The sequence below is a fragment of the Triticum aestivum genome, chromosome 5D (genome assembly GCF_018294505.1).
Source record: "Triticum aestivum cultivar Chinese Spring chromosome 5D, IWGSC CS RefSeq v2.1, whole genome shotgun sequence".
NCBI classification, from domain to species: Eukaryota; Viridiplantae; Streptophyta; class Magnoliopsida; order Poales; family Poaceae; genus Triticum; species Triticum aestivum.
Genome location: NC_057808.1, coordinates 465,324,713 through 465,396,801, shown reverse-complemented (window position 1 = coordinate 465,396,801; position 72,089 = coordinate 465,324,713). Strand labels below are relative to the sequence as shown.

Here is a 72,089-nt window from a genome sequence, read left to right as displayed (position 1 = left end):
CTTCGGGTGGCTAAGGAGATGAGCTTAAGCCGGGTGAGGTGCTTTGGTGACTCAGACTTGGTGGCTCAACAAGTATCAGGCACCTGGGATTCTAAGGATCCTCTAATGGCGGCTTATCGCCGCGAGGTTGATGCCATTGCCGGGCACTTTCAGGGATATCAAGTGGAGCACATTGACCGCAGGAAGAATGAGGCGGCTGATGCTTTAAGCCGGCTCGGCTCTCAGCGAAAGCCGGTGCCGCCTAACACTTTCCTGGATGTCCTATATAACCCTTCGGTTAAGTTGCCTACAGAGGAGGATTTGGCTATCCCTGACCCGGAGGCACGACTGGTGGCGGCTCTTCATATCATACCAGACTAGACAATGCCATATCTGGCTTATATAACCCGGGGAGAGTTGCCTGAGGATGAAATTCTGGCCAGGCAAATAACCCGGCGGGCTAAGTCAATGATTGTTATCGATGGCGAGTTGCATCATCGCAGTGTTTCAGGGGCATTTCAGCGTCGTATCTCCCCTGAGGAAGGTCAAGAGATCTTGCGCGAGATCCATGAAGGGGATTGTGGCCATCATGCCGGTTCAAAATCTCTTGTGGCCAAGGCTTTCCGTCATGGTTTTTATTGGCTGACGGCTCACGCTGATGCAGAAGACTTGGTCAGTAAATGTGATGGCTGCCAAAGGTTCTCCCGACGGGCTCATGTGCCGGCTCAGGAATTGAGGATGATCCCGACCACTTGGCCCTTTGCGGTCTGGGGGCTTGATATGGTCGGGCCTTTTAAACGGTCCAAGGATAAGAAGACCCACCTATTGGTGGCAGTGGACAAATTCACGAAGTGGGTGGAAGCTGAGCCAGTTAGCAAGTGTGATGCAGCCACGGCGGTTCAATTTATGAAAAAGGTGATCTTCCGTTTCGGCTTTCCGCACAGCATCATAACAGACAATGGCACTAATCTGTCCAAAGGCGTAATGGAGGAGTTTTGTCAACGAGAGCATATCTGGCTTGATGTTTCTTCAGTGGCACACCCCCAATCCAATGGTCAAGCTGAGAGAGCTAACCAGGAGATTCTGAAGGGCATCAAACCCCGGCTCTTGGTCCCTTTGCAACGGACGCCGGGTTGTTGGGTGGAGGAGTTGCCCTCCGTTTTATGGAGCATCAACACTACTCCTAACAGGTCTACTGGCTTCACGCCTTTCTTCATGGTTTTTGGAGCAGAAGCGGTCCTCCCTAGCGACATCCGTCACGATTCACCTCGTGTGGCGGCTTATGTTGAGACGGACAATGAACAGGCGCGCCAAGTTGCTCTGGACTTGTTGGACGAACAGCGTGATGTGGCAGCAGCCCGTTCAGCGATTTACCAACAAGACCTGCGCCGTTATCATAGCCGCCGGGTCAAGTCCCGGGTCTTCCAGGAAGGTGACCTGGTGCTCCGGCTCATCCAGGATCAAACAGATGCACACAAGTTATCCCCACCTTGGGAAGGGCCTTTTGTGGTCAGTAAGAACTTGCACAATGGATCATATTACCTCATTGACATCCGGGAGCATAAAGACTCGCGTAAATCTGAGGAGGAGACCCGTCGGCCGTGGAACATAGCTCAGCTTCGGCCTTATTACACTTGAGCTACCGGCTCTTGTGGTGTACATATTTATCTCAGACATATGTATATTATGATAAGCAATAAAGCAGGACCTCTGTCCTTTTTTCTCCTCCAAATATACGTGTCATACTAATTTGAAAGGAGGATCCGGCTTATGATCGCATTTGAGTCTAGCCGTAAGCAGTAAGATCACTTGGGGGCTTCCTGTTCAAACATGGGTCGTATTCGAACCAAAGAGAACATAGCTGTCGATACCCATTTGATTGGCAAAGTGCCGAGCTCATTGGGAAGTTGCCTTTGGTCATATTTGAATCATAGTGTAACCCCTCTGAGAACCGACGTGGATCGTATTCGAATCAGCGTCGTTAAACAATTTTCAGAATCACTTGGGGGCTTCCTGTTCAAACATGGGTCGTATTCGAACCAAAGCGAACATAGCTGTCGATACCCTCTTGATTGGCATCGCCACACCCACTGGGGGCTATATGATCGTATCCGAATCTTAGCTTAACCCCTTTGGACCGGGTCTCTGGTCGTATTCGAACCGGAAGCCCTTAAATTTTTATATTTTACCACAAGTTTACTCTGATCATATCAAAGTATGTACGGCCGGGTTTCGCTTGACCGGCTTAATTTTGGAGTTATCTTGTTAATTGAACATCCTGGATGTTATCAAGACAAGTCCATTAGAGTTAAGATACCAGCCATGCTACCCGGGTCATTTAATCCGGAGGGTGGTAAGCCGTCTTGAGACTTGAGGTTTACCTTTCTATGCAGATGCTTGAAGGTACTTTTTTAAAAGGTTGAGAAGCACGAAGGATAATTATGACCCGGAGGAGCATCAAAAGAATGACTTCAAAGGATTTCAGCATTCATTACGTACACGATGGCACGGCAGAGATAAATTGTTGCACTTATTCTATTACAAAAATCTTCCAAAGTTTCAAGGGTGGAGTGTTGTTTGGTGAGCCGCTAGCCGGTTTAGGACGCCTGCTGAGTCGAAGTCCCCGGCTCATCTTCCGCTCCGGCTGATCCCAAGGCTTCGAAGGTCGACGATTTCCAGTTGATGCCGCTGAGAGCTTCGAACTGAGCTTCTTCGTCAATCAACCCGGCCGGGTCAATCTCGGGGGCGTAGGTGTGTTGGCGAGCCGGAGGAATCAGACTAAGAGCTTCATAGCGAGGGGTTGGAATCCTCTGATTCTCCGCGTTGTACCCCGGCTGATACTTGGTTAAGTCGGTGTCGTTCCCGATGATGGTGGCCACCGGGCGTACAGCCTTCACGCATGCCGCGAAATCCTTCTGGTCGAAGGTGGAGCCGTCTTCCTTCAGGCTGGGGTAACCCAGGGCGATGTCTGCCGGGTCTAGCTCCGGCAGGAAGGCTTTGGCCCGGCTCAGCGCGGCAATTGCTCCGGATCTTGCGGAGGCTCGACGTAGCTCTTGGATTCGCTGTGGCAAAACTGCGAGCCGGCGCAGGACTTCAGCCAGATGGGTTGGCACCTCATTGCATAGGGCCACCACAGCTAAGGCGCGCTGTGACCCGGTGTAGAGTTGTTCCACCAGGGTGTACACGGCCTTTAGCTTGGTGACCACGCTCTGGTTGAGGTTGGCACTCCTGGGACCTGTTTAATAAAGGTCAGGTAAGCCGGTGACAAGGGTGAATCGTAACATGTGCAGACTAGATGAAAGCCGGTGAGGCGACTTATCGAAGATGGCAGCCACCATTTGGGAAACCTGGTGCTTTAGACCGGAGAGCTCAGCGGTCTTCTCAGTGAGGGCTTTCTCCGCCTGTTCTGCCCGGGTCACCAGTGCGGTTTTCTCTTCAGCCCAGGCCTTCCGCTCAGCGTCGAATTCAGTCTTCAATTTCTCCTGAGCGGCGATGCTGGAGACAAACTTGGCGTTTGCCTTCCGGGTCTCCATCTCTTGTGCTTTCAGCCGGCTCTTGAGATCCGCCAGGTCCGATTCTAATTTCTTGCCAACAGCCTGCATATATTTCCGGGTTATTAACAGTCATTCTATAAAGTCCCAAGCGCTTTCCAAGCAAAGACACTTGGCACTTGGGGGCTAATGCATATTGAACGTATCTATCTATGTATGGCCGGCTCAGTTCAGTAAGCCGGGATCTAAGTCTACAACATATTCAAGTATAAGTCCTAGACTTGGGGGCTAGAATGACAAGGATCACTATGCAGAAAGTAAGAAAACAGCAGAAGGTTACCTCAGATTTTTGTTGGATCTGGTTGACCATGGCGATCTCGGCGTCCCGGCTCTTGTGAACTTGGCTGATATAGCCTGAGACAAGCTCTCCAATGCTTAAATCGGTGTAGCTGGAGAGATCCAGATTCACCCGATGGGGTTGCAGCAACTCCCCCTTCGCGGAGCATTTGGCCAGTGCGGTCGGCCTCCCCGGCTCAACATACTCCGTCCGGGTAATTACCACGTCCGGGTCGTTAGCTGGTGGGGCTGAGCCGGAGGCCTCCGGGTTAGCTGACACTTCGGTTGTTCTCTTGGTGGTCGGGGCAGGAGCTTCAGGCGCCGTGTCCATGGGAATGGTGGCTTCGGGGGCGGAGGCGACTGGCGGCTCTTGAGCCGTCGTCTCCGGCTCAGGCAAGTCGGGCACTCCGGCTGACCTGGTCTTCTTTGCTCTTTTGGTGAGCTTTGCCTGGGCACTGAAAAGGCAGAAGTGTTAGGCATACAAAGAGTAAGTACAGACAGATAATGTAAGGAGATTGTTATTACCCGGGGGCAGTCTTGAAGGCCGGCAGACTTGACTGCATGGAGTCACCCGAAGAGGGGGAGGTCTCCTGGTAATTGGAGTCAGAAGAGTTGAGTGGCTGACGGATGACACCCGCCAACGGATGAAAAGGGTACAGGTGAGAAAAAACCTCAGTACGGCGCTTCTTCGTTGCGTCGGGTAACCCGGTGGAGAGGTCGATGTCCTTGCGGGCCCGGGTGTGACGCCGGCTTTCGTGAACCTGCTGCTTCAAAAAGAATTGAGGGTCTTGATAAGCTAATGGATGAGAAAAGCTTACTTTCCGGGTTACCCTTCGGACTTTCAGCTGTGGCAAAGGCTCCGAGTCGAAGGGGAGTAATGTTACCTCTTCAATCACCGGGTTACTGGCGCCGGTGTCATCCTGTCAGTAAGCAAGTGTTGATAAGGCGGACAGCATCAGACAACATATACAGCAAGAATTTAAAAGGTTTAGGGGTTACCTCTGACTCGGAGCTATCGCCTAATTGCAGCAGCTCCGAAGTAGTGGGTCTGTTTCCCTTTTTGCGAGGGGCGGCTCTCTTGGCGGCTTTCTTCACCTTCCTGGCCTTCTTGGCCGCCTCATGGTCGTACTTGACCCGCCAGAATTTATCATCAGCCTGAGAAATACAGTAATGAGTTCTTAGTAAGATGACAGGTAAAACAAAATGGAAAGGTTAAAGTCAGCGGCTTACTGCTGGGGCTGGATTGGTCTTGCAGAACGGGGCTAGCCCGGTTCTTCCACAGTCTGCCAGGCTCTCGTTTAACAGAGCCTTGGTCTCTTCTTCAGCAACATCTTCTGGAAGATCATTGCGACTGTGTCTCTGCGGGTCATCCTTTCGCCCGGTGTACTCACACATTAAGCCGGGGCGGCGGCTCAATGGGATCACCCGCCAAGAAATCCAGACCCGGACCAGGTCTATTCCGTTCAGACCGTTGCCTAGCAGGGCCTTGATCTTATTAATCGTTGGAAGCAGAGGCTGGCGTTCTGCGGCAGACAGTTTGTCGGATAGCGGATGAGTCGGCTCCAGGCGCTTTGGGCGAAAGCCGGGCAGCGGGCTCTCATCAGCCGGGGACGTGTCTTGGCAGTAGAACCAAGTCATGTTCCAGTCCTTGGGGTGACTTGGTGGTTCTGCGTAAGGGAACAGACAATCCCTGCGCCGTTGGATGGAGATGCCGCCTAACTCTAGACTTGGACCGTTTGCGCACTCGGTTTGGCGGTTCAAATAAAACAGCTCTCTGAAGAGCAGCAGACTCGGCTCTTCTCCAAGGTATACTTCACAAAAAACTTGGAAGTTGCAGATGTTGGATATGGAATTGGGTCCTATATCCTGAGGTCGAAGATCAAAGGAGTTGAGCACATCCCGGAAGAATTTTGAGCCGGGCGGTGCAAAGCCCCGGCTCATATGGTCCGCAAAGATCACTACTTCCCCGTCCCTCGGCTGTGGTCTTTCTTCGGACGGGTCAGGGGCACGGTAGGACATCACTTCCTTCTTGGGCAGGTATCCGGACTTAACAAAGTTGGCCAGAGTCTCTTCGGTGACGTTGGATTTCATCCAGTTGCAAGTGATGGGAGCCTTGGGAGGCATGGTGACGGTTGGTGGTCTACGAGGAAGAGAAAAGTGTCCGGGTTAACTATAAGCCGGGGATTATTATTCAAACTACAGTGACGGCTTATGAAGGGGACTAATGGTATGTATTGATACGGTGGGTTATCTAAGCCGTCGGGGCTTTCAGGATAAGTTGGTCATCTACGGCTTACTGCGGTTAAGTCGGAAGATACTACAGAGCATGGTTCTCTTTAAACCGGAAAGTTTTACGGCGCGTGTTTTTCTTTAAGTCGGAAGTATAAGCCGACAAGATTCAAGGGTTGCAGTTTTTACTAAGTGTGGTAAAACAGATTTCACATATTGCAGTAACTTTTTCGGATCAAAATGGTCGGGCGAGGTGAAAAGTTTTCTAGACCTAAAAAACAGAGGCAGAAGAAGTTCTTGAGGTTGAACACAGTTCTTATGCAGTAAAAAGAGGGTTTCTTACAGATGAAATGGGTCTCAAACCTCTACCGCAGTGGTTCTACGCGAGGTTAAGGATCAACCAACTACGGTGGCAACAAGAACTACCGAGCTTGTGGGCAATGGTGACGAACACGAAGAACTGAAGGAACCCTACCACAGATCTATTCTAGCAAGGCAGAGAAGACTCACCGGAGTTGAGGAAGAGAGGAGGTCGCCGGCGTTATCTGGTCCGAGTCAGGGTGATGCAGCGGCCGGGTCGATGAAGATCAGGGGCGCGACGGTGGCGGCAGCGGCAGAAGCTCGGGCAGAGGAGCGACAGCGCGAGGAAGGAGAAGGAGAGTGTGAGAAGAGAGCGTTGGGCCGGCCTATTTATAAGGTAGAGTCATAAGTGGGCGCGGGATTCAAGGGGGCCACGGCGTGGTTATCTCCCCCTCACGACGCCTCGATTCTCGGAATGACAGTAAAAGCAAAGATCCGTTGCGGATCTGGCGGAGTAAAAAACGGACTTAATGGAGGATGACGTCACGACGGATTATCCGGAGTCCGGGGGATGACGTCACTCCGGGTTATGACCTTCTCATGAATGGTAAGCCGGAGATTTTTTCTGTCTGCAGAGCTGAAGATTGACACGAGCCGGCTCAAATCAATCTGGGGCCTAATGTTGAGGATATAGACCTTAGAGTCACCCGACAGGAGGGGCCGGGTTACTCGTAGGGTCGTTGCCAGAAGCCCGGAGCCAAGTTTCAAGATAATGGGCCAGAGATGGGCTGAGACCCGGATATGGCTTAAAGCCCGTAGTTATCAACATTGTTATGGTAAACTTGTAGTGTAAGGCAAGTATTGTTTAGAGTCCGAGCCGGACGCTCTTATGAGCCGGCGGAGACTCTAAGGGCTGCTGGGCGTCAGCCTCCCTATATAAAGGGAGGACCCGGCAGCGGTTTACGGGGACGATAATCAAAACGAGAGCCGGGCAAAGCTGTTAGCTCCCTGGCGATCGTAACCCTAATCAATAACACCTCGAACTGGACGTAGGCTTTTACCTTCACCGTAAGGGGCCGAACCAGTATAAACCCTCGTGTTCCTTGTCCCGCATAACCCCTTCAAGCTTCCTAGTTGCGATGGCTCCACGACTAAGTCCTAGCTCAAGGACATCTGCCGTGACGATTCCACGACAGGTTCGAAAACGCCGATCAGAGGTCTCTTATACTCTTGACACTTCTTGCCCCAAGGCGGGTTGTTTCCGACAGCCTCTTAATCCGTCTGATTCAAATTATCAGGGCACTTCCCACTCATCTTCTGGCGAGTCATCGGCCACAAAGCTTCCGCCCCTCAAGACACTTCCTGGGTAACTTATGCACTTGCTTTTATCCTTGACGTATTATTTTTGCATACTGTACTGATCTTCATGTTTATTTTCCTCAGTGCCAAGCCCAGGCCCAGCAAGAAGGCTCGGTTGAATAAACCGGCTGACGATAACGCGGTTGTTGAACCGGAAAAAACTCCAGATCCAGAAGAAACCGACGCTGATGCCATGCTCAATGATCCGCCGCCTCAAGACCAGGACTTGTTTACTGAACAAGTAGAAATTGACACCACAAGCCATGCTGAAAATCCGTCCAGCCCGGCCCGACCTGATGATAAACCGGCCAGCCCAGCTAAGGACACTGACAATCCGCCAAATCCCGTGAAGGCTGCTGAAGATAAAGAGGATGATGTTATAGTCACCGGCGTCGGCCACACCGCTCCTGGCAACCCAGTCGCTTTGTCCAAACATAGCGCCAAGGACAAGCTTTTTGCTATGGTCAAAGGCAAATGGAGCACCGATTTGTCCAGCTACACCCATCTCAGTGCCCAAGACATTCACTCTGGCTTCTTGAACCGTCTGTACACCAGTCGTGATTATGAAGCCAGTTTAGTAAATCTGATGAAGGAGCGATATGAGGTAACCACATCACTATTTCTCTTATCTCCAATTTCAAATATCAACTCCAGTAGCCCCAAGTGACGGTTTATGATTTTAATCCAAACCGGGACTTAGCAATAACTTAACTATGCATGCTTAGCCTCCAGGGATCAGATTACCGTCTTTAAGATAAGCCGGTCCTTTAAAATTGCAATGCTGATCTTTCACTGGTATAGTCCCCAAGGGCCGGTTTAACTTTATAAAGATGAACCGAGACTGTAGAAGAATTCCCATATCAGCAGTTATGAGCAAACACACATTAGCCCCCAAGTTCCAAGATTAATACTTGTATTGTGTTTGGGGCTTGTAGAAATTTCTGATAAGGAGAAAATATGCATTAGCCCCCAAGTATCAAGGACATAACTTGTTATGTGCTTGGTACTTCAAATATGTACTGTCAACTCATTATACATCTGTCTCTTTATAGGCTGAGCTGAGCAAGAAAGAAAGCCAAACCGCTGATCTGCAAGAGAACATCAAGTCCCAGCAAGCCAAAACCTCCAAGGCCAAGGAAGAGTTGACCAGCGCTCTAGACGCTATGGAGAAACTGAAAGAGAGCTTCAACAAGGGGCGAGCGGATTGGGAGACAGAAAAATCCGCTTCGTGAAAAAGGGCTGAAGACGCAGAAGCAGCTCTTAAACCGGTGGTAGATGACCTGACTGGCGTAAAGCGGCAGATTCATGCCATGACTGCTGCTGTGTTCGGTAAACATATTTTCCTTATACTTTCAACATATCTTCCCATGTGTTGCCGGTTTACTGACATTTGTAATGGTGCAGGTGAAGGAAATATGCCCTAGAGGCAATAATAAAGTTATTATTTATTTCCTTATATCATGATAAATGTTTATTATTCATGCTAGAATTGTATTAACCAAAAACATAATACTTGTGTGAATACATAGACAAACAGAGTGTCACTAGTATGCCTCTACTTGACTAGCTCGTTGATCAAAGATGGTTATGTTTCCTAGCCATAGACATGAGTTGTCATTTGATTAACGGGATCACATCATTAGGAGAATGATGTGATTGACTTGACCCATTCCGTTAGCTTAGCACTCGATCGTTTAGTATGTTGCTATTGCTTTCTTCATGACTTATACATGTTCCTATGACTATGAGATTATGCAACTCCCGTTTACCGGAGGAACACTTTGTGTGCTACCAAACGTCACAACGTAACTGGGTGATTATAAAGGTGCTCTACAGGTGTCTCCAGAGGTACTTGTTGGGTTGGCGTATTTCGAGATTAGGATTTGTTACTCTGATTGTCGGAGAGGTATCTCTGGGCCCTCTCGGTAATGCACATCACTTAAGCCTTGCAAGCATTGCAACTAATGAGTTAGTTGTGGGATGATGTATTACGGAACAAGTAAAGAGACTTGACGGTAACGAGATTGAACTAGGTATTGAGATACCGACGATCGAATCTCGGGCAAGTAACATACCGATGACAAAGGGAACAACGTATGTTGTTATGCGGTCTGACCGATAAAGATCTTCGTAGAATATGTGGGAGCCAATATGAGCATCCAGGTTCCGCTATTGGTTATTGACTGGAGACGTGTCTCGGTCATGTCTACATAGTTCTCGAACCCGTAGGGTCCGCACGCTTAACGTTTCGATTGTAGTTATATTATGAGTTTATATGTTTTGATGTACCGAAGGTTGTTCGGAGTCCCGGATGTGATCACGGACATGACGAGGAGTCTCGAAATGGTCGAGACATGAAGATTGATATATTGGATGACTATATTCGGACACCGGAATGGTTCCGGGGCTTATCGGATATATACCGGAGTACCGGGGGTTACCGGAACCCCCCCCCCCCAGGCTATTGGGCCTCATGGGCCCAATTGGTGGAAGAGGAGAGGCGGCCAAGGGGCAGCTGCGCGCCCCTCCCCCCCCCCCTAAGTCCGAATTGGACAAGGAGGGGGGCGGCGCCCCCCCTTTGCTTTCCCCCTCTCTCCTTCCCTCTCCTCTCCTAGTCCAACAAGGAAGGGAGGGAGTCCTACTCCCGGTGGGAGTAGGACTCCTCCTGGCGCGCCTCCTCCTGGCCGGCCGCACCTCCCCCTTGCTCCTTTATATACGGGGGCAGGGGGCACCCTAGACACAACAATTGATCATTTGATCTTTTAGCCGTGTGTGGTGCCCCCCCTCCACCATAGTCCACCTCGATAATACTGTAGCGGTGCTTAGGCGAAGCCCTGCGTCGGTAGAACATCATCATCGTCACCACGCCGTCGTGCTGACAAAACTCTCTCTCAACACTTAGCTGGATCGGAGTTCGAGGGACGTCATCGGACTGAACGTGTGCTGAACTCGGAGGTGTCGTGCGTTCGGTACTTGATCGGTCGGATCGTGAAGACGTACGACTACATCAACTGCGTTGTGCTAACGCTTTCGCTTTTGGTCTATGAGGGTACGTGGACAACACTCTCCCCTCTCGTTGCTATGCATCACCATGATCTTGTGTGTGCGTAGGAAAATTTTTGAAATTACTACGTTCCCCAACAGTGGCATCCGAGCCTGGTTTTATGCGTTGATGTTATATGCACGAGTAGAACACAAGTGAGTTGTGGGCGATATAAGTCATACTGCTTACCAGCATGTCATACTTTGGTTCGGCGGTATTGTTGGATGAAGCGGCCCGGACCAACATTATGCGTACGCTTACGCGAGAGTGGTTCTACCGACGTGCTTTGCACACAGGTGGCTGGCGGGTGTCAGTTTCTCCAACTTTAGTTGAACCGAGTGTGGCTACGCCCGGTCCTTGCGAAGGTTAAAACAGCACCAACTTGACAAACTATCGTTGTGGTTTTGATGCGTAGGTAAGAACGGTTCTTGCTAAGCCCGTAGCAGCCACGTAAAATTTGCAACAACATAGTAGAGGATGTCTAACTTGTTTTTGCAAGGCATGTTGTGATGTGATATGGTCAAGACATGATGCTAAATTTTATTGTATGAGATGATCATGTTTTGTAACCGAGTTATCGGCCACTGGCAGGAGCCATATGGTTGTCGCTTTATTGTATGCAATGCAATCGCCCTGTAATGCTTTACTTTATCACTAAGCGGTAGCGATAGTCATAGAAGCATAAGATTGGCGAGACGACAATGATGCTACGATGAAGATCAAGGTGTCGCGCCGGTGACGATGGTGATCATGACGGTGCTTCGGAGATGGAGATCACAAGCACAAGATGATGATGGCCATATCATATCACTTATATTGATTGCATGTGATGTTTATCTTTTATGCATCTTATCTTGCTTTGATTGACGGTAGCATTTTAAGATGATCCCTCACTAAATTATCAAAGTATAAGTGTTCTCCCTGAGTATGCACCGTTGCGAAAGTTCTTCGTGCAGAGACACCACGTGATGATCGGGTGTGATAGGCTCTACGTTCAAATACAACGGGTGCAAAACAGTTGCACACGCGGAATACTCAGGTTAAGCTTGACGAGCCTAGCATATAACAGATATGGCCTCGGAACACGGAGACCGAAAGGTCGAGCATGAATCATATAGTAGATATGATCAACATAGTGATGTTCACCGTTGAAACTACTCCATCTCACGTGATGATCGGACATGGTTTAGTTGATATGGATCACGTGATCACTTAGAGGATTAGAGGGATGTCTATCTAAGTGGGAGTTCTTAAGTAATATGATTAATTGAACTTAAATTTATCATGAACTTAGTACCTGATAGTATCTTGCTTGTCTATGTTGATTGTAGATAGATGGCCCGTGCTGTTGTTCCGTTGAATTTTAATGCGTTCCTTGAGAAAGCAAAGTTGAAAGATGATGGTAGCAATTACACGGACTGGGTCCGTAACTTGAGGATTATCCTCATTGCTGCACAGAAGAATTACGTCCTGGAAGCACCGTTGGGTGCCAGGCCTGCTGCCGATGCAACTGACGACGTTAAGAACGTCTGGCAGAGCAAAGCTGATGACTACTCGATAGTTCAATGTGCCATGCTTTACGGCTTAGAACCGGGACTTCAATGACGTTTTGAACGTCATGGAGCATATGAGATGTTCCAGGAGTTGAAGTTAATATTTCAAGCAAATGCCCGAATTGAGAGATATGAAGTCTCCAATAAGTTCTACAGCTGCAAGATGGAGGAGAATAGTTCTGTCAGTGAGCATATACTCAAAATGTCTGGGTATAATAATCACTTGATTCAACTGGGAGTTAATCTTCCGGATGATAGCGTCATTGACAGAATTCTCCAATCACTGCCACCAAGCTACAAGAGCTTCGTGATGAACTATAACATGCAAGGGATGGATAAGACAATTCTCGAGCTCTTCGCAATGCTAAAGGCTGCGGAGGTAGAAATCAAAAAGGAGCATCAAGTGTTGATGGTCAATAAGACCACCAGTTTCAAGAAAAAGGGCAAGGGGAAGAAGAAGGGGAACTTCAAGATGAACAGCAAGCAAGTTGCTGTTCAGGAGAAGAAACCCAAGTCTGGACCTAAGCCTGAGACTGACTGCTTCTACTGCAAGCAGACTGGTCACTCGAAGCGGAACTGCCCCAAGTATTTGGCAGATAAGAAGGATGGCAAGGTGAACAAAGGTATATGTGATATACATGTTATTGATGTGTACCTTACTAATGCTCGCAGTAGCACCTGGGTATTTGATACTGGTTCTGTTGCTAATATTTGCAACTCGAAACAGGGGCTACAGATTAAGCGAAGATTGGCTAAGGACGAGGTGACGATGCGCGTGGGAAATGGTTCCAAAGTCGATGTAATCGCGGTCGGCACGCTACCTCTACATCTACCTTCGGGATTAGTTTTAGACCTAAATAATTGTTATTTGGTGCCAGCGTTAAGCATGAACATTATATCTGGATCTTGTTTGATGCGAGACGGTTATTCATTTAAATCAGAGAATAATGGTTATTCTATTTATATGAATAATATCTTTTATGGTCATGCACCCTTGAAGAGTGGTCTATTTTTGTTGAATCTCGATAGTAGTGATACACATATTCATAGTATTGAAGCCAAAAGATGCAGAGTTGATAATGATAGTGCAACTTATTTGTGGCACTGCCGTTTAGGTCATATCGGTGTAAAGCGCATGAAGAAACTCCATACTGATGGACTTTTGGAACCACTTGATTATGAATCACTTGGTACTTGCGAACCGTGCCTCATGGGCAAGATGACTAAAATGCCGTTCTCCGGAACTATGGAGAGAGCAACAGATTTGTTGGAAATCATACATACAGATGTATGTGGTCCGATGAATGTTGAGGCTCGTGGCGGATATCGTTATTTTCTCACCTTCACAGATGATTTAAGCAGATATGGGTATATCTACTTAATGAAACATAAGTCTGAAACATTTGAAAAGTTCAAAGAACTTCAGAGTGAAGTTGAAAATCATCGTAACAAGAAAATAAAGTTTCTACGATCTGATCGTGGAGGAGAAATTTGAGTTATGAGTTTGGTCTTCATTTGAAACAATGCGGAATAGTTTCGCAACTCACGCCACCCGGAACACCACAGCGTAATGGTGTGTCCGAACATCGTAATCGTACTCTACTAGATATGGTGCGATCTATGATGTCTCTTACTGATTTACCGCTATCGTTTTGGGGTTATGCTGTAGAGACGGCCGCATTCACGTTAAATAGGGCACCATCAAAATCCGTTGAGACGACGCCTTATGAACTGTGGTTTGGCAAGAAACCAAAGTTGTCATTTCTTAAAGTTTGGGGCTGTGATGCTTATGTGAAAAAAACTTCAACCTGATAAGCTCGAACCCAAATCGGAGAAATGTGTCTTCATAGGATACCAAAAGGAGACTGTTGGGTACACCTTCTATCACAGATCCGAAGGCAAGACTTTTGTTGCTAAATTTGGAATCTTTCTGGAGAAGGAGTTTCTCTCGAAAGAAGTGAGTGGGAGGAAAGTAGAACTTGATGAGGTAATTGTACCTGCTCCCTTATTGGAAAGTAGTTCATCGCAGAAACCGGTTTCTGCGATGCCTACACCAATTAGTGAGGAAGTTAATGATGATGATCATGGAACTTCAGATCAAGTTGTTACTGAACCTCATAGGTCAACCAGAGTAAGATCCGCACCAGAGTGGTACGGTAATCCTGTTCTAGAGGTTATGTTACTAGACCATGACGAACCTACGAACTATGAAGAAGCGATGGTGAGCCCAGATTCCGCAAAATGGCTTGAGGCCATGAAATCTGAGATGGGATCCATGTATGAGAACAAAGTGTGGACTTTGGTTGACTTGCCCGAGGATCGGCAAGCCATTGAGAATAAATGGATCTTCAAGAAGAAGACTGACGCTGACGGTAATGTTACTGTCTATAAAGCTCGACTTGTTGCAAAAGGTTTTCGACAAGTTCAAGGGATTGACTATGATGAGACCTTCCCACCCGTAGCGATGCTTAAGTCTGTCTGAATCATGTTAGCAATTGCCGCATTTTATGATTATGAAATTTGGCAAATGGATGTCAAAACTGCATTCCTGAATGGATTTCTGGAAGAAGAGTTGTATATGATGCAACCGGAAGGTTTTGTCGATCCAAAGGGAGCTAACAAAGTGTGCAAACTCCAGCGATCCATTTATGGACCGGTGCAAGCCTCTCGGAGTTGGAATAAGCGCTTTGATAGTGTGATCAAAGCATTTGGTTTTGTACAGACTTTTGGAGAAGCCTGCATTTACAAGAAAGTGAGTGGGAGCTCTGTAGCATTTCTAATATTATATGTGGATGACATATTGCTGATTGGAAATGATATAGAATTTCTGAATAGCATAAAGGGATACTTGAATAAGAGTTTTTCAATGAAAGACCTCGGTGAAGCTGCGTATATATTGGGCATCAAGATCTATAGAGATAGATCAAAACGCTTAATTGGACTTTCACAAAGCACATACCTTGACAAAGTTTTGAAGAAGTTCAAAATGGATCAAGCAAAGAAAGGGTTCTTGCCTGTGTTACAAGGTGAAGTTGAGTAAGACTCAATGCCCGACCACTGCAGAAGATAGAGAGAAGATGAAAGATGTTCCCTATGCTTCAGCCATAGGCTCTATCATGTATGCAATGTTGTGTACCAGACCTGATGTGTGCCTTTCTATAAGTTTAGCAGGGAGGTACCAAAGTAATCCAGGAGTGGATCACTAGACAGCGGTCAAGAACATCCTGAAATACCAGAAAAGGACTAAGGATATGTTTCTCGTTTATGGAGGTGACAAAGAGCTCATCGTAAATGGTTACGTTGATGCAAGCTTTGACACTGATCCGGACGATTCTAAATCGCAAACCGGATACGTGTTTACATTGAACGGTGGAGCTGTCAGTTGGTGCAATTCTAAACAAAGCGTTGTGGCGGGATCTACATGTGAAGCGGAGTACATAGCTGCTTCGGAAGCAGCAAATGAAGGAGTCTGGATGAAGGAGTTCATATCCGATCTAGGTGTCATACCTAGTGCATCGGGTCCAATGAAAATCTTTTGTGACAATGCTGGTGCAATTGCCTTGGCGAAGGAATCCAGATTTCACAAGAGAACCAAGCACATCAAGAGACGCTTCAATTCCATCCGGGATTTAGTCTAGGTGGGAGACATAGAAATTTGCAAGATACATACAGATCTGAATGTTGCAGACCCGTTGACTAAGCCTCTTCCACGAGCAAAACATGATCAGCACCAAGGCTCCATGGGTGTTAGAATCATTACTGTGTAATCTAGATTATTGACTCTAGTGCAAGTGGGAGACTGAAGGAAATATGCCCTAGAGGCAATAATAAAGTTATTATTTATTTCCTTATATCATGATAAATGTTTATTATTCATGCTAGAATTGTATTAACCGGAAACATAATACTTGTGTGAATACATAAACAAACAGAGTGTCACTAGTATGCCTCTACTTGACTAGCTCGTTGATCAAAGATGGTTATGTTTCCTAGCCATAGACATGAGTTTTCATTTGATTAACGGGATCACATCATTAGGAGAATGATGTGATTGACTTGACCCATTCCGTTAGCTTAGCACTCGATCGTTTAGTATGTTGCTATTGCTTTCTTCATGACTTATACATGTTCCTATGACTATGAGATTATGCAACTCCCGTTTACCGGAGGAACACTTTGTGTGCAACCAAACGTCACAACGTAACTGGGTGATTATAAAGGTGCTCTACAGGTGTCTCCAAAGGTACTTGTTGGGTTGGCGTATTTCGAGATTAGGATTTGTTACTCCGATCGTCGGAGAGGTATCTCTAGACCCTCTCGGTAATGCACATCACTTAAGCCTTGCAAGCATTGCAACTAATGAGTTAGTTGTGGGATGATGTATTACGGAACGAGTAAAGAGACTTGACGGTAACGAGATTGAACTAGGTATTGAGATACCGACGATCGAATCTCGGGCAAGTAACATACCGATGACAAAGGGAACAACGTATGTTGTTATGCGGTCTGACCGATAAAGATCTTCGTAGAACATGTGGGAGCCAATATGAGCATCCAAGTTCCGCTATTGGTTATTGACCGGAGACGTGTCTCGGTCATGTCTACATAGTTCTCGAACCCGTAGGGTCTGCACGCTTAACGTTTCGATGACAGCTATATTATGAGTTTATATGTTTTGATGTACCAAAGGTTGTTCGGAGTCCCGGATGTGATCACGGACATGACGAGGAGTCTCGAAATGGTCGAGACATGAAGATTGATATATTGGATGACTATATTCGGACACCGGAATGGTTCCGGGGGTTATCGGATATATACCGGAGTACCGGGGGGTTACCGGAACCCCCCCCCCCCCCCGAGGCTATTGGGCCTCATGGGCCCAATTGGTAGAAGAGGAGAGGCGGCCAAGGGGCAGCCGCGCACCCCTCCCTCCCAAGTGCGAATTGGACAAGGAGGGGGGCGGCGCCCCCCTTTCCTTTCCCCCTCTCTCCTTCCCTCTCCTCTCCTAGTCCAACAAGGAAGGGAGGGAGTCCTACTCCCGGTGGGAGTAGGACTCCTCCTGGCGCGCCTCCTCCTGGCCGGCCGCACCTCCCCCCCCTTGGTCCTTTATATACGGGGGCAGGGGGCACCCTAGACACAACAATTGATCGTTTGATCTTTTAGCCGTGTGCGGTGCCCCCCTCCACCATAGTCCACCTCGATAATACTGTAGCGGTGCTTAGGCGAAGCCCTGCGTCGGTAGAACATCATCATCGTCACCACACCGTCGTGCTGAAGAAACTCTCCCTCAACACTCGGCTGGATCGGAGTTCGAGGGACGTCATCGGGCTGAACGTGTGCTGAACTCGGAGGTGCCGTGCGTTTGGTACTTGATCGGTCGGATCGTGAAGACATACGACTACATCAACCGCGTTGTGCTAACGCTTCCGCTTTTGGTCTACGAGGGTACGTGGACAACACTCTCCCCTCTTGTTGCTATGCATCACCATGATCTTGCGTGTGCGTAGGAAATTTTTTGAAATTACAACGTTCCCCAACAACAGGAACTCGCATTAGCCATCTGGGCTCTGATGTACAGAAGAAGCTGAAGGCTGCCTATACTCTGATAGAGCAGTTGTATACCGTTGCACGGCGGATCATCTACACCGCTTCACACAATAAGCCTCCCCCCACTTTAATCAAGGAAACCTTAGAAAGGTTATCTACGCTTCCTGCCCGGGTAGAAGAGCTTAAAAAATCTACTGCCAGAGCAGGCGCTCTGACCGCCCTAACCCGGGCAAAAGCATGGGTACCTGACTTTGATCCAGTGGAAGCAGCCAAAGGCTATCCCAGCTTGAAAGAGGACGGATCAGAATTCGGCAATGATGATCTCCGAGCCATAAACCGGGAAGTACGTCCACTGGCTTGTCAACTGGCTGAAGAGGCAGATCTCTCGTATTATCAGGCGAGTTATGATGATAAGAACAGACGGGTTGCTGCACCAATTCCGGAAGCGCAAAATCTTATCCCACCAATCCGTAAGCACACCTATGCCCCTGATATTGAACCGTCCACCCTTATAAGCAATGAAGCTGTATTCCAAGCCCTAACTGGGATCGACTGGGCAACTGTTGACTTCCAGCCACTGGGTAGAGACGAAGAAGATGACCCGGTGCAAGATGATCCGCAGCCGTCAAGTCAGGCTGGTGACCAACCATAATCCGGAGGCCGGTTTAGTCTTCCACGTGCTGCAACACTTACTTGAAAAACAATTATCCTTTTGGGCACTGAGACGCCTTGTAATAGGCTAGTTAAAACACTTGGTCTGTTATGCCTTCGTGCATATTTATCTGCGACTGATGCTTGCTAATCCGCCATGCTTAAGATATGATGTTCATAATCCATAGCAATTTATTCAAACTATCCCTGGAGATAAGAAGCTTAAAGCGCCCTGGCGGTTTATCACCGGGTGGGTTATAATGCCCAATTATATATATAACCAAGGTTTATAACCAAAGTTATAAAAAGATAACCAGATATGGAAATACGTGATACCTGTGACCTTGAGTCATAATGTTGGCTGACCAATTTTGTAGTGAGGGTAACAACCCTAATCCGGAGTATCAGTAACTCTTGTATATGATGCCGGTTTACAATAAAACCGTTCCGGGTTGTGATAAACACCAGTTTATTCAATACTGGTGACTTTGAGTCGAAACCAGACCGGGCTGATAGTCTCCGGATTATAACTGATCATGTACTGACAACTTGTAGTTGAAAGTCAAGCCGGTTTAACGAACACCGGTTTATCAAAACATTAGAAATCTCATCCAAGGAGAAAAACTTAGCAAATGAAACCCTTGTAGTAGAGGCTTTTCACGGGCTGCCAGGCCCCAAATTCGAGGCCTTTCATGGGCTGCCAGGCCACTGAGTTAAACCATTTCACAAAGCCTTTTAAGATAGTCCTCAATCCTTAACCAATCATCGTTTTAACTTGACAAGTTCAGGGTCTTATTTAGAGTAACTTGTCAAAGTTCGAAGGGTCATACCAGGTTTACCTGGGCGGAGTGACTTACTTAAATAGGCAGGCTAACCCGGGGTTTTAGGTGTATACACCAGGCTTCCAAGCCATGGCTTGATAGCCTATTACAAGTGTAGATTCTTTGTTCATTTGTGACAGCAAAGAATCCCCAAGTAACATTTTGAGCTATGCTCAGTGGGTGCCTATGTTTGAGTTGCTCTTTTGCAACACTCTTTGGCCCCGAAATAATTTTGGCGTTTGAGCCGATCAAGAGGTGTGACTATGGTTCGAATATGACCAAGCCCCCAAGTGAATTTGTGGCATTGCACCGATCAAGAGGTGTGACTATGGTTCGAATACGACCAAGCCCCCAAGTGATCTTTATATAAAGCTTTAACAAGCTGAATCAAGGGGTAAACCGGATGCCTCTTTATGAACAGAAGCCCCCATGTAACCACACATGATAAAATCAACAGATACCCTGCTTTAGCTGAGGTTCCGGTTTATTATATTTATCATAATATATACATTGTCATAATATGTACATAAGCAGGGCCTATGGCTCAAGTATAGTAGGGCCAAAGATGAGCAATATTCCATGGCCGGTGGGTCTCCTCCTCCGATTTACGTGAGTCTTTGCGCTCTCGAACATCTATAAGATAGTATGACCCGTTGTGCAGATTCTTGCTAACCACAAAAGGTCCTTCCCAAGGTGGGGATAGCTTGTGCATATCCGTCTGATCCTGGATGAGCCGGAGCACCAAATCGCCTTCTTGAAAGGTTCTGGTTCTAACCCGGCGGGTGTGATAGCGACGCAAATCTTGCTGATAAATCGCCGAGCGGGCTGCTGCCATGTCACGCTCCACATCTATCAGGTCAAGCGCTTCCTGCCGTGCCTTCTCATTGTCAGCTTCAACATAAGCCACCACACGAGGCGAATCATGACGGATATCACTTGGGAGTACCGCCTCCGCGCCATAAACCATGAAAAACGGTGTGTACCCCGTCGATCTGTTGGGTGTGGTATTGATGCTCCATAACACAGAAGGTAACTCCTCAACCCAACAACCCGGCGTCCGTTGCAAAGGAACCATAAGCCGGGGTTTGATGCCTCTCAAGATGTCTTGGTTGGCCCTCTCCACTTGACCATTGGACTGGGGGTAAGCCACTAATGATACGTCAAGCCGGATATGCTCATGTTGACAGAACTCCTTCATGGCACCCTTTGATAGATTCGTACCATTATCTGTTATAATACTGTGTGGAAAGCCAAACCGGAAGATCACTTTCTTGATGAACTGAACCGCCGTAGCTGCATCACACTTACTGACTGGCTCTGCCTCCACCCACTTAGTGAACTTATCAACCGCCACCAGAAGGTGGGTCTTCTTATCCTTGGATCTCTTAAAGGGTCCAACCATATCGAGCCCCCAAGTTGCAAACGGCCAGGTGATTGGAATCATCCTCAATTCTTGAGCCGGTACATGAGCGCGCCTTGAGAATTCTTGACAGCCATCACATCTTTTGACCAAGTCCTCGGCATCAGCATGAGCTGTCAACCAATAGAAACCGTGACAAAACGCCTTGGCTACCAGATATTTTGAACCGGCGTGGTGACCACAATCTCCTTCGTGGATCTCACGCAAAATTTCATGGCCTTCTTCAGGAGATACGCAGTGTTGAAACGCCCCTGTCACACTGCAATGATGTAACTCTCCATTGATAATAGTCATGTACTTGGACCGCCGGATTATCTGCCTTGCCGAAGTTTCATCTTCTGGTAACTCGCCCCGGTTCATATACGCCAGATATGGAACCGTCCAATCCGATATAACATGAAGAGCCGCCACCAACTGAGCCTCCGGATCAGGAACAGCCAAATCCTCTTCCCTAGGGAGCTTGACGGACGAATTATGCAGCGCATCCAGGAAGACATTAGGTGGAACCGGTTTATGCTGGGAACCCAAGCGGCTTAAAGCGTCCGCCGCTTCATTCTTCCGTCGGTCCACATGATCCACCTGATACCCTTTGAAGTGACCTGCAACAATATCCACTTCACGACGATATGCCGCCATGAGTGGGTCCTTGGAATCCCAAGTGCCGGACACTTGTTGAGCCACCAGGTCCGAATCACCAAAGCACTTAACTCGGCTAAGATTCATCTCTTTAGCCATCCGAAGACCATGGAGTAAAGCCTCATATTCAGCTGCATTGTTAGTGCAAGAGAACATTAAACGGAGAACATAACAAAACTTATCACCTCATGGGGAAGTTAAAACGACTCCAGCACCCGAGCCTTCCAATTGCCTGGACCCATCAAAATGAATAGTCCAATAAGTATGATCCGGCTTCTCCTCTGGCGCTTGTAGTTCTGTCCAATCATTGATGAAATCCACAAGTGCCTGAGATTTGATCGCCGTTCGGGGAATATATTTTAATCCGTGAGGCCCAAGCTCAATAGCCCACTTAGCAATCCGGCCAGTTGCTTCCCTGTTCTGGATTATATCCCCCAAAGGAGCAGAGCTGACCACCGTGATAGGATGACCTTGGAAATATTGCTTAAGCTTCCGACTTGCCATGAAAACTCCATACACCAGCTTCTGCCAATGCGGATACCTTTGCTTGGACTCAATAAGTACCTCACTGATATAATAAACCGGCCGCTGAACCGGATACTCCTTCCCGGCCTCCTTGCGCTCCACCACAATAGCCACGCTAACAGCCCGGGCGTTAGCTGCCACATATAGCAACAACGGCTCTTTATCAACTGGAGCAGCAAGCACCGGCGGATTAGCAAGCTGCCGCTTTAAGTCCTCAAATGCTATTGGCGGCGTCACTCCAGACGAAGTTATCCGTTTTCTTCAGCATCTGATATAAAGGAATGGCCTTCTCACCGAGGCGACTGATAAACCGGCTCAACGCGGCAATCTGGCCTGCCAGGCGTTGGACATCATTGATACACCTCAGTTTAGCCAAGGAAGTTATAGCCTTGATTTTCTCCGGATTAGCTTCAATGCCCCTGTTAGACACCAGAAAACCCAAGAGCTTGCCTGCCGGTACACCAAAGACACACTTGGCCGGGTTAAGCATCATTTTATAAACCCGGAGGTTATCAAAAGTCTCCTTCAAGTCATCAATCAATGTCTCCTCCTTTCTGGATTTCACCACAATATCATCCACATAGGCATGAACATTGCGGCCGATCTGATCATGAAGACAATTCTGTACACACCGTTGATAAGTCGCCTGGGCACTCTTGAGCCCAAAGGGCATAGACACATAGCAGAAGGCTCCAAAGGGAGTTATGAAGGCTGTCTTCTCCTGGTCCTTAACTGCCATTTTGATCTGATGGTAACCAGAATATGCATCCAGAAAGCTCAAACGCTCGCAACCCGCCGTAGCATCAATAATTTGATCAATCCGGCGGAGGGTGTTGAGATCTGTGTAGTCCACACACATACGCCAAGTGCCATTCTTCTTAAGGACCAGCACCGGATTAGCCAACCACTCAGGATGAAATACTTCGACGATGAATCCAGCCGCCAAGAGCCTGGCTACTTCCTCACCAATAGCCTTGCGTCTTTCTTCATTGAACCGGCGAAGAAACTGCTTGACCGGTTTAAACTTGGGATCAACATTAAGTGTGTGCTCAGCGAGTTCCCTCGGTACACCTGGCATGTCAGAAGGCTTCCATGCAAAGATATCCCGGTTCTCACGGATGAACTCGATAAGCGCGCTTTCCTATTTCGGATCCAAGTTAGCCCTGATGCTAAACTGCTTGGATGAATCGCCAGGAACGAAATCAACAAGCTTAGTCTCATCAGCCGTTTTAAACTTCAAGGCCGGTTCATGCTCGGTAGTTGGATTTTTCAGAGAAGTCATATCCGCCGGATCAACATTGTCCTTATAGAACTTCAATTCCTCGGTTGCACAAACCGACTCAGCGTATGCCGCATCGCCTTCTTCACATTCCAAAGCGATCTTGCGACTCCCGTGTACTATGATAGTCCCCTTATGACCCGGCATCTTGAGCTGCAGATAGACATAACAGGGCCTTGCCATGAACTTAGCATAAGCCGGCCATCCAAACAGGGCGTGATATGGGCTTTTGATTTTCACCACCTCAAAGGTTAACTTCTCTGATCTTGAATCATGCTCATCGCCAAAAGCAACCTCCAGGGCTATCTTACCAACGGGATATGCCGATTTACCAGGTACCACACCATGGAAGACCGTGTTGGACGGTTTAAGATTTTTATCTGTTAACCCCATGCGACGGAAGGTTTCATAATAAAGGATATTGATACTACTCCCCCCATCCATGAGTACTTTGGTGAACTTATAACCTCCCACCTGAGGTGCCACCACCAACGCCAGATGGCCCGGATTATCAACCCGGGGCAGATGATCCTCTCGACTCCACACAATAGGCTGTTCAGACCAGCGTAAATATTGGGGAACCGCCGGTTCAACGGAATTTACTGCCCTTTTATGAAGCTTCTGACCGCGCTTGTCCAGGCTAGTGGTGAAGACATGGTACTGCCCGCTATTCAACTGCTTCGGGTTGCTCTGGTAACCCGACTGCTGCTGCTGCTTTTGTTGATTCCCCTGATTATTATAACCATGTTGGTTGCCCTGATTGCCTTGATTGCCATGTCCACTCTGGTTACCATGAAAGCCTGAAACGGAACTACCTCCATCGTAACCCGGCCCATGAGATCCGGGGCCTGAACCGCCACCCGGTCCATGATCATACCGAAAAGAATCAGAATTTTTGAACTCCTGCATGATATAACAATCTTTCCAGAGGTGCGTGGACGGGTTCTCCTTCGTCCCGTGCTTTGGGCAAGGCTGGTTCAACAGATAAGACAGGCGGTCCGGGTTAGGATTTGGTCCTCCACCACGCTGGGGCGGTTTACCTTTACGCCGTTGGCCTTTGTCATGCGCGTTGGTATTAGCCACAAAATCCAAGCTATTATCCGCTTTACGCTTCCCGTTGTTTCCATGGCCCGTCGGGTTGTGCTGTTGTCCCTTGGTATGTCTGCTCTTCTTTCCCTTCCCTGTCTTGTCATCGTCAGACTCGGGGTCCTTTGTACCATCAGAGTAGGCATATTTCACCAGAGCAGCCATGAGAGTCCCCATATCATTGCAGTGGCATTTGAGCCATCCCAACTTCAGCTTCAGAGGTGCAAACCGGCAATTGCCTTCCAACGTCAAAACTGTTGTATCAGCGTTAATGCGGTCCGATGAATGCAAAAACTCCGAAACCCGGCGCACCCAATGGGTTGTTGATTCTCCTTCCTCCTGGACACAGGCAGCTAGGTCCACAATTGACATGGGCTGCTTGCACGTATCCTTGAAATTCTGGATAAACCGGGCCCTCAGCTCAGCCCATGACCCAATGGAGTTAGCCGGCAATTTTTTCAACCAAGTGTGAGCCGTTCCTTCCAACATCATGGTAAAGTATTTAGCGCACGCAGCATCGTCCACATCCAGCATCTCCATTGCCATCTCATAGCTTTCCACCCATGACTCGGGGGATAAATCGGCGGTGTAATTCGGCACCTTTTGTGGGCCTTTGAAATCCTTGGGCAGGCACACGTTGCTCAGTGCTGGGACGAGACACGGTACTCCCAAAGAGCTAGAGGTAACTCCTGGTTCCACCGATGTGGTTGGACGAACCGGAGTAAGTTGGCGAGCTTCATGTTGTGCTGCTAACTCGGCCTCTCGACGAGCTCTAGCGCGATCCACCACATCCTGAGCATCACCGCCACCACCCTCGGGTTATGGCCACGGGGTGGATCATGGTTTCGCGCATTGCTTGACACGGCCGGTTCATCAATACGCCTGCTGTAGCTCCGGCTTGGGCGGGGAGTAGAATGGATCCTCTCACGACTATATGAATAAGCCTGCTACTGAACCAAAACTGTCTGAAGAAGCTCCCTAGCCCGTCGCATCTCGATTGCCACCGGAGACTCGCCTTCGATCGGGAGGGCCGCCAGCCGTGAAGCGGCTGCGACAATGTTGTCCATCGGGTTAGAATAATGACCTGGTGGTGTTGGGACATGCTGTGTCGAAACGTTGTTCTGACGAGGCGGATCCACCAAGCGTGGCTGAACCGGCGCCCCTGCTCCAGGTGCCTCCGCCCGGTTTACCACCGGCGGATTACTGGACCCCGCTCCTGCGGTATTAAAGAGGTTCCTGGCCTCATAAACTGGCGGCAGGCGAGACCGGTACCTCCTCTTCAAGACATCGTTTAACGCGCTCTGATCCGGCATAAGCCAGTAAGCCTGTGCATCCAATGCGGCCTGTTCCACAGCCATCCTGGTATCCTCAGCTGCCAAGTCGGCTTTGGCCTGGGTGATCTGATCTTTCACCTTCACGATTTCCGCATTATGCGCCTCTTGATCCGCCGGGTTAACCTTCGCCATCAGTGTCACCAAAGCGTCGAATAAATCAGATAGAACCTGAGCCGGCGGCCGTACCGGGCCTCCTGCCCCAGCTGCCGTTGCCGCTGCTGATCTGGAAATCATCGCCGCTGCGGTCGAAGAGTGAAGCGTTGGCTGCGTAGCGGCCATGAAGATCGCAACCCGGTTTGGCGGATCAAAGGGGTCCGGAATACTGTCACCATCGGAGCAGCCCCCAATCCGGCCATCTTGCAACTGGTACAATGACTCGGTCTCTCCGGTCGATGACTCGTCGCCGGAATAAACGACGGTCTCACCACCAGATTCCGATCTATCCTCAGATTCCACTCCGTGGATGACTCCCACGAAGGCACGCTTCACGGCAGGCTTAACCCGGGCAGATCTCGCACGCTGAGCCATCTCAACGATGTCGGTGCAGATGTCTGGCTCAGGGCCCGGTTCGCCGATCTTACCAATGAAAACGTGCATACCGCCGAAGGGGACCCGGTACCCGTACTCGATTGAGACGGCCTCGGGACCCCGGCCTGCATCATCGATGTAGATCTTGCCGCGACGACTCTTAGTCATCCGGCCCACGGCATAACCCTTGAGTCCTTCGAAGCTGCCCTCTAAGAACTCGAAACCATCGTGCTATAGCCCCACGGTGGGTGCCAATTGTCGTGGTTTTGTCACGGCAGATGTCCTAGAGAAAGGACTTAGTCGTGGAGCCATCGCTACGGGTTAGCTTAAAGGGGATAAAGCGGACAAGGGACGCAGAGAGTTTATACTGGTTCGGCCCCTTGCGGTGAAGGTAAAATCCTACGATCCAGTTGTTGTGGTATTGCTTGGGTTTCGATGACCAGGGAGCGAATACGCTTTGCCTGAGTCTCGAGTTGTTGTCCGTCTCCCTAAACCGCCGCCGGGTCGTCCCCTTATATACATGGGTTGACGCCCGTCGGTTTACAGAAGCCCGAGGCCGGCTCATAAACGTGTCCGGCTTGGTCTCTGTTCTTTCTATCTTACAACACAAGTTTACATATTAATGTCGGTTTATGTCTACAGGCCTTAAACCGGCTCTGGGCCTTGGGCCTTCATAAGCGTCATCGTCCTTCTCTTCATGGGCTTCAGGTACAGTGAACCATTAAGGGGTTAACCCGGCCTCTCCTGACCGGTTTACGCCCAGTAGTAATATCCCCAACAATATGGCTCCTGCCAGTTGCCGATAACTTGGTTACAAAACATGATCATCTCATACAATAAAATTTAACATCATGCCTTGACCATATCACATCACAACATGCCCTGCAAAAACAAGTTAGACGTCCTCTACTTTGTTGTTGCAAGTTTTACGTGGCTACTACGGGCTGAGCAAGAACCGTTCTTACCTAAGCATCAAAACCACAATGATAGTTTGTCAAGTTGGTGCTGTTTTAACCTTCGCAAGGACCGGGCGTAGCCATACTCGGTTCAACTAAAGTTGGAGAAACTGACACCCGCCAGCCACCTGTGTGCAAAGCACGTCGGTAGAACCAGTCTCGCGTAAGCGTACGCGTAATGTCGGTCCGGGCCGCTTCATCCAACAATACCGCCGAACCAAAGTATGACATGCTGGTAAGCAGTATGACTTATATCGCCCGCAACTCACTTGTGTTCTACTCGTGCATATGACATCTACGCATAAAACCAGGCTCAGATGCCACTGTTGGGGAACGTAGTAATTTCAAAAAAATTCCTACGCACACGCAAGATCATGGTGATGCATAGCAACGAGAGGGTAGAGTGTTGTCCATGTACCCTCGTAGACCAAAAGCGGAAGCGTTAGCACAACGCGGTTGATGTAGTCGTACGTCTTCATGATCCGACCGATCAAGTACCGAACGCACGACACCTCCGAGTTCAGCACACGTTCAGCCCGATGACGTCCCTCGAACTCCGATCCAGCCGAGTGTTGAGGGAGAGTTTCGTCAGCACGACGGCGTGGTGACGATGATGATGTTCTACCGACGCAGGGCTTCGCCTAAGCACCGCTATGATATTATCGAGGTGGACTATGGTGGAGGGGGGCACCGCACACGGCTAAAAGATCAATGATCAATTGTTGTGTCTATGGGGTGCCCCCCTACCCCTGTATATAAAGGAGTAAGGGGGGAGAGGAGGCCGGCCAGGAGGGGCGCGCCAGGAGGAGTCCTACTCCCACCGGGAGTAGGACTCCCTCCCTTTCCTTGTTGGACTAGGAGAAGGGGGGAAGGAGGAGAGAGAGGGGAAGGAAAGGGGGGCGCCGCCACCCCCTCCTTGTCCTATTCGGACTAGAGGGGGAGGGGGTGCGCGGCCTGCCCTGGCCGCCCCTCCTCTTCTCCACTAAGGCCCACTAGGGGAGGGGGTGCGCGGCATGATTGTAGAAATTCTATCGAGTTCTTCCGGAGCACAGGGCCAGAGCGGACCAGATCGTGTTGCGCCAATGCAAGAAGAAGGCCCGCCAGATGCAGTACGCGGTGCTCTATGTGGCCGTCTCGACATACCATCACGACTATCTTGGTGTGAAGATGACCAAGGAAGACGCGCGGAGGATGGGCATTACCTTGGAGAGGGACGAGTTCTTGAAGGTAAGTATAAAAGATTTTTCATTATGCTTTCATTACCTTGTGGTACATTTCACCGTTTCGTGTTGACATGCCATTATGCTTTCATTATGTAGGTGTTACCAAATTGGTGTTATGGAAAAGACGAGTCCTGGGCGGCATTGGTGGATCTTTGGTGTGATGAGGCTGGAGCCTGGGCGGCTATGAGAGTCAAAAACAAGGCTAACCGAGGGAAGGGGGGAGTACATGCTCAGGGAAACCGAAACCACTATCTCCACAAGGCAGTTAATGTATGACTAACCCCATTAAACATTCTTCTTCTTCTATTTACCATCACTTTCTTATGTATGACTAACCTCTGTTTGGTGGTGCGGGAGGAGAAACTGAAGCGGCCGCTCTCACACATGCAGGCATGGGAGATCGCCCATACGCGGAAGGACCCCAAGCCTGGCGAGCCCAAGTACTACGGCAAGAAGACCGCGCATAGGAAGAAGGCCTACTCCGATGGGTATCTGGCGTTACATCCTGACACACCTGACCCCATTGCGGCGGATCTGGACGAAAGGGTGGTGGTGGGCATGGGGCCGAAGGAGCACGGTCGGGAGGCGGTTCTCGATGCTGTGATCACTCCTACTATCTCCTACACACAGCTCCGTCGGATCGACCCGACCCTGAGCCAGCGCACGAGCACACCCATGAGCAGTGCACCGTCACAGTCCCTCTTTCAGGAGCAGCAAACTGTAAGTATTTTCCCTTTTATCTTCATTGCTCACTTTATTTTCCGCATTTAGTAGTTTTATGAGTTTCATCATGTCATACTGTAGGCCTACATGGAGTACACACGCCAGGAGACCATGGCGTGGCACGACCGCCTTCAGGCATACCATCAGCAGAGGGATCGCCAGATGCAGCACGCTTTTCAGGAAATGGTGGCCGGCAGGTGTCCTCAATGGCCATCAGCAGAGGGTCCTCCAGCACAACCAACGTTGCTGACCTTTGAGGAGTTTGTGGCACAGAACGCTGGCCCCTCGCCGGTTAGTTCATCCCCAGTCTATTCACTCAAAGCATATCATGCCTTTCAACACAGTCATATATCCCGTTAATATGTCTTTTCAACATCCAGGAAACCGGTGGATCAACCGTTGGCGGTGGTCTTCGCAGCACTCCCGAGTCACGGAGCCCGACCACTCCGATCCACGGAGGCGGAGGCGGAGGTGGAGGCGGTCTTGGCGGTACCGCTGCCGCTAGCAGTGATGACCTGGGCTTCGGCGGTCTTGGCGGTGACGACCTCCGCGGTGCTCGACGTCCTGGCGCTTAAGCCTTTGGGTCACATTGTGGCGGTTCTCGATGCTAGGATACTTATATTCTTGTGATGTTTCTTATCTTATTGTTGTTTGTGAGATTCTTATATGCTTGGTGGTGCTGATACTTATATGTTTATGCTTTGCGATGCTTCTTATGATGTGTGATGATGAATTTGTTGTGTGATGCTGCTCCTTATTGTTACGTGATGCTGCTTCTTATATATGCTGCTTCTTATATATGCTGTGTATATTCAAATGAATTGAGCTGAAAAGAAACAGAAAAAAGAAAAAAAAAACTGGACAGAAACTATGCCGACGGCCTAGCCTGGCGTGAGCTCCCAGTGGCCGACACGTGGCAGGTCTATGCCGACGGCCTTGCCGTCGGCTTAGTTTAAAACTATGCCGACGGCTAGACCTGCCCCAGGAGCACCCAGTTTCTGACACGTGGCATGTCTATGCCGACGGCCTTGCCGTCGGCTTAGTTTGAAACTATGCCGACGGCCTAGCCGTCGGCATAGACTTGCCCCAGGAGCGCCCAGTTTCTGACACGTGGCATGTCTATGCCGATGGCCTAGCCGTCGGCATAGTTTCAAACTAAGCCGACGGCTAGGCCGTCGGCATAGACCTGCCCCAGGAGCAACGGCTTCTCGCCACGTGGCGAGAAGCCATTGGTCAACACTTGACGGTGGTCGCCGATAGGCGATGACATCGCCGACGGCCAGGGCCGTCGGCATAGATGTACGGCCACCGTCGGGATAGGGGCTATGCCGACGGCCTTTCTATGCCGACGGTCATCCTGGCTACGCCGACGGATATGTTGCCGACGGCCCTATGCCGACGGGGGCCGTCGGCATAGGCCTGTCCCGACGGCTAGTCAGGGCTATGCCGACGGCCCTGGCCGTCGGCATAGGGTGCGATTCCGGTAGTGTCGCTTCTACGTCCGCTCATCAGGAACGCTCTCACGTCCTCTCATGGATATCTTCTTCTTTTCTTTTCTTTTTGAGTTGGTGGATGTGGATATCTTCTTCCTGTGTGGAAACTAACAAAGCTAACGTGTTCATTAGACAGATGCGTGTTATTTGTTTCTGAATGATGGAACTGAACTCACCGGCTGGATATCCACTTTCTGTGTAGAAACCAACAAAGCTAATGGTGGACACGGACAAGATAAAAGATATTTCTACTTTCGATTGAAATGACTGGACTAACCGGCTTTAAAATATCACCGCAGCTTAGTGCGGGGACACTGTGTTGTCAAGGTGTTTGTGAGTTCAAAGGTACACGTTTAAAACATTAGCATAATGAGGGTAACAACTAACAAAGTATACACAAAACAAAGAACACTTGTGAACCTTATGAAAAAATGAGTGTTTATAGTTGGTATACTCATATTCGTTTCTTGTTTTTCAAGGTACACAAAAGGGTCATCATTTTGCACAAATCTTGGCAAGTGTTCATGCTATCATACCGATAGTACATCCATGTATCATATATCCTTATCCTATATACCTAAGAAAGTCATCCCCGCTAACTTATATTTATCTCAACATGCAACCCTGTCACCTCATCATAGAATTATGAAGGGGATAAGGTTCACCTCAACATGCAATTATGCATGGGAAAAAACCCACCACGACATTCAACCATGCATGGGAAAATGTTTTCCATTCAATTATTCTACTTATATTCAATAAATATTTTACAACTATACATAATAAAATATATTAATTCATATATGTATATTTAATTTTCATTCTCACGTTATCAACCCAAGTTTTTATCCACCAATTCCCGCAGCAACACGTGGGGTATTCTCTAGTTTCTCTGTACATATTCCCATCTCAAAGTCCGATGTAACCATGCGAAAAAAGAAGCCTACTTTTGAGCAATAAAACAGGTTGAAAACTTCACTCTCATATTCTGAAAGAAAACTTAACACTCAATTCTTTATCACACCACACTACTTTGCACATTTCTTAACTAAATACAGTATTTTGGGTCAATTAAAATGAAAAAAAATCAATTGATAAATGTCCCTGTTAGTCAAAGTATTTTCTTATCATTGAAGAAATGGTCTATATCTTCACATTTGCCTCCCAACATTCTTCCAATCTTCGGGTGAAAAACACAGCAGTAGAACACACCATACACATGGGGTGGCGGTGGACCTGGCTTACAGTACATGTCTTGATTTAGAATCTGTAGAATAAAAAATGGGTTTGCTTTATTCTAAAATTATAATATACATGTGCATGCCAACCAAAAAATATATCTATCTAAGTTTATATTTTTACAAATTAAAAAGAATGATTTGTAAATTGTGTTTGATTACAAAGTGAGTCTATGATATACTATCTAAACTACACTTCATATAATAAGTTTTTCCTCAAATACGTTTCACCAACTCCGAAAAAATATATGTGTGCTAAAAGAAGTCCAACATCTAAAACATCTTTAGCCTACTTTTAGGAATAACTTCAGTAAAATCACAAAAAAAAATTGGTGACATATCAACCTACCTTTCATCTAATATATGTTTAAATTGTTCATTTTTCCAAAAAAAATCCACAACACCCAAAAAATGTAGTGTATTTTAAAAACATTAAGTTATTTGAGAGTAATCATTTCTTTACTTAAAAATGTTCGCAAATGTCAAAACAACTGTTTGTTTATCTAGAAATAATGTTCATGTATCTGAAGGATAGGGAAATTAGATCAAGAAATAAAAATAGATAACTTAAATCAAACTAGTCATATAAAGTAAAACAACAAACAAAAAGGAAAATGGAGAAAAAATATAATATCACAAAGGAAATGAACAGACAAATAAATACAAGAATCAATATAAGAAATATTAAATGAGAACGAAAGAAAAATTAAATAGAAAAAAATGTCCCATCGCTCGAGTGGTGTGGGCATCATGTGGCTGGCTCCCAATGTTTATATGCCATCAAGTTAAATTGCCAAATGTTGGAAAACTTTTAGTTTTGCTAAATATTGATTTGTCTTCTTGCAAAAAAAATGATTTGTCAAAACTAGCAAACTCTTAGGGGAGCTCCTGTTTGGCGCCTTAAGCATGCGAACAGCTTCCTGGCGCTGACAGTGAGCGTCTCAGGGCCTGGCCCAACAAGGATCGATGGTCCCTTGCGGTTGCTCGCTTGTTGTTTCATCGATCATTCAGATCGCTCGGGTCAACAAAGGGTCATTGGTGTCTAAAAATAATCAGGTTAATTGGTCAGCATTACCAGTCAGCTCTTGACCAAAAGTCAACCATTTTTTACTTTTGTAAAAATAGGAAAATATATTTTTAAGTTCATTGATTGATTTAAAAAAATCGAATTTGAAAACAAATCATCAATTTTGAGAAAGAATTCATCAAAATCAAAAAAAGTTCATAGATTTGGAAAGAAATGAAAATTCAATGAATTTGAGAAAAACAAATTCATCAAATTTGATATAAAAGAAGTTCATCATTTTGGATAAAAGTTCATAGAATTTGAAAAATATTTTATCATTTAAAAAAAATCATTGAAATCGGAAAAAATTCATTGAACTCGAGAAAAAGTTCATTGATTTTTTAAAAAAATCAATGAATTTGAAAAAACTTCATCAAGTTTAAAAAATGTTCATTTAATTTGAAGAAAAGTTCATCGATTTTTGAAAAGTTCATGCATTTAGAAAATAATATAAAGAAAAAAGGAAAAAGAAAGAAAAAATGACAAAAAAAAACGGTCCAAGATTAAAAATGGAATGAAAAAAGAAAAAAAGGCTTAAAAGCTTCGCAGTATGGGGGCTTCCATGAACGGTGGAAAGAATAAAAAGAAAAAAGAAGTCCCTAGCCACAAGTGTTGTGGTGTCCTGGTGGTTAGGTCGTTTATATCTGGAGTACAAATCGCAGGCTCAATCCCATCGGGCACACCTTTTCTGTTTTAAAACAGAAAGAAAAAATAGTTAGTGGGCCAGCTCAGCTTGAAGAGGAAGTGGCGCGTGAAGGAGCAGCTTCAAACGCGGGAGCAACTAGTTGACGAGCGCTCCTTCGGGAGCCTCACAACTGTTAGGGAACGTAGCAATAATTCAAAATTTTCCTACATGTCACCAAGATCAATCTAGGAGATGCTAGCAACGAGAGAGAGGGAATTCATCTTCATACCCTTGAAGATCACTAAGCGGAAGCGTTACAAGAACGCGGTTGATGGAGTCGTACTCGCGGCGATTCAAATCGCGGAACATCCGATCTAGCACCGAACGGACGGCGCCTCCGCGTTCAACACACGTACAGCCCGGGGACGTCTCCTCCTTCTTGATCCAGCAAGGGGAGAGGAGAAGTTGAGGGAGAACTCCAGCAGCACGACGGCGTGGTGGCAATGGAGCTCGTGGTTCTCCGGCAGGGCTTCGCCAAGCACTACGGAGGAGGAGAAGATGTATGAGGAGGAAGGGGCTGCGCCAAGGGAAGGGTATGGCTGCCCTCCCACCCCCTCACTATATATAGGGGGAAGGGGAGAGGGGGCCGGCCCCTCTAGATGGATCTAGAGGAGGAGGCGGCGGCCAGGGGAAACCCTAGATGGGTTTGGGCGCCCCCACCCCCTAGGAAACTTGCCCCCCAAGCCGGGAAGGGCGGCTGCCCTAGGGGTGGCGCCCCCACCTCTCCTGGTTACGTGAGAATGGTTGGGAGGGGCGCACAGCCCCTTAGTGGGCTGGTTTGCCCCTCCCCCTTGGCCCATAAGGCCCCCCAACGCTTGCCGGGGCCTCCGAAACCCCTTTCGGACATGCTGGCTATAGCCTGGTACCCCCGGAACAATTCCGGACTCCAATACCCTTCGTCCAATATACCGATCTTCACCTCCGGACCATTCCGGAGCTCCTCGTCATGTTCGGGATCTCATCCGGGACTCCGAACAACCTTCGGTAACCACATACTATTTCCCATAACAACTCTAGCGTCACCGAACCTACGGGTTCGAGAACCATGCAGACATGACCGAGACACCTCTCCGGCCAATAACCAATAGCGGGATCTGGATACCCATATTGGCTCCCACATGTTCCACGATGATCTCATCGGATGAACCACGATGTCGGGATTCAATCAATCCCGTATACAATTCCCTTTGTCTATCGGTATGTTACTTGCCCGAGATTCGATCGTCGGTATCCCAATACCTCGTTCAATCTCGTTACCGGCAAGTCTCTTTACTCGTTCCGTAACACATGATCCCGTGGCTAACTCATTAGTCACATTGAGCTCATTATGATGATGCATTACCGAGTGGGCCCAGAGATACCTCTCCGTCATACGGAGTGACAAATCCCAGTCTTGATTCGTGCCAACCCAACAGACACTTTCGGAGATGCCTGTAGTGCACCTTTATAGCCACCCAGTTACGTTGTAACGTTTGGTACACCCAAAGCATTCCTACAGTATCCGGGAGTTGCACAATCTCATGGTCTAAAGAAACGATACTTGACATTAGAAAAGCTCTTAGCAAACGAAGTACACGATCTTGTGCTATGCTTAGGATTGGGTCTTGTCCATCACATCATTCTCCTAATGATGTGATCCCGTTATCAATGACATCCAATGTCCATGGTCAGGAAACCATAACCATCTATTGATCAACGAGCTAGTCAACTAGAGGCTTACTAGGGACATGTTGTGGTCTATGTATTCACACATGTATTACGGTTTCCAGTTAATACAATTATAGCACGAACAATAGACAATTATCATGAATAAGGAAATATAATAATAACCATTTTATTATTGCCTCTAGGGCATATTTCCAACAACAACGATCAGCGGTCAGCCGCCAGCCACGTGTCGCGCTTTAGTCGCTTCCTCCAGATTTTGTTTTTATTTTTATTTTTCGCACACGTTTCCGGCTTTTTAAACGATTTTTTCCTGGTTTTTTCAACGTTTCGGTTTTCCAACGGTCTTCCTTAGCTTTTGGATAAAAAAATTACGCGAAAAAACGTGTTTTTCCACGAGAGTCACAGTTTTGATTTCGCGAGAGTCACGGCCGTGCCTCTCGGAAACGAAAAAAACGTCTTTTATGTTTTTTTTCTTCCACGGGAGGCATGGTTTTGGTTCCACTAGAGGCACGGGTGTGCTTTCGCGAGAGGCACGGCCGTGCCTCCTCGGAAACGAAAAAACGTGTTTTCTATTCTTTTTTGCTTTCATTATAGGCACGATTTTGCTTTCGCGAGAGGCACGTTTGTGATTTCGCGAGAGGCACGGGCCTCTTCGGAAAGGGAAAAAACCCGTGCTCCCGGTTTGGTTTTTTCCTCCGTTTTTTTCATGAAAAAAAGTTCGTCAAAACCTATCAACCTGGGATCTAGTTTTGAAGATCTCAACGCGATGAATCCAACGGTGAAAACGGTTCGTGATTTGGACACACGATTTAATAGATAAAACATTTTGAATAAACGGATCTACGAAAAAAAAGAAAAACTCCCAGGTTGCGACAAGTGGCGCACATGTAACGTGCCACTTGTCACAACCTGAAAAGATGGGAGTGATCTTTCCAATGAGTACTCCTCAATTAATGATTTCGTTCAAATGCCTGTTTGCAAAAATACTAGTATCCGGCGCCTGCAGCGCTAAATAGGATCCGCCAACTCGCATTCAACTAAGCATGCCCAAGATTCTCCACTAGGCCTTGCCTGCCATTGGCGAGGCCCAGTAAATTATGGGCTCTGGGCTCGATCAACATCCCGAGGTTCAACATCTTCAATCCACACACTCTCTAACGTTTCCCTCAGAAAGAGAAAAATAGAACTACACTGGCCACCGGGTCCCACGAAGAGCCGGCCATAAACCCTAGCAATTTCCCCACTCCCGAGCTCCCTCCCCGCCTCCCGCTCCTCGCGCTCGATTCGAACCCGACAGCAAATCCACGCTCTCCGCTGCTTGCCGCCATGGAGGACGCCGCGGTGGAGGAGGCGGAGGTGAGCGGCGCCGGCGAGTTCGCGCCGGCGCTCGTCGCCGCCCACCCGCTCGGCAACTCCGTCGCCGTCGCCGTCGGGCCCGAGCTCCGCGTGTTCGATCTCAAGTAAGGATTGATCTCTTCGCGTCCGGTGGGGCTTCCTGCATAACCTGGGGTCCTGTGTGTAGTGAAGTTCGTGTTTAGACCACAGTACCGCTAGATTTTGGTGGAGATTGGGGGTAATGCGCTCTTGAGCCGAGCTAGGTGCTTATCTTGTACCGACAGTAGTTTGGATTCAGATGTCTTATGTGTGGAAGAATGGCTACTGAATTTTAGATGTGTAAAACGTTTCTGCTGTCTATTTTGTAAAAGCTCGGGTGCATAGTTTTGTACTGTCTAATACACATACATACTTCTCATTGTAAAGTTTTATTTTTAATGCAATTTGCTTGATGAGCAATGCGAATGATGATTTGTTTTGTGCGTCCAGGGGCGGCTGTGCAGTTTCATTGTCAGATGATTCTGGTGGTTGTTCTCATTCGGATGCTATTAGAGCAATTTCGTTTAGTGCTGATGGTGCCTTGTTCGCATCTGCCGGTGATGATAAGCTTGTGAAGATCTGGAAGACTGACTCATGGCGCTGCATCCAGACTATGTGAGTGCTGCTTTTTTTTTTCTCAATCTTGCTAACACGATGAAGACACCAAATAGTGGACCTGTTATTTTGCACATATTCAGTCAATAAAGTGTCGTTCTGTTATATGGTGTGTGTCTGTATGAGAACCCTCTCCTTATCTTAGTAGCCTTTTATTTTGCATGTATTCAGTTGATAACTGCAATGAACTTGGTATTTGAAGAGTGCATATGTTTATTATTGTGCTCTTGTTAACACTACTAAATTTGTTGAGCATGCATATGATTTATTTTGCAATATTTTCACTTCTGCAGAACTTCTGAAAAGAGGGTTAGCGCAGTTGCTATTAGCAAAGATGGCCTGTATGTGACATTTGCAGATAAATTTGGTGTCATTTGGTTAGTTACTGTGGGGGAACATGGTGGAGGGCAGGTGTCATCTGATAACAAACCTGTCTCACTTTATGGTCACTACTGCAGTATTATTACTAGCATGGTATGGACAAATTTTCACCTTATGCACCATGTGTGATTTATCTGTGCCTCCTCCATTTCATATTCTATTAATTAGTAAACCTGTTGACAAATCTATTGTAGTCTGTCAGATTGTCACTGTGTCACACTTCAATAATTTTTTCTGTTCATGTCGATATAACCATGCTTACTTATATAATTTATTTGATAATGTAGAAATTCTCACCGGATGGACGCTTCATTGCCACTGCTGACCGGGACTTCAAAATCCGAGTATGGGACTTCTGTACTTCAAAGTAGTTGCCTTGGTGGGACAGTTCTGAGTTATTTGCTTACTCATGTAATTGTTTTTGCAGGTTACATCATTTCCAAAGAATCCCATAAAAGGGGCTCCTGAAATACAGAGCTTTTGCCTTGGACATACAGAGTATGTTCAGTTCACAGTGTATCTTTTTCTTCATTTTTTACAGTTCAAGTTCCTACCATATCTACACAGCCATGATTTTTTTTTAAATCATTATCCCAGTTGTTGTAGTTTCACAACTAAATGTTTTAACATAGTGGTTTATGTATTCCATAATTGAGGTGACTACTCATGCAGATTCGTTTCTTCCATTGCCTTCACAAGCCATTCTGGAGGATCAAGCTTTTTATTATCGGGAGGCGGTGATTCATCTGTGTGTACATATTCATTTTGAAATCTGGCATGTTGTCCGAATAAACTTAGCCAAAGCTTTCTTGTGATGTTGTTCCCTTTTTTATCTGTTTAAGGTTCGGTTATGGGATTACATAACTGGCTGCCTCCTTGATACATATGAAGTCAAAGACAAGGTAAAAGCTGGAAAATATTGTCTCAAGCTTTATGCCAGTTCGCAAAATTTCAAGCTATACTGTAGCTAATTAGTTCTTAAAACTACTTACAGGTGGGAGAACAGCCAAATGAAACTGAAGATAGCAATCTAGCCATTGCAGACTTGTGTTTGACAAATGATGACTCACTGGTTGCTGTAGCTATTCAAAGGTAAGGTTGAGTGATGGCATTTATTCAACATCTAATAAAGTGGTTTGTCAGTAACTTGGGTTCTTTTAAAACACTGCAGTTTGAATGGCATAATGCTCTTAGCATGTGATCTCGTAGCGAAGAAGTTGTCTTTTCTGAAGGTACATCTCTTTGTCAAGCAATCTTCACGTTCTTCAACACAACGGATTCAGATAGAAGAGCATTAGCAGAATCTTGTTTTAAAATGATATTTTTCGTATCATTACTACTGCTGTTAGTCTTATGCTGATCAATGGCTCTGTGTTGATTTATTAAAGGCTTAGTGTCTGCGCTATCCACTTGCTAGGCCTTGGTTCCAGAAAAGCTTTTCATATTAGTTATAGGTGTCTTGCAGCAGTTTAGCCTGTGCCGGTTAGATCATACTTAATTTACTACTCCCTCCGTTCCAAAATAGATGAGTCAACTTTGTATTAACTTTAGTACAAAGTTAGTATAAAGTTGGGTCATCTATTTTGGAACGGAGGGAGTAGCTATGAAGCCTAGCGCATGCCTTTGCAATTAAAATAACTGGTATAAATATCCATTTGCACTACCTAATATGTGATAAACCGGAGCTCGTTTTGGTAACTACTGTACCGAGGCCCAGGACGGGACAGCTGAAAGCCTGAAAGGATGCACTTCTTTTGTCTTTAGTGTTGTTTGTGAGTGAATATTCAGCCGAATCCCTTGAGTAGGCCGTATCCTAAGGCCTAACAATCTTGTATAAAAGTTTGAACTAAAAGGGTTAGGTAATAAGGCTAACAGAAGAAAGCAAGCAAATTGAAGGATGAGCAATCTATCAGTTGGGCTGGTTGCTGTACATGGCTATTGGCTAGTTCCTCAGCCGCACCTGACCACGAGACTGTATGTTGCTGTCCTGACATAACAAATAGAGTTTCTTAACTAAGGTGTGGCTAGGTCTCAGTCGACTGAGATTTAACCAAGTCTCAGTCAAGTGACATAGCATGCAAGAGAGAAAAAGAAAAAACTGAAAAGAAAATTTTGCACGGATTCTTAATGTGAGATCTCACGGATATAGCATTGACTGAGACTTAACGAAGTCTCAGTCGACTGAGACTTAGCAAGACTGATTAACTAATCTGGTTAAAGAATGATTTGGAGTAGCTTTACTAGGCCTGCTAATTAGTAACTACTAGTTAGTTAAATTTAAAGATTTGATGCTTAATACATGTCTCTTGCCATCTTGCTGCATCCTCAGTCTGCTTACTGGTAATTCTGGGTGTATGCATCCTGCATGTGCCAACAAGCTCTTGAAATCATCATGTTATTGCAAAGGCCAGCTGTTGTTTTGGTTGTGTGCATTGCCCGTTTCCTTTTTGACTCGCAACCTAATAATCTCTTGTTTGCAGAGTTGTTTACAAATCATCTACCTATAACTTATGCCTCGTGCCCACTTGCAGGTGATTACGACGGAAAAGAGCTACATTCCCACTAGCTTAGCCTACAGCTCATCCGCAGATCTTCTGTGGACTGTCATGGGCGCATCAAACATGCCTAACCAGGCCGCCTCCCAGTTACTAACCCGTGTCAGAATCATCCCCCGCTCCCAGAAGGATCTATCAGCCGACCCTGCGGTCCTGGAGGACAGCGAAGTACCACATGGCGAGAAGCTTCTGCTGGCGCTGCAGGGAAGCCTTGACGCCTCAAAGCAGGAGGAGGTGCTGGCGGCGGTGCTGGCCGCCCTCAGAGTCTCGATGCACAAGATGCTGGTGAAGAAGAACTACTCGGAGGAGAGGCGGGAGCAGCGGAAGAGGGGCAGGAACGATAAGAAGATCAAGAAGTAAGCTCTGCCTGGCCTGCAAACACCACCAGATCACGGGTCCTCGCCGCCGCGTTGTACCATGAGAGGCCGAGAGTGCAAGAAAGAAATGTACTGACAAAATGTGAGAACAGGCTCAGCGACCATTTTTTCTTGCGAGTTGTAATCCAATGGCAGGGCGGCTGGTTACGCAAACTGTTTCGGTCGAAATGGCACATTGTCTGTTAAGTTGCAGCCCGTGATTGTCACGAGCTGTGACATGGAATGTTAGCTGCACGCATCACTATCGTCTGGTAATCACCGTCAGACGAGTTCGTTTTTAGGGAATTGCTGCAGCCTGCAGCTCTAAACTGCGTGCTCCCTGATTGCTTTGCCGTCGCGATCTCAACAGATGGAGGGCGTGCGAGGATGCCTACCCGGCCGCGGCCGTTGTCGTCCCTTTGACGTGACACGATCTTGGATATGACGGCGGTGAGGACAAGGTTCTCGTGGCCCTTCCGCTTTCGCGACGCAACGCGGAAGGCTTCCGCGCAATGATCGTCTCAACGTGATGCGCCTGCCTGCCTCTTGGCGTTTCTCCGCACATGTCGTGTCTTAGCTCTCAAACGGAGAAGAATATTTCCCAGCGATCGCCGGTTTGTCTTTAGTATTTTGTACTCTACATTATTAGGGAGTTCACAGCTTGTCGTCCAGGGCCAGACGAAGGGTTGCTAATCAGGGGCCCGGCCGGGGAATTTATTCTCACGCACCTAAGATAAGAACCCTGTCCGGTGGTGATTAATTAGGGAGAGATGCAAAGGCGAGCACGGTTGATGAGATGGTTAAGAGTTCTGCACAAGAAAGCATTTTCCGTCTTAAGCTGACTAAGACGGCTGCCTGCCATGCCCCGTTAATCAGCAGTCCGTGACTGTTTGGGAGAGCCGTGACTTGAAAGTGTCAACCTGTCATTACAAAACTGGGCTCGATCCGAACCAAGTCGCCGGTCCAAGATAACCGCACGTAACTGTATCTCCATCGCGCAACAATTATTACCAGTACTAATCACACGAGCTCGTCCTCGGAACGCATCGAATTGCTTGCTGCAGCTCTAACTCCGTACGCACGTCCTCCCTGATTGCCAATTTGGCGTCGTGATCTCGACCGACGGTCGGTTGGGAGGCCGTGAGCGAGAGTACTCCGTCGGCCCCCGGCCGTCTTCCCTTTGCCGTGACACGACCTACGATATGACGGCGGCCAGGACAACGTTTGCCCCGCGACGAGCGACGCGTCCGTGCAATGATCATCTATCGCCTCATATTGGCGGCAAGTGACAATTATCATATTGGCGGTCAGGGTATCTCACCCGCAAACCGAACACCGCATCCGTCCGCATATGTTTTAAAAACAAGTTTAAACAACAATATTCACGCAAACCGGATGATATTCATAAAAGACGGAGCACATTCATTATATTTCAAATAGTTTTCATTTGGGGGGGGGGGGGGGGGGGGGGGACCAGACCAAAACCTAGACTACGGCGGCATTCGTCGTCCAAGTCCTTATTGTTCCCTTCCGGCGACTACTTCCTCCATCTGCCGTCTCCATGGGAGACGAGGACAAGATCCGTGAATTGAAGGTGCGGTCTCCGGCGAAAAAGAGTAGAACATGGTAGACGGACTGGCCCACATGGGACACAAGGCCCTGCTGCATCTCATGCCCTACTCATCCTCAGAGGAGTCCGCAACATGTCCATCGCCGGTGGACATGAGGTCCACGATGAAAATGGAGGGACCGGCACTGTCGTCATCCCACCGATGCGGTCAAACAGTGTTTGGCGACGCGTAGGACGCGCAATTGGCGGCGTTCTAGTCCGCGATCGCTAGCGCCGCTTCCGCATTTGCATCCGGCTGCGCCGTCTATGCGTTGTGAGCGGTGTCTGAGTGCGGACGGCCTCGTAGAGCGCCTACTGCTCGACGACGAAGTTGGGGTTCGCTGCGGGCCATGGCCGCCATGGCTTTCTCGCTCGCTCGCTCGCCGTAGCTCTGGCCCTCCGCCAACCGGTGCTAAACGAGGAGGATCAAGTTGTACCGTTGCTCCTCCTGCGCCTGCCAGAACAGCGACGTAGGTGCCGACACAGGTTGCTCCGCCATGACGGTGTTGAAGTGCGTCTGCCTGCTCCATGGTCAAGCCGACATGCACCGGTGTGGGCTCCGACGCCGAGTCATCGTCGGAACCCGTCTCCATCATAGGGGTCGTCTTTGTCGGTGACCTCAGGGGAGCTGGCCGGCATGCCGACCTCGATCCGCCTGGCACGACGACTCTGCCAGGCGGCCGCAGGGGCAGCGACCTCGTGCTTCATCTCCGTCTTCAGGTCCTCCCACAGAGCGTTCCCGCTCGCGGTCATGATAAATGTGGTGCACGGGAGGAAGACGTGGATCAGATGGGGTTGTGGTGTGTTGTTCTCCGAGTGTGTCCGCCTTTGAATAGTGGATGCCGGTGAGGCCAAGAGTCCAGGGCGTCAATGCGCGGATGCCGGAATTGGGTTCTCAGCCGACGAGTCTGTTTAGAGGCAGCAGAGGAGGGACGGGCATTGAACGGGCGTGGTAGATATCCGTCCCTCCCCGTCCAGTAAACGTCTCTCCTGCATTGAACAAGCGCGGAGATCAGGGACGCGGCGCGGGTGGCGCCCTCAGCTGGCGAGCCGCTTCATGTCGGCGTCAGCGAGAGGTCATGTCCACTCTGGGCTGGCGTCAATGCGGAGCGGCCGCTTTAGAGTGACGCGAATGCAGACATCTGGCTTCGGGTGGAAAAGCGTGTGGGCGTGGAAGGTTTTTTTGGTGGTCCAGATTAGTCAAACGCGGGCGTGGCAGCGGTTCGGATGCCCCCAACGCCCCCAGTATGTTTCCGGTTTAAGGGAGAAAATGCATCTAGACCGGTCGACGGGCCGATGCAGGACCTCGTTGGATGGCAAAACACGTTCGGACCGTACAGTTCGAACGGTTGTGGATGGTTCGAGAGTCGGCATTGGTGGTACCCTTACTCCCACAGTAACGTTTATATCCCTATGCAAAAAAAAGTTTTACATTTTGCTACAAAGTGAGTATTATGAGGATTGGTCCAATACGACGTTTCTAGGCAGAGTTACACTCAGAGCATCTCCACTCGCCCCCTAACATGCCCCCAGAGCTCTTTTTTAGCGCCGGCGGCGAAAAATCGGCCCAGTCGCGCCCCCAGGTCCTTGTTTGTCGCCGGTTTGGGCCAAATAATAGCCGGCGAACCCAGCCGAACCCATCCCCCCAGGGGGCGTCGGCCGAAGCGAAAAGGCGCGTGGGTCCTCTCTGTCGGCGACAAACATGCCTTTTCCCGCCGTTCCCCCACTTTTCCCTCCATTTTCTCATTGCTTCCTCCCTTCTGCCCCTCTGCTCCCGCCATTCTCCTCCCGCTCCCCGCCATCTGGCCGCCGGCCTGCCATGCCGCCGAAGAAGTATTCGGCCCCTCGCGCCACTGCCGCTGCCGATTCCACCCAGCCGAACCAGAGGAAGCTGAGGGCGCCGATGGCAAAACCACCGGGCATGTCGAACGCCGAGTGGAGGGAGGAGTTTCAGCGTCGGGAGGCTGTTGTTGGAAATATGCCCTAGAGGCAATAATAAAATGGTTACTATTATATTTCCTTGTTCATGATAATTGTCTATTGTTCATGCTATAATTGTATTAACCGGAAACCGTAATACATGTGTGAATACATAGATCACAACATATCCCTAGTGAGCCTCTAGTTGACTAGCTCGTTGATCAATAGATGGTTGTGGTTTCCTGACCATGGACATTGGATGTCGTTGATAACGGGATCACATAATTAGGAGAATGATGTGATGGACAAGACCCAATCCTAAGCATAGCACAAGATCGCGTAGTTCGTTTGCTGGAGCTTTTCTAATGTCAAGTATCATTTCCTTAGACCATGAGATTGTGCAACTCCCGGATACCGTAGGAATGCTTTGGGTGTATCAAACGTCACAACGTAACTGGGTGGCTATAAATGTGCACTACAGGCATCTTCGAAAATGTCTGTTGGGTTGGCACGAATCGAGACTAGGATTTGTCACTCCATATGACGGAGAGGTATCTCTGGGCCCACTCGGTAATGCATCATCATAATGAGCTCAATGTGACTAAGGAGTTATCCACGGGATCATGCGTTACGGAACGAGTAAAGAGACTTGCTGATAACGAGATTGAACAAGGTATAGGGATACCGACGATCGAATCTCGGGCAAGTAACATACCGATGGACAAAGGGAATTGTATACGGGATTGATTGAATCCCCGACATCGTGGTTCATCCGATGAGATCATCACGGAACATGTGGGAGCCAATATGGGTATCCAGATCCCGCTACTGTTATTGGCCGGAGAGGCATCATGGTCATGTCTGCATAGTTCCCGAACCCATAGGGTCTACACACTTAAGGTTCGGTGATGCTAGAGTTGTAATGGGAATTGTATGTGGTTACCGAAAATTGTTCGGAGTCTTGGATGAGATCCCGGACGTCACAAGGAGTTCTGGAATGGTCCGGAGGTAAAGATCTATATATGGGAAGTCCTATTTTGGCCACCCGAAAATGTTCGGGATTTTTCGGCATTGTACCGGGAAGGTTCTAGAAGATTCTGGAGTGGGGCCCACCTGCATGGGGGGACCCACATGAACGTGGGTAGTGGGGCAAGGCCCCACACCCCTGGTCAAGGCGCACCAAGATCCCCCTTAGAAGGAATAAGATCATATCCCGAAGGGATAAGATCAAGATCCCTAAAAAGGGGGATAACAATCAGTGGGGAAGAGAAAGGATGCGATTTCTTTCCTCCCACCTTTGCCAACGCCCCAATGGACTTGGAGGGCAAGAAACTAGCCCCCTCCACCCCTATATATAGTGAGGAGGTGCATGGGAGCTTTACCCCTTGCCCCTGGCGCAACCCTCCCTCCTCCTACACCTCCTCCTCCTCCGTAGTGCTTGGCGAAGCCCTGCCGGAGAACCACGAGCTCCACCACCACGCCGTCGTGTTGCCGGAGCTCTCCCTAAAATTCTCCTCTCCCCTTGCTGGATGAAGAATGAGGAGACGTCCCCGGGCTGTACGTGTGTTGAACGCGGAGGCGCCGTCCGTTCGGCGCTTGGATCGGATCTTCCGCGATTTGAATCACCGCGAGTACAACTCCATCAACCGCGTTCTTGTAACGCTTCCGCTTAGCGATCTTTAAGGGTATGAATATGCACTCTCTCTCTCTCTCTCGTTGCTAGCATCTCCTGAAGTAAATATGCCATAGAGGAAATAATAAAGTTGTTATTTATATTTCCTTATATCATGATAAATGTTTATTATTCATGCTAGAATGTATTACCGGAAACTTAGTACATGTCTGAATACATAGACAAACATAGTGTCACTAATATGGCTCTACTTGACTTGCTCGTTAATCAAAGATGGTTAAGTTTCCTAGCCATAGACATGAGTTGTCATTTGATGAACGGGATCACATCATTAGAGAATGATGTGATTGACAAGACCCGTCCGTTAGCTTAGCACGATGATCGTTTAGTTTGTTGCTATTGCTTTCTTCATGACTTATACATGTTCCTATGACTATGAGATTATGCAACTCCCGAATACCGGAGGAACACTTAGTGTGCTATCAAACATCACAACGTAACTGGGTGATTATAAAGATGATCCACAGGTGTCTCTGATGGTGTTTGTTGAGTTGGCATCGATCGAGATTAGGATTTGTCACTCCGATTGTCGGAGAGGTATCTTTGGGCCCTCTCGGTAATGCACATCACTATAAGCCTTGCAAGCAATGTGACTAATGAGTTAGTTGCGGGATGATGCATTACGGAACGAGTAAAGAGACTTGCCGGTAACGAGATTCAACTAGGTATGATGATACCGACGATCGAATCTCGGGCAAGTAACATACCGATGACAAAGGGAATAACATATGTTGTTATGCGGTTTGACCGATAAAGATCTTCGTAGAATATATAGGAACCAATATGAGCATCCAGGTTCCACTATTGGTTATTGACCGGAGATGAGTCTCGGTCATGTCTACATAGTTCTCGAACCCGTAGGGTCCGCACGCTTAATGTTCGATGACGATCGGTATTATGAGTTTATGTGTTTTGATGTATCGAAGGTAGTTCGTAGTCCCTTATGTGATCACGAACATGACGAGGAGTCTCGAAATGGTCGAGACATGAAGATTTATATATTGGAAGGTTATGTTTGGACACCGGAAAGGTTTCGGATAGGTTCGTGCATTTTCCGGAGTACCGGGGGGTTACCGGAACCCCCCGGGGGGTTAATGGGCCTTCATGAGCCATAGTGGAAGAGAGGAGGAGGCGGCCAAGTGGAGGGGCGCGACCCCCCAAGCCAAATCCAAATTGGGGAGGGGGGCCGGCCCCCCTTTCCTTCTCTCCCTCTTCCCCTTCCTTCCCCCTCCTAGTTGGACTAGGAAAGGGGGGAACCTACTCCTAGTAGGAGTAGGATTCCCCCCTTGGGGCGCGCCCCATGAGGCCGGCCGGCCCCCTCCTCCACTCCTTTATATACGGGGGAGGGGGGCACCCCATAGACACACAAGTTGATTTCTTAGCCGTGTGCAGTGCCCCCCTCCACAGATGTCCACCTCGGTCATATTGTCGTAGTGCTTAGGCGAAGCCCTGCGTTGGTAACTTCATCATCACTGTCATCACGCCGTCGTGCTGACGAAACTCTCCCTCGACCTCAGCTGGATCTAGAGTTCGTGTGATGTCACTGAGCTGAACGTGTGCAGATCGCGGAGGTGCTGTGCGTTCGGTACTTGATCGTTTGGATCGCGAAGATGTTCGACTACATCAATCGCGTTACTAAACGCTTCCGCTTTCGGTCTACGAGGGTACGTGGACACACTCTTCTCGCTCGTTGCTATGCTTCTCCTGGATAGATCTTGCGTGATCATAGGATTTTTTTTAAATACTACGTTCCCCAACAGTGGCATCCGAGCCAGGTCTATGCGTAGATGTTATATGCACGAGTAGAACACAAAGAGTTGTGGGCGATAATAGTCATACTGCTTACCAGCATGTCATACTTTGATTTAGCGGTATTGTTGGATGAAGCGGCCCGACATTACATGACCACGTTCATGAGACTGGTTCTACCGTCGTGCTTCGCATACATGTGGCTAGTGGTTGTCTGTTTCTCCAACTTTAGTTGAATCGAGTGTGACTACGCCCAATCCTTGTTGAAGGTTAAAACAACACACTTGACGAAAAATCGTTGTGGTTTGGATGCATAGGTAAGAATGGTTCTTGCTAAGCCCGTAGCAGCCACGTAAAACTTGCAACAACAAAGTAGAGGACATCTAACTTGTTTTGCAGGGCTTGCTGTGATGTGATATGGTCAAGACGTGATGATATATAAATTGTTGTATGAGATGATCATGTTTTGTAACAGTTATCGGCAACTGGCAGGAGCCATATGGTTGTTGCTTTATTGTATGAAATGCAATCACCATGTAATTGCTTTACTTTATCACTAAGCGGTAGCGATAGTCGTAGAAGCAATAGTTGGCGAGACGACAACGATGCTTCGATGGAGATCAAGGTGTCAAGCCGGTGACGATGGTGATCATGACGGTGCTTTGGAGATGGAGATCAAAGGCACAAGATGATGATGGCCATATCATATCACTTATTTTGATTGCATGTGATGTTTATCTTTTATGCATCTTATTTTGCTTAGTACAGCGGTAGCATTATAAGATGATCTCTCACTAAATTTCAAGGTACAAGTGTTCTCCCTGAGTATTGCACCTTGGCGACAGTTCGTCATGCCGAGACACCACGTGATGATCGGGTGTGATAAGCTCTACGTTCACATACAAAGGGTGCAAGCCAGTTTTGCACACGCAGAATACTCGGGTTAAACTTGACGAGCCTAGCATATGAAGATATGGCCTCGGAACACTAAGACCGAAAGGTCGAGCGTGAATCATATAGTAGATATGATCAACATAGTGATGTTCCCCATTGAAAACTACTCCATCTCACGTGATGATCGGACATGGTTTAGTTGATATGGATCACGTGATCACTTAGATGATTAGAGGGATGTCTATCTAAGTGGGAGTTCTTAAGTAATATGATTAATTGAAGTTTAATTTATCATGAACTTAGTCCTGATAGTATTTCCATAACTATGTTGTAGATCAATAGCTCGCGATGTAGCTCCCCGTTTATTTTTGATATGTTCCTAGAGAAAAACTATGTTGAAAGATGATAGTAGCAATGATGCGGACTAGGTCCGTGATCTGAGGATTATCCTCATTGCTGCACAGAAGAATTATATCCTTGATGCACCGCTAGGTGAAGGACCTATTACAGGAGCAAATACAGACGTTTTGAACGTTTGGCAAGCTCGGTATGATAACTACTTGATAGTTTAGTGCGCCATGCTTTACGACTTAGAACCGGGACATCAAAAACGTTTTGAACGCCACGGAGCATATAAGATGTTCCCAGAGCTGAAATTGGTATTTCAGACTCATGCCCGAGTCAAGAGGTATGAGACCTCTGACAAGTACTTTGCCTACAAGATGGAGGAGAATGGCTCAACCAGTGAGCATGTGCTTAGATTGTCTGAGTACTACAATCGCTTGAATCAAGTGGGAGTTAATCTTCCAGATAAAATAGTGATTGGCAGAGTTCTCTAGTCACTATGACCAAGTTACTGGAACTTCATGATGAACTATAATATGCAAGGGATGACAAAAACGATTCCCGAGCTCTTCGTGATGTTGAAATCGACGAAGGTAGAAATCAAGAAAAGCATCAAATGTTGATGGTTGACAAGACCACTAGTTTCAAGTAGAAAGGGAAAGAAAGGGAACATCAAGAAGAATGGCAAGCAAGTTGCCACTCCCATGAAGAAGCCCAAAGCTAGACCCAAGCCTGAAACTGAGTGCTTCTACTGCGAAGGAAATGGTCACTGGAAGCGGAACTGCCCCAAATATTTGGCGGATAAGAAGGATGGCAAAGTGAAAGGTATATTTGATATACATGTAATTGATGTGTACCTTACTAATGCTCGCAGTAGTGCCTGGGTATTTGATACTGGTTCTGTTGCTCATATTTGCAACTCGAAACAGGGACTACGGATTAAGCGGAGATTGGCAAAGGACGAGGTGACGATGCGCGTGGGAAATGGTTCCAAAGTCTATATGATCGCCGTCAGCACGCTACCTCTACATCTACCTTCGGGATTAGTTTTATACCTGAATAATTGTTATTTGGAGCCAGCGTTAAGCATGAACATTATATCTGGATCTTGTTTGTTGCGAGACGGTTATTCATTTAAATCAGAGAATAATGGTTGTTCTATTTATGTGAGTAATATCTTTTATGGTCATGCACCCTTGATGAGTGGTCTATTTTTACTAAATCTCGATAGTAGTGACACACATATTCATAGTATTGAAGCAAAAAGATATAAGTTTAATAACGATAGTGCAACTTATTTGTGGCACTGCCGTTTAGGTCATATTGGTGTAAAGCGCATGAAGAAACTCCATGCCGATGGGCTTTTGGAATCACTTGATTATGAATCACTTGATGCTTGCGAACCATGCCTCATGGGCAATATGACTAAGACTCCGTTCTCCGGAACAATGGAGCGAGCAACAAACTTGTTGGAAATAATACATACTTTTGTATGCGGTCCGATGAGTGTTGAGGCTCGCGGCGGGTATCGTTATTTTCTTACCTTCACAGACGATTTGAGCAGATATGGGTATATCTACTTGATGAAATATAAGTCTGAAACATTTGAAAAGTTCAAAGAATTTCATCATCGTAACAAGAAAATAAAGTTTCTACGATCTGATCATGGAGGAGAGTATTTGAGTTACGAGTTTGGTCTTCATTTGAAACAATGCGGAATAGTTTCGCAACTCACGCCACCCGGAACACCACAACGTGATGGTGTGTCCGAACATCGTAACCGCACTTTATTAGATATGGTGCGATCTATGATGTTTCTTACTGATTTACCGCTATCATTTTGGGGTTATGCTTTAGAGACGGCTGCATTCACGTTAAATAGGGCACCATCTAAATCCGTTGAGACGACACCATATGAACTGTGGTTTGGCAAGAAACCCAAGTTGTCATTTCTTAATGTTTGGAGATGCGATGCTTATGTGAAAAAGCTTCAACCTGATAAGCTCAAACCCAAATCGGAGAAATGCGTCTTCATAGGATACCCAAAGGAGACTATTGGGTACACCTTCTATCATAGATCCAAAAGCAAGATATTCGTTGCTTAGAATGGATCCTTTCTAGAGAAGGAGTTTCTCTCAAAAGAAGTGAGTGGGAGGAAAGTAGAACTTGATGAGGTAATTGTACCTTCTCTCGAGTTGGAAAGTAGTTCATCACAGAAATCAGTTCCGGTGATGCCTACACCAATTAGTGAGGAAGCTAATGATGATGATCATGAAACTTCAGATCAAGTTACTACCGAACCTCGTAGGTCAACCAGAGTAAGGTCCGCACCAGAGTGGTATGGCAATCCTGTTCTGGAGGTCATGTTACTTGAGCATGACAAACCTATGAACTATGAGGAAGCGATGATGAGCCCAGATTCCGCAAAATGGCTTGAGGCCATGAAATCTGAGATAGGATCCATGTATGAGAACAAAGTATGGACTTTGGTTGACTTGCTCGATGATCGGCAAGCCATAGAGAATAAAATGGATCTTCAAGAGGAAGACGGACGCTGATAGTAGTGTTACTATCTACAAAGCTCGAATTATCGAAAAGGGTTTTTAACAAGTTCAAGATGTTGACTACGATGAGATTTTCTTACTCGTAGCGATGCTTAAGTCTGTCCGAATCATGTTAGCAATTGCCACATTTTATGAAATCTGGCAAATGGATGTCAAAACTGCATTCCTTAATGGATTTCTTAAAGAAGAGTTGTATATGATGCAACAAGAAGGTTTTGTCAATCCTAAAGGTACTAACAAAGTGTGCAATCTCCAGCGATCCATGTATGGACTGGTGCAAGAATCTCATAGTTGGAATATATGCTTTGATGAGTTGATCAAAGCATATAGTTTTATACAAACTTGCTGTGAAGCTTGTATATGTGAGTGACATATTGTTGATCAGAAATAATGTAGAATATTCTGGAAAGCATAAAGGAGTGTTTTAAAGGAGTTTTTCAAAGAAAGTCCTCGGTGAAGCTACTTACATATTGAGCATCAAAATCTATGGAGATAGATCAAGACGCTTGATAAGTTTTTTCAATGAGTACATACCTTGACAAGATTTTGAAGTAGTTCAAAATGGAACAGTCAAAGAAGGAGTTCTTGCCTGTGTTGCAAGGTGTGAAGTTGAGTAAAGACTCAAAACCCGACCACGGCAGAAAATAGAAAGAGAATGAAAAGTCATTCCCTATGCCTCAGTCATAGGTTCTATAAAGTATGCTATGTTGTGTACCAGACCTATTGTATACCTCACCATGAGTTTGGCAAGAGGGTACAATAGTGATCCAGGAGTGGATCACTGGACAGCGGTCAAAATTATCCTTAGTGGAATAAGGATATGTTTCTCGGTTATGGAGGTGACAAAAAGTTAGTCGTAAAGGGCTACATTCGGACACCGGAATGGTTCGGGTCGTTTCGCATAAGTTTCGGAGTACCGGGGGTTACCGGAACCCCCCCGAAGGTTATTGGGCCATATGGGCCTAGTAATGGAAGAGAGGAGGTAGGCCAAGGAGTGGCGAGCGCCCCCTAGCCCATACCGAATTGGACTAGGGTTGGGGGGCGGCCCCCCTTGCCTTCTCTCCTCCTCCTCCTTCCCCCTTGTCCTTGTGGGAATAGGAAAGGGGGGCCGAATCCTACTTGGAGTAGGACTCCCCCCCTTAGGCGTGCCACCCTTGCCCGGCCTCCTCCTCCCTCCCTCCTTTATATACGTGGGGAGGGGGCACCCTAGAACACACAAGTTGATCTTTTAGCCGTGTGCGGTGCCCCCCTCCACAGAAACACACCTCGGTCATATCGTCGTAGTGCTTAGGCGAAGCCCTGCACCGGTAACTTCATCATCACCGTCGCCACGCCGTCGTGCTGACGAAACTCTCCCTCAGCCTCAACTGGATCAAGAGTACGAGGGACTTCATCGAGCTGAATGTGTGCTGAACACGAAGGTGCCATATGTTCGGTGCTAGAATCGGTCGGATCGTGAAGATGTACGACTACATCAACCGCGTTGATAAACGCTTCCGCTTTCGGTCTACAAGGGTACATGGACACACTCTCCCCGCTCGTTGCTATGCTTCTCCTAGATAGATCTTGCGTGATCGTAGGAATTTTTTTGAAATACTACGTTCCCCAACAGTGGTATCAGAGCCAGGTCTATGCGTAGATGTTATATGCACGAGTAGAACACAAAGAGTTGTGGGCGATGATAGTCATACTGCTTACCAGCATGTCATACTTTGATTCGGTGGTATTGTTGGATGAAGCGGCCCAGACCGACATTACATGACTGCATTCATGAGACTGGTTCTACCGCCGTGCTTCGCACATAGGTGGCTAGTGGGTGTCTGTTTCTCCAACTTTAGTTGAATCGAGTGTGACTACGCCCGGTCCTTGTTGAAGGTTAAAACAGCACACTTGACGAAAAATCGTTGTGGTTTTGATGCGTAGGTAAGAACGGTTCTTGCTAAGCCCGTAACAGCCACGTAAAACTTGCAACAACAAAGTAGAGGACGTCTAACTTGTTTTTGCAGGGCTTGCTATGATGTGATATGGTCAAGACGTGATGATATATAAATTGTTGTATGAGTTGATCATGTTTTGTAAAAGTTATCGGCAACTGGCAGGAGCCTTATGGTTGTCGCTTTATTGTATGAAATGCAATCAGCATGTAATTGCTTTACTTTATCACTAAGCGGTAGCGATAATTGTGGAAGCAATAGTTGGCGAGACGACAACGATGCTACGATGGAGATCAAGGTGTCGCGCCGGTGACGATGGAGATCATGACGATGCTTCGGTGATGGAGATCATGAGAACAAGATGATGATGGCCATACCATGTCACATATTTTGATTGCATGTGATGTTTATCCTTTATGCATCTTATTTTGCTTAGTATGGCGGTAGCATTATAAGATGATCTCTCACTAAATTTCAAGGTACAAGTGTTCTCCCTGAGTATGCACCATTGTTACAGTTCGTCGTGCCGAGACACCACGTGATGATCAGGTGTGATAAGCTCTACGTTCACATACAACGGGTGCAAGCCAGTTTTGCATACGCAGAATATTCTGGTTAAACTTGACGAGCCTAGCATATGCAGATATGGCCTCGGAACATTGAGACCGAAAGGTCGAGCGTGAATCATATAGTAGATATGATCAACATAGTGATGTTCACCATTGAAAACTACTCCATCTCACGTGATGATCGGACATGGTTTAGTTGATATGGATCACGTGATCATTTAGATGACTAGAGGGATATCTCTCTAAGTGGGAGTTCTTAAGTAATATGATTAATTGAATTTTAATTTATCATGAACTTAGTCCTGATAGTATTTGCATATCTATGTTGTAGATTAATAGCTCGCGTATAGCTCCCCTGTTTTATTTTTGATATGTTCCTAGAGAAAAATAAGTTGAAAGATGATAGTAGCAATGATGCAGACTGGGTTCGTGATCTGAGGATTATCCTCATTGCTGCACAGAAGAATTATGTCCTTGATGCACCGCTTGGTGACAAACCTATTGCAGGAGCAGATGTATATGAACGTTTGACAAAGCTCGGTATGATGACTACTTGATAGTTTAGTGCACCATGCTTTATGGCTTAGAACCGGGAATTCAAAAATGTTTTGAACGCCACAGAGCATATGAGATGTTCCAAGAGTTGAAATTGGTATTTCAGACTCATGCCCGTGTTAAGAGGTATGAGACCTCTGACAAAGTACTTTGCCTACAAGATGGAGGAGAATAGCTCAGCTAGTGAGCATGTGCTCAGAATGTCTGAGTACTACAATCACTTGAATCAAGTGGGAGTTAATCTTCCCGATAAGATAGTGATTGACAGAGTTCTCTAGTCACTATCACCAAGTTACTAGAACTTTGTGATGAACTATAATATGAAAGGGATAACATAAACGATTCCCAAGCTCTTCGCGATGCAGAAATCGGCGAAGGTAGAAATCAAGAAAAACATCAAGTGTTGATAGTTAACAAGACCACTAGTTTCAAGATAAAGGGCAAGGGAAAGAAAGGAAAACATCAAAAGGAATGACAAGAAAGTTGTCACTCCCATGAAGAAGCCCAAAGCTAGACCCAGGCCTGAAACTGAGTGCTTCTACTATAAAGGAAATGGTCACTAGAAGTGGAACTGCCCTAGATACTTGGCGAATAAGAAGTACGGAAAAGTGAACAAAGGTATATTGGATATACATGTTATTGATGTGTACTTTACTAGTGTTTATAGCAACCCCTTGTTATTTGATACTGGTTCAGTTGCTAAGAGTAGTAACTCGAAATGGGAGTTGCAAAATAAATAGAGACTAGTTAAGGGCGAGGTGATGATGTGTGTTGGAAGCGATTCCAAGGTTGATAAGATCACCATCGCACACTCCCTTTACCTTCGGGATTAGTGTTGAACCTAAAATAAATGTTATTTGGTGTTCGCGTTGAGCATGGATATGATTGGATCATGTTTATTGCAATACGGTTATTCATTTAAGTCAAAGAATAATTGTTGTTCTATTTACATGAATAAAACCTCCTATGGTCATACACTCAATATAAATGGTTTATTGAATCTCGATCGTAGTGATGCACGTATTCATAATATTGAAGCCAAAAGATGCAAAGTTAATAATGATAGTGCAACTTATTTGTGGCGCTGCCGTTTAGGTCATATTGGTGTAAAGCGCATGAAGAAACTCCATGTTGATGGGCTTTTGGAATCACTTGATGCTTGCGAACCATGCCTCATGGGAAAGATGACTAAAGACTCCGTTCTCCGAAACAATGGAGCGAGCAACTGACTTATTGGAAATAATAGATACTGATGTATGCGGTCCGATGCGTGTTGAGGCTCGCGGTGGGTATCGTTATTTTCTTACCTTCACAAATGATTTGAGCAGATATGGGTATATCTACTTGATGAAACATAAATCTGAAACATTTGAAAAGTTCAAAGAATTTCAGAGTGAAGTGGAAAATCATCGTAACAAGAATATAAAGTTTCTATGATCTGATCGCGGAGACGAATATTTGAGTTACGAGTTTGGTCTTCATTTGAAACAATGTGGAATAGTTTCGCAACTCACGCCACCTGGAACACCACAGCGTAATGATGTGTCCGCACGTCATAACCGTACTTTATTAGATATGGTGCGATCTATGATGTCTCTTACCGATTTACCACTATTATTTTGGGGTTATGCATTAGAGACAGTTGCATTCACGTTAAATAGGGCACCATCTAAATCCGTTGAGACGACACCATATGAACTGTGGTTTGGCAAGAAACCTAAGATGTCATTTCTTAAAGTTTGGGGCTGCGATGCTTATAAAAGCTTCAACCTGATAAGCTCGAACCCAAATCAGAGAAATGCGTCTTCATAGGATACCCAAAGGAGACTGTTGGGTACACCTTCTATCACAGATCCGAAGGCAAGATATTCGTTGCTAAGAATGGATCCTTTCTAGAGAAGGAGTTTCTCTTGAAAGAAGTGAGTGGGAGGAAAGTAGAACTTGATGAGGTAATTGTACCTGCTCCCTTATTGGAAAGTAGTTCATCACAGAAATCGGTTCTAGTGATTCCTACACCAATTAGTGAGGAAGCTAATGATGATGATCATGAAACTTCTAATCAAGTTAATACCGAACCTCGTAGGTCAACCAGAGTAAGATCCGCACCAGAGTGGTACGGTAATCCTGTTCTGGAGGTCATGTTACTTGACCATGATGAACCTACGAACTATGAGGAAGCGATGATGAGCCCAGATTCCGCGAAATGGCTTGAGGCCATGAAATGTGAGATGGGATCCATGTATGAGAACAAAGTGTGGACTTTGGTTGACTTGCCCGATGATCGGCAAGCCATAGAGAATAAATGGATGTTCAAGAAGAAGGCTGATGCTGACGGTAATGTTTCTGTCTACAAAGCTCGATTTGTTGCGAAAGGTTTTCGACAAGTTCAAGGAGTTGACTACGATGAGACCTTCTCATCCGTAGCGATGCTTAAGTCTGTCTGAATCATGTTAGCAATTGCCGCATTTTATGATTATGAAATTTGGCAAATGGATGTCAAAATTGCATTCCTTAATGGATATCTTAAAGAAGAGTTGTATATGATGCAACCAGAAGGTTTTGTCGATCCAAAAGGTGCTAACAAAGTGTGCAAGCTCCAGCGATCCATTTATGGACTGGTGCAAGCCTCTCGGAGTTGGAATGTACGCTTTGATAGTGTGATCAAAGCATATGGTTTTATACAGATTTTTGGAGAAGTCTGTATTTACAAGAAAGCGAGTGGGAGCTCTGTTGCATTTCTGATATTATATGTGGATGACATATTGTTGATCGGAAATGATACGGAATTTCTGGATAGCATAAAAGGTTACTTGGATAAGAATTTTTCAATGAAAGACCTCGGTGAAACTGCTTACATATTAAGCATCAAGATCTATAGAGATAGATCAAGACGATTGATAAGTTTTTTCAATGAGTACATACCTTGACAAGATTTTGAAGTAGTTCAAAATGGAACAGTTAAAGAAGGAGTTCTTGCCTGTGTTACAAGGTGTGATGTTGAGTAAAGACTCAAAACCCGACCACGGCAGAAAATAGAAAGAGAATGAAAATTTATTCCCTATGCCTCAGTCATAGGTTCTATGAAGTATGCTATGCTGTGTACTAGACCTATTGTGAACCTACCATGAGTTTGGCAAGAGGGTACAATAGGGATCCAGGAGTGGATCACTGGACAGCGGTCAAAATTATCCTTAGTGGAATAAGGAAATATTTCTCGGTTATGGAGGTGATAAAGAGTTCGTCGTAAAGAGTTACGTCGATGCACGCTTTGACACCGATTTGGATGACCCTGAGTCTCGATCTGGATACATATTGAAAGTGGGAGCATTTAGCTAGAGTAGCTCCGTGTAGAGCATTGTAGACAAAGAAATTTGCAAAATACACACGGATCTGAATGTGGCAGACCCATTGACTAAACCTCTCTCACAAGCAAAACATGATCACACCTTAGTACTCTTTGGGTGTTAATCACATGGCGATGTGAACTAGATTATTGACTCTAGTAAACCCTTTGGGTATTAGTCACATGGCGATGTGAACTATAGAGTGTTAAATCACATGACGATGTGAACTATTGGTGTTAAATCACATGGCGATGTGAACTAGATTATTGACTCTAGTGCAAGTGGGAGACTGAAGGATATATGCCCTAGAGACAATAATAAAGTTATTATTTTTTCCTTATATCATGATAAATGTTTATTATTTATGCTAGAATTGTATTAACCGGAAACTTGATACATGTGTGAATACATAGACAAAACAAAGTGTCCCTAGTATGCCTCTACTAGACTAGCTCGTTAATCAAAGATGGTTAAGTTTCCTGACCATAGACATGTGTTTTCATTTGATGAACGGGATCACATCATTAGAGAATGATGTGATGGACAAGACCCATCCGTTAGCTTAGCATTATGGTTGTTGAGTTTTATAGCTATTGCTTTCTTCTTGACTTATACATGTTCCTCTTACTATGAGATTATGCAGCTCCCGAATACCGGAGGAACACATTGTGTGCTATCAAACGTCACAACGTAACTGGGTGATTATAAAGATGCTCTATAGGTGTCTCCGATGGTGTTTGTTGAGTTGGCATAGATCGAGATTAGGATTTGTCACTCCGATTGTCGGAGAGGTATCTCTGGGCCCTCTCGGTAATGCTCATCACTATAAGCCTTGCAAGCAATGTAACTAATGAGTTAGTTGTGGGATGATGCATTACGGGACGAGTAAAGAGACTTGCCGGTAACGAGATTGAACTAGATATGATGATACCGACGATCGAATCTCGGGCAAGTAACATACCGATGACAAAGGGAACAACGTATGTTGTTATGCGGGTTGACCGATAAAGATCTTCATAGAATATGTAGGAGCCAATATGAGCATCCAGGTTCCGCTATTGGTTATTGACCGGAGATGTGTCTCGGTCATTTCTACATAGTTCTCGAACCCGTAGGGTCTGCACGCTTAACGTTCGATGACGATTTGTATTATGGGTTTATGTGATTTGATGACCGAAGGTTGTTCGGAGTCCCGGATGAGATCATGGACGTGACGAGGAGTCTCGAAATGGCCGAGACATAAAGATTAATATATTGGAAGGCTACATTCGGACACCGGAATGGTTTGGGTTGTTTCGGGTAAGTTTCGGAGTACTGGGGGTTACCGGAACACCCCCCGGGAAGTTATTGGGCCTCATGGGCCTAGTAGTGGAAGAGAGGAGGCAGTCCAAGGAGTGGCGCGTGCCCCCCTAGCCCAAACCGAATTGGACTAGGGTTGGGGGGCGGCCCCCCTTTCCTTCTCTCCTCCTCCTCCTTCCCCCCTTCTCCTTGTGGGAATAGAAAAGGGGGGGGGAATCCTACTTGGAGTAGGACTCCCCCTCAAGATGGGAATGGGCCGGCCCGGACCTGGCCTTGGACCTGGACCGTGGCCTCAAGGCCAATTTCAAGGGGCCATGGGTCGACCCATTCTGACAAAATCCTATGGCCTCGCTGGCCCATTGGGTACCCTAGGGCCGACCCGAAATTTAGCTATAATATGAAATAAATAGAAGTTACAAAAGAATCACAAGTCCAATTTCAACTCTTTTCACATCCAGTACATGACAATCTACATTCATTGACGAAAGAACTACTACAGATTCATAGTAGAATGAAAGAAGTCACATATAGGAAACTCCAAGCAGAACCAACACTATTCCTGAAACTACAAAAGAACCAACACCAAGCACTACTATACGAGAAAACTCAAAGGCCATCCTGATGGTTGGCTTCACATGTAGGAAAACTTGCACACACACACACACACACTGTAGGACCGAGTTGAATTATCAGCATTGACCAAGAACACAGCACTGACCAAACACACTGTAGGTTGAGCTACCACACAACACTGCCCATGAACGAACTAGGATTGGCTTTGAGCTGGGAAGGGGAAGGGGAGGAAGCCAGCTAGAGTCTCACCTACGACTGGAATGGCAAGGTCGACGGCGAACGGGACTGCAGGTCGGCGAGCTCGACGGCGACTGAGATGACGAACGACAGGCAGGAGGAACGTCGGCGGCAGCAGGCCAACAGAGATGGTCGGGGGCAGCCGACGGCGGCAGACAGCGATCGTCGGGAGCATCGCAATCAGATGGTTGGGTCGACCCGTGTGACCCATCGGGTCGCATGGTGCCGGCTGCACTGACCCGTTTATGATTCAAGGCCAACCCACCTGGCCCTTGGGCCTCGACATTTTGGGCCGGGTCAGTGACCTAGCGGGCCGACCCGGCCCATTCCCATCTTGAACTCCCCCCCTTGGGCGTGCCACCCTTGGCCGGCCTCCTCCTCCCTCCCTCCTTTATATACGTGGGGAGGGGGCACCCTAGAACACACAAGTTGATCTTTTAGCCGTGTGCAGTGCCCCCCTCCACAGAAACACACCTCGGTCATATCGTCGTAGTGCTTAGGCGAAGCCCTGCGCTGGTAAATTCATCATCACCGTCGCCACGCCGTCGTGCTGACGAAACTCTCCCGCCGCCTCAGATGGATCAAGAGTACGAGGGACGTCATCGAGCTGAACGTGTCCTGAACACGGAGGTGTCGTACGTTCGGTGCTAGGATCGGTCGGATCATCAAGATGTACGACTACATCAACCACGTTGATTAACGCTTACGCTTTTGGTCTACAAGGGTACGTGGACACACTCTCCCCGCTCGTTGCTATGCTTCTCCTAGATAGATCTTGCGTGATCGTAGGAATTTTTTTGAAATACTACGTTCCCCAACACTTTTATTGCAAGGGAAATGGTCACTGGAAGCGGAATTGCCCCAAGTACTTAGCGGATAAGAAGGCCGGCAACGTCAAAGGTATATATGATATACATGTTATTGATGTGTACCTTACCAGCGCTCGTAGTAGCTCCTGGGTATTTGATACCGGTGCAGCTGCTCACATTTGTAACTCAAAACAGGAGCTGCGGAATAAGCGAAGACTGGCGAAGGACGAGGTGACGATGCGCGTCGGGAATGGTTCCAAGGTCGATGTGATCGCCGTCGGCACGCTACCTCTACATTTACCTTCGGGATTAGTTTTAAATCTCAATAATTGTTATTTAGTGCCAGCTTTGAGCATGAACATTGTATCTGGATCTCGTTTAATGCAAGATGGCTACTCATTAAATCCGAGAATAATGGTTGTTCTATTTATATGAGAGATATGTTTTATGGTCATGCCCCACTGGTCAATGGTTTATTTTTTTGAATCTCGAACGTGATGTTACACATATTCATAGTGTGAATGCCAAAAGATGTAAGGTTGATAATGATAGTCCCACATACTTGTGGCACTGCCGCCTTGGTCACATTGGTGTCAAACGCATGAAGAAACTCCATGCAGATGGACTTTTGGAGTCTCTTGATTATGAATCATTTGACACGTGCAAACCATGCCTCATGGGCAAAATGACCAAGACTCCGTTCTCCGGAACAATGGAGCGAGCAACCAACTTATTGGAAATAATGCATACTGATGTATGCGGTCCAATGAGCGTTGAGGCTCGCGGTAGCTATCGTTATGTTCTCACCCTCACTGATGACTTAAGCAGATATGGGTATGTCTACTTAATGAAACACAAGTCTGATACCTTTGAAAAGTTCATGGAATTTCAGAGCGAGGTAGAGAATCAACGTGACAGGAAAATAAAGTTCTTACGATCAGATCATGGAGGAGAATACTTGAGACACGAGTTTGGCACACACTTAAGGAAATGTGGAATTGTTTCACAACTCACGCCGCCTGGAACACCTCAGCGTAATGGTGTGTCCGAACGTCATAATCGCACTCTATTGGATATGGTGCGATCTATGATGTCTCTTACCGATCTACCGCTATCATTTTGGGGTTATGCTTTAGAGACAGCCGCATTCACTTAAAATAGGCCACCGTCTAAATCCGTTGAGACGACACCGCATGAATTATGGTTTGGGAAGAAACCTAAGCTGTCATTTCTGAAAGTTTGGGGATGCGATGCTTATGTCAAGAAACTTCATCCTGAAAAGCTCAAAACCAAATAGGAAAAATGCGTCTTCATAGGATACCCTAAGGAAACTATTGTGTATACCTTCTACCTCAGATCCGAAGGCAAGATCTTTGTTGCCAAGAATGGATCCTTTCTGGAGAAAGAGTTTCTCTCGAAAGAAGTAAGTGGGAGGAAAGTAGAACTTGACGAGGTACCCCCTCTTGAACTGGAGAGTAGCGCAGCTCAGGAAGATGTTTTTGTGGTGCCTGCACCGACTAGAGAGGAACTTAATGATGATGATCGTGAAACTTTGGGTCAAGTTGCTACTGAACTTCTTAGGTCCATGAGGACACGTTCCACACCAGAGTGGTACGGCAACATGTCCTGGAAAACATGTTGTTAGACAATGGTGAACCTTCGAACTATGAAGAAGTGATGGCGGGCCCGGATTCCAACAAATGACTTGAAGCCATGAAATCCAAGATAGGATCCATGTATGAGAACAAAGTATGGACTTTGGTGGACTTGCCCGATGATCGGCAAGCCATAGAGAATAAGTGGGTCTTTAAAAAGAAGATTGGCGTGGATGGTAATGTGACCGTCTATATGGCTCGGCTTGTCGCTAAGGGTTATCGACATGTTCAAGGAGTTGACTACGATGAGACCTTCTCACCCGTAGCGAAGCTGAAGTCCGTCCGAATCATGTTAGCAATTGCCGCATTCTATGATTATGAGATCTGGCAAATGGACGTCAAAACGACATTCCTTAACGGTTTCCTTATGGAAGAATTGTATATGATGCAGCCGGAAGGTTTTTTCGATCCTAAGAATGCTGACAAGGTATGCAAGCTCCAGCGCTCCATCTATGGGCTGGTGCAAGCATCTCGGAGTTGGAACATTCGCTTTGATGAAATGATCAAAGCGTTTGGGTTTATACAGACTTATGGAGAAGCCTGTATTTACAAGAAAGTGAGTGGGAGCTCTGTAGCATTTCTCATATTATATGTGGATGACATATTGTTGATGGGAACTGATATAGAACTTTTGGAAAGCATAAAGTCCTACTTGAATAAGTATTTTTCAATGAAGGACCTTGGAGAAGCTGCTTACATATTAGGCATCAAGATCTATAGAGATAGATCGAGACGCCTCATTGGTCTTTCACAAAGCACATACCTTGACAAGATATTGAAGAAGTTCAATATGGATCAGTCCAAGAAGGGGTTCTTGCCTGTATTGCAAGGTGTGAGATTGAGCGCAGCTCAACGCCCGACCTTGGCTAAAGAAAGAGAAAAGATGAGTGTCATCCCCTATGCCTCAGCCATAGGCTCTATTGTGTATGCCATGCTGTGTACCAGACCTGATGTGAACCTTGCCATAAATTTGGTAGGGAGGTACCAAAGTGATCCCGGAATGGAACACTGGACAGCGGTGAAGAATATCCTGAAGTACCTGAGAAGGACTAAGGATATGTTTCTCGTTTATGGAGGTGCCGAAGAGCTCGTCGTAAAGGGTTACGTCGATGCTAGCTTCGACATAGAGCCGGATGACTCCAAGTCACAAACCGGATACGTGTATATTTTGAATGATGGGGCAGTCAGCTAGTGCAGTTGCAAGCAAAGCGTCATGGCGACATCTACATGTGATATTTGTAAAGTACATACGGATCTGAATGCCGCAGATCCGTCGACTAAACCTCTTCCACGAGCAAAACATTATCAGCGCCAGAACTCTATGGGTGTTTGATTCATCACAATGTAACTAGATTATTGACTCTAGTGCAAGTGGGAGACTGTTGGAAATATGCCCTAGAGGCAATAATAAGATGGTTATTATTATATTTCCTTGTTCATGATAATTGTCTATTGTTCATCCTATAATTGTATTAACCGGAAACCGTAATACATGTGTGAATACATAGATCACAACATGTCCCTAGTGAGCCTCTAGTTGACTAGCTCATTGATCAATAGATGGTTGTGGTTTCCTGACCATGGACATTGGATGTCGTTGATAATGGGATCACATCATTAGGAGAATGATGTGATGGACAAGAACCAATCCTAAGCATAGCACAAGATCGCGTAGTTCGTTTGCTAGAGTTTATCTAATGTCACGTATCATTTCCTTAGACCATGAGATTGTGCAACTCCCGGACACCATAGGAATGCTTTGGGTGTATCAAACGTCACAACGTAACTAGGTGGCTATAAATGTGCACTACAGGTATCTTCGAAAATGTCTGTTGGGTTGGCACGAATCGAGACTAGGATTTGTCACTCCATATGACGGAGAGGTATCTCTGGGCCCACTCGGTAATGCATCATCATAATGAGCTCAATGTGACTAAGGAGTTAGCCACGAGATCATGCGTTACGGAACGAGTAAAGAGACTTGCCGATAACGAGATTGAACAAGGTATAGGGATACCGACGATCGAATCTCGGGCAAGTAACATACCGATGGACAAAGGGAATTGTATACGGGATTGATTGAATCCCCGACATCGTGGTTCATCCGATGAGATCATCACGGAACATGTGGGAGCCAATATGGGTATCCAGATCCCGCTACTGTTATTGACCGGAGAGGCATCATGGTCATGTCTGCATGGTTCCCGAACCCGTAGGGTCTACACACTTAAGGTTCGGTGACGCTAGAGTTGTAATGGGAATTGTATGTGGTTACCGAAAATTGTTCGGAGTCTCGGATGAGATCCCGGACGTCATGAGGAGTTCTGGAATGGTCCGGAGGTAAAGATCTATATATGGGAAGTCCTATTTTGGGCACCCAAAAATGTTCGGGGTTTTTCGGTATTGTACCGGGAAGGTTCTAGAAGATTCCGGAGTGGGGCCCACCTGCATAGGGGGACCCACATGAACGTGGGTAGTGGGGCAAGGCCCCACACCCCTGGTCAAGGTGCACCAAGATCCCCCTTAGAAGGAATAAGATCATATCCCGAAGGGATAAGATCAAGATCCCTAAAAAGGGGGATAACAATCAGTGGGGAAGAGAAAGGATGGGATTTCTTTCCTCCCACCTTTGCCAACGCCCCAATGGACTTGGAGGGCAAGAAACCAGCCCCCTCCACCCCTATATATAGTGGGGAGGTGCATGGGAGCTTTACCCCTTGCCCCTGGCGCAACCCTCCCTCCTCTTACACCTCATCCTCCTTCATAGTGCTTGGCGAAGCCCTGCCGGAGAACCACGAGCTCCACCACCACGCCGTCGTGCTGCCAGAAATCTCCCTAAACTTCTCCTCTCCCCTTGCTGGATCAAGAAGGAGGAGACGTCCCCGGGCTTTATGTGTGTTGAACGCGGAGGCGCCGTCCGTTCGGCGCTTGGATCGGATCTTCCGCGATTTGAATCGCCGCGAGTACAACTCCATCAACCATGTTCTTGTAACGCTTCCGCTTAGCGATTAAGGGTATGAAGATGCACTCTCTCTCTCTCGTTGCTACCATCTCCTAGATTGATCTTGGTGACACATTGAAATTTTTTGAATTATTACTACGTTCCCCAACAGCTGTCACCACCGACCGGTAGAACAGGCACAACGCCAAGAAGGCCCGGGACGCTGCCGCGTCGGTGGTGGCGGCGGCGGAGCAGGCAGAGGCGTTTTGCGCAGGGCTGATGAATCCGCCCGGCGGCCACGGCCCGCAAGCTGCGTGGAGCCAGCAGAGCGTCGCGTCGCCGGCCAACTTCTCGTCGCCGCCGCCGCCCTGGGGTTGCACCCCCGCGCCTGGCTTCTCCGACGGCGACGCACATGGTGGATTCAACCCCAACATCACATTTCCACATGTCCGGCGCGCCTCTCCCTCCGGTCTGAACCCCGACCAACACACTCCCTCGCCCGCGTTCGCCGGCCTCCAGTACCCCCCGTACACCTACTCGCCGCAGGCGTACACAGCCTAGCCGACGCCGCCTCTACGCCGTGGTGCCCTGCCCTTCTCGCAAGCCTCGGCGTCACATTTCAGCAAGCCCGACGCGATGGACGCCGACATGGAAGAGATCATCATGAGCGGCTCGGTTGCCGCCGCCTCCTACCCCGGCTTCCACGCGCAAGAGGACACAATGGACACCACCGGCGATATGGACGATGAGCTCGACGACGCCAAGGAGGAGCTGGAACCGGCTCCGGCGAGGAAAGGGAAAAAGAAGGAGCGGGGGGCCAATGCCAGGACGGGCGAGCCGCGCGTCAAGTGGACGTCCAAAGAAGACGAGTACCTCGTCGAACCAAAACGCCGACACGTACTAGACGACAACAAAAGAGCCAAGACGGCGAAGGACGCCGCACTGGCTGCCGAGCGGCTGCAATCGTCGATAAGTGGAACACATTAGCCGTCCGCTCTCCGGTTGGGCAGTAAGGGTCGGAGAAGGGCAATCACTCGTTCTTAAAACCAGCATTCTTAAGATCAAAGAGTCGGGCGGAAAACTGTTGCGCCGACTTTTACGACCTCTCAGTTATGGATTTCTGATCGCGGCTTATCTTGAATACTTCGAGCAGTGCATCGCCGACGCCAAGAACCACGCCCTCAACAGGGAGGAGAAGTCCGACGCGCGGTGGTCGGCGTTGATGACGACCAGCGCCATCAAGCTCGACCTACTCCGGACCAACGTCGCCGCGAAGAAGAGGAACACCGACCTGGCGTCCTTGATGGGGGCGGACATGTCGACGATGGACGAGCATGTCAAGGCGTGGTACCTGGCGGAGCGCGGCCTTATCTTGAACCAGATGCCGTCGATGACCGCGCCTACGCCCACGCCGACACCAACGCCGCCGCCCAGCCGGAGTGATGATGCCACGACGATGCCCAGCACAGAAGCCATGCCGACGCCGACCAGCCCGAGCACAGAAGCCACGCCGACGCCGAGCACGCACGCCTATGCCGGCCAGTCCCACTCCGGAGGAGCCCATCGTTTGATGTATTCCTTTGCCTACGCTTCCTTCCTTTTGAACGCCGAACTTTCGAGTATGTTTGATCGCCGAACTGTGGCATGATAATCGCCGAACTTTGTGGCAGATCGCCGTTGATCGTCAAACTTGTGGCATTGTTTTGGCAGTGGGAAAAGACAATGTTTGAATTTATATGCCTTGGGGCCGAAACCTGGGGGCTTGGCTAACGCCCAAAGGGCGAAAAAACCGCCCGCGCATGGGACAAAAGACAATCGCCGGGTGCGCTTGGGGAACGAGTGTAGATGCTCTCAGAGGATTCCCCGCGGCCCCGGCCATCGTCCCTATGCCGTGACACGACCTCCGATGCGACCGCGGCGAGGGCAAGGCTTGCTTCGCTTCCGTGCAATGATCACCTGTCGTCTCGGCCTATACGTGACGCGCCTGCCTGCCTGCCTGCCTTTGTGTTTTGCCGCGGAGCTGCAACGGACGGGAGCGGCTGGCCGCACGCCGCACATGCCGTGTCTTGCGCTCGAAGTGAGAGAGAACATTTGCATTGCCAACCCCGCCTCTGATCGCCCATTTGTCGCCTACGCCTGATCCGTCGTCCGCTTGAAGTTTGTGTACTACAAAACCAAAGGCAACGCCTTTCCTTTTGCATAGCTTTGGTGAAAATCCTGTGCTGTAAACTGGACTTGGCGCAGTAGAGTACGTGTAACCATTGTGCGTCGACGAAATGCCTGATGATGAGGGGTGCCAATCAAGGAGGGGACCCGGCCGGGGAACTTATTCTTACCTAAAAAAAACCTATCCATCCGGTGGTGATTAGGGAGAGATGCAAAGGCGAGTTGAACACGGACGATGAGATGGATCAGAGTTGTCCACGAGAAAGGCCAAAATTCCCAGCCCCATGGTCAAACCATCATGATGGCGGCCTCGCGTTGCTGCCTTTGTGCTCTGACAGATTGCAACATGTAATGGAAACAGGTATAACTCTCTTCAGAGCCGTAAGCAAGCCTATCCCTCCTTAATCCTACTACTGGTCCTCGTGGCTCTCTCCCGTTGCATGTATCGTAGGCGACGGCTCTTTTCCAATCACGAACCCTAGCTTAGCTAATCGCGTGTCCGTCTCGGTTTCCCTAGCTTCCATGCATTGCCGACCTGGGAAACTTTGGGTCTCTTGTCTCGTACTCCCTCCGTAAACTAATATAAAAACGTCACTTTAGTGATCTAAACGCTTTTATATTAGTTTACAAAGAAAGTAGTTGTGGTTGCAACGTGGCGCTCCCAGCGCCGTCCGATCAGAGACCGAAGGATTGACGACCTCCAGCAGCGCCATAGAAATAAACTTGAGATGTAGATTTGTCTAGGCGATCCATTTCAAATCTAGTGCGCGCACGTATGCATGCATGGTGTGTGACCTTGTCAGAGGAGATCCTTGTAATCCAACGAATATTCGTAATTAGTTAAATTAAACTAAACGCCGTCGCCAGAGAGAGCAACAGCGGCTTACGCAACCCAAGCTCAGCAAAGCTCTTGTTAATTCGTCTGCACGGATCACGCGTGGAGTTTGTTTAGTCAGGCGGGCCTCTCTCATCCCTCTCAGCTGTTCTCTTCAGCAAGTTTTCATATATTTTCTCTACGTACTTACTTGGAAATAAGAGAGCTCAATCCTGCAGTGGATTGGTGACGGGAAATAAACAATGTTGTTTACAAAGACCTGTCACTGCACTGTTTGTGCATGTGCGACGGCCCAAGTGTGTTCGCGTCAGCTGATTGGCAAGTGCAGCGAGAGGACAGGTTCAGGTTTAGGTGCCCCTCCCTATCTATCTTTCAGACTTTCACCACCTTCCACTTGCTTTAATCCGGCAATGTCAAGAAAGGCGTGCTCTTGTTTAAAAAGAAAGGCCTGCAGAGGAGAGGGCAAGGGAGGATTAAACTGTCAGTCAGGACTCTGGACTTAGGGAAGAGAGAGGAGAGAGAGAAACAGAGACCATGTGTGTCGAAGGCATTGGTTGGTTGATTTTCTTGTTTGGACCAAGTGCCGATGGGGGGATGCACGTAGACGTACGGCAGCAGATTTCCACCTGAATCTTCCCCATCCCCGTTCCGGTGCCGGCCGTTCCATGCCATCACGATGAGCCTTTCTGCCGCGTCCGCCCACGAGATTATGCCTGGCCGGCGGCTCGCAGCCTGTCCTGTACCTCTACAGTTCTTCTTCTTTCTAGTTAACCGAGTCATGCATTATCCTGTGAAAATACTAGGAGAAAAATATCTTTGTTTGCAAGGACCCTGTCACCTTGTCACCGCACTGTTGGTGCATGTGGCGACGGCCCAATTCTATCTTTGTTTGCAAGGACCCTGTCACCTTGTCACCGCACTGTTGGTGCATGTGGCGACGGCCCAATTCTATTTCGCTTGCTCCTGTTTGCGTCACCTGATCGGCTAGTGAGTGCAGCAAGAGGTACCGCCTCCCTTTCTTTCAGCCCTTTAATCAAGGACTCTGGCAATGTCAGAATAGCCTCTTCTAGAGATAGCATTTTCTAGAGATAAGGTAAGAGACAGATTACAAATTCTAAACTATCAAATACATACTTCTAATTGATCGCCAATGGACGGCATAGGAAGAAATGTATTTACAGCCTCCAACAAGATGATGGGCGCATCGAAGGTCAGGAGGAGCTCAAAAAGTATATCACCAAATACTACAAAATCTCTGTTTCGGAGCGTCAACTGAAGGGAACTTCACCCTCGACGAGACCCGAATAGATGATATTCCACAAGTCACGGCAGAAGAAAATGATATCCTAACGGCACCACCCTGAGAAGAGGAGGTGAGAGCGGCTGTGTTCCAAATGGAACATAACAAAGCTCCAGGCCCAGATGGTTTCCCCGAAGAATTCTATCAGAATTTCTGGGATATCATCAAGACTGACCTTTTGAAGTTGTTCAATTGTTTTCATGCCGACCGACTAGACCAATTCAGACTTAATTTTGGCGAGAATGTCTTGTTGCCAAAGATTAAGGAGGCCGAACGGATCCAACAGTTCAGACCTATATGCCTCCTTAATGTTAGCTTCAAGATTTTCACCAAAGTGGCTACGAATAGATTAAACTCGGTAGCTTACCATGTTGTCCGGTGTCACGACCGGATTTTCGGGATATAAATTTCCCAGAAAGCGGCCTTTGTGCTCACCAGCCCCAGGATTACTGTTAGCTGATGAGGTACCAACTTGATACAAGAATTTCAAGCAAAGTATAAAATATGTGGTACAAGACCATTGTGGCCTAGGAGTACAACACTTGGTTTCTAGTGGTTGATGGCGGAAGCGGTTTGTGGTTCATCTGCGTCTATGGGACTCCATTTCCCACAAGAACAGCTGACCAGGATAACTCCTATCTTCGCGAGGCTGCTATCGTCATAGCGTAGGTTCCGGGGCTGTCATCGCAATGCTTATCACCCAGCAAGGAATCTGGCCAAGACAATAGCCAGGGACAAGCCAGTGAGTACGTTTGAATGTACTCGCAAACATTAAGAACACGGGTATAATGTAATAAGAGACGATTATGCTCCGAAAATTTTTCATGATGAAAACGTCTGTCACGAATTAAACAAAACTCTGTGATGCACGCCTGCAGGAAACATATGATCATGCAATACGGGAGTAAAAATAGAATGCACGGACCGAGTGTCTGAAATGACTCCTCGAAAGTTGCATATAAAATAAAAAAAATGCCGCAGTCGGGCGTCTGAGCGACACCACATAAAGGACTTATAAAGGATAAATAAATAACAAAAATGCCGCAGTCGGGCGTCTGGGCGACACCACATAAAGGGCTTATAAAGGATAAATAAATAACAAAAATGCCGCAGTCGGGCGTCTGAGCGACACCACAAAAAGGGCTTATAAAGGATAAATAAATAACAAAAATGCCGCAGTCGGGCGTCTGAGCGACACCACAAAAAGGGCTTATAAAAGAATAATCACAGTGAATATCCAGGAGGTAGAACCGTCCCAGTGATACTCAATAATTCAAATAATGTAAATGGTTAGTCCATAATAAAAATAAAAAACATGATCCTCAGATGTCACAGGTCATAAACAAAATCTAGTCTAGCTGTTTCTCCATCCAAAGACCGTCACTGAGCTCTAGCTAAATCGTTCTCCACCCGAATACCGTTACTATGATCTAGTGTAGCCGTTTTCCATCCGAATACCGTTACCATGATCCAGTTAACCATGTCTCCATCCGAAAACCATCACTAGACCCATCTCAGACTGAAGTCCTTACTCACGAACATGGCTATCCAAATAGATATGACCTCTGCAGAGGGGGTACTCTTTTCCCACGAGTAACGGATTTATTTAGTCCATCGGGACTAATTCCGCCTACGGCCTTTTAATTGAAAACACGCCTGACCTGCACACACCAGCTTAACTTACCGGTGTCTGGAATCACCCACAACACCTGTCAAGACAAACTCTAAGTGGGGAGGCTACAACCTCGACGTAGCATGGGATCAAATTTATATACGCGCGCTCTAAGGGGTGCCCCCCTCTCGGTCCCAACCGGAAACACCCATGCCCCCGGACCAGGTGGCATGCCTACCGGAGGCCTCCGGTATCTTCCACCATGGCCTCTCTGTACGGTGTGTGCCTTGGTAAGGGGTTGACAACTTACTGAATCGTACCCTGCCTGCGACAGGGACAAGTGGTAGTACAAAACAAGTAGGGGAAGTTACTAAACAAGACTCGACCTATGGCCGACTCAGGAGGTCCAAGTATTCACAGAATGATTAGCATAACCAAAATATTTCCATTAACAGACAGAATCACCGCTCATCGAGTCTCGTCATGCCATACCGGACACACTCGTCCCGACGAGGAACTAGGGACAAGCTCGTGTCTACCCAAGACCACGACTTTCCCGGCTTCCTTCCGGTATGCATGAGGGGCTCACGAGGATGATCACTATCACCAACATATCCATTAATAACAGCAAGGTATCTCTAGTATGCACTCATGCGGGTGACTTTATAGTTACATAAAAGTAACGTATGCTCCAAGTCAAGTGGTGTTGTAACCGTATCCAAAACACCACACAAAAAAATATTATGCCAGAGTTCAGAAATGCTTGCCTCCAAGTGTATGCAAAGGGTGCACTTTTTGAAAGCTTTCTTCTCTCTCCATTTCCTATTTTGAAACAAATATTCAAATAAAAAATATTTCAAAACCAGTACAAAAAGTTGTCCCAAATATTTTTGAAATAAATCTTAAAATAAACTAGATGAAAATTGAGAGAGGTAGGAAAAAGAATCAACTCATTTGGAGTTTTATTTTAAAAGATATAGCCAGTCAAAGTCTGGTCAAAGTTCTGTTTTTAATAAAACCAGAAAAAGGAAAACGC

At 47.2% G+C, this 72,089-nt stretch overlaps 1 protein-coding gene across 1 annotated transcript; it reads left to right on the top strand.

Annotated features, from left to right (window-relative positions):
- The first annotated feature begins 36,330 nt into the window (after positions 1-36,330).
- On the top strand, positions 36,331-40,639 carry LOC123122806 (tRNA (guanine-N(7)-)-methyltransferase non-catalytic subunit wdr4). Its single transcript, XM_044543149.1, has 10 exons — positions 36,331-36,629; positions 36,994-37,158; positions 37,452-37,632; positions 37,827-37,883; positions 37,967-38,037; positions 38,212-38,287; positions 38,382-38,441; positions 38,534-38,631; positions 38,711-38,771; positions 40,071-40,639. Exons 1-10 carry the CDS (start codon positions 36,496-36,498, stop codon positions 40,452-40,454), a joined length of 1,287 nt encoding a protein of 428 aa, XP_044399084.1. The 5' UTR covers positions 36,331-36,495; the 3' UTR covers positions 40,455-40,639.
- The last annotated feature ends 31,450 nt before the right edge of the window (positions 40,640-72,089 follow it).

Coding starts and splice junctions, on each gene's coding strand:
- LOC123122806 (XM_044543149.1), top strand. CDS start 36,496: ATGGAGGACGCCGCGGTGGAGGAGGCGGAGGTGAGCGGCGCCGGCGAG. Junction 36,630..36,993: donor CTCCGCGTGTTCGATCTCAA/GTAAGGATTGAT, acceptor TTGTGCGTCCAG/GGGCGGCTGTGCAGTTTCAT. Junction 37,884..37,966: donor ACCGGGACTTCAAAATCCGA/GTATGGGACTTC, acceptor TTGTTTTTGCAG/GTTACATCATTTCCAAAGAA.